At 25.3% G+C, this 72,089-nt stretch overlaps 1 long non-coding RNA gene across 3 annotated transcripts; it reads right to left on the reverse strand.

Moving 5' to 3' along the window:
• Positions 1-25,933: 25,933 nt before the first annotated feature.
• Positions 25,934-36,940, reverse strand: LOC129616486 (uncharacterized). 3 transcript variants are annotated; one of them, XR_008697553.1, is made up of 3 exons: positions 28,468-36,940; positions 26,351-28,406; positions 25,934-26,275 (listed from the first exon to the last, which is right to left on the reverse strand). It is a non-coding gene; the product is annotated as an uncharacterized LOC129616486 (long non-coding RNA). The 3 variants fall into 3 exon arrangements; XR_008697552.1 differs by having other exon boundaries at positions 25,934-26,110; positions 26,167-28,406; XR_008697551.1 differs by having other exon boundaries at positions 25,934-26,699; positions 26,784-28,406; positions 28,468-36,938.
• Between the last annotated feature and the right edge of the window lie 35,149 nt (positions 36,941-72,089).

A 72,089-nucleotide genomic window follows, 5' to 3' on the forward strand; every position in this document is an offset into this window, starting at 1 on the left:
GAAATAGCTCTATTTTAAGATTTTCTGAAAAAATTTTTGTATAACAAAAGCACGTTTTTCTTTTATACTTTTTATAATTAGAAACACAAACCAAGAAATAAATGATACGTTTTACGTTATTTTTATTATTAGAAACACAAACCGAGAAATAAATAATATTTGAAAATGCAATGATCTCACATATATTTTAATTTCGAAAAATCGAAATAAACTTAAATAAATGTCAGATTTTATAAAAGACATCAGATGTTTTGTGGCAACTGAATATTAATGCTTCATTTGTTATTGTTTCGAATATTATGTTTCGTCAGCAAGCTTTAAAAAAATATACATACACAATTTATGTACGTATGTATCTACCTAAAATTTTATTTTTATTGTTCGAGCGAAAACCTGTAAAAAATGCTAAATTCCAATACATTCATATATACATACATACACACATATATTCATATATACATTCATACACATATTTTTACATACATAAATTATTATTTTGTTTTTGACTAAACCTTTTCTTTATGTTTAAAATTCAATCCTATATGTTTACCCACAGTTTAAAAAAAACAGGTATCCATTCATAATTATGTATATTTGCATTTATAATTTTATTTATAATTTTTCCAACAGCAAAATTTCAAAATTTTCGATTCTAATACATTCATATGTACATACGTTCATATGTTGGAACGAAAAATTTTAAAATCTTCAATTCTAATCCATTCATATATACATACATACACACATATATTCATATATACATTCATACACATATTTTTACATACATAAATTATTATTTTGTTTTTGACTAAACCTTTTCTTTATGTTTAAAATTCAATCCTATATGTTTACCCACAGTTTAAAAAAAACAGGTATCCATTCATAATTATGTATATTTGCATTTATAATTTTATTTATAATTTTTCCAACAGCAAAATTTCAAAATTTTCGATTCTAATACATTCATATGTACATACGTTCATATGTTGGAACGAAAAATTTTAAAATCTTCAATTCTAATCCATTCATATATACATACACACATATATTCATATATACATTCATACACATATTTTTACATACATAAACTATTATTTTGTTTTTGACTAAACCTTTTCTTTATTTGAGAAATTAATTTTTGTAAGTTTACCCCCATGATATAATAATTATGCGTTTAAAATTTATTTCTATTTATTCTACAGTTTTGAATATTATTAAATTCATATAGAAAGCTTAAAAAAATTACTCAGTAAGCTTTAAAAAAAATATACATACTACATACATATTTATGTACTTAAAATTTTTGCGAATTTTTCCAAACTATTATAAGAATATTTTTTTGGAAATTTTCTTAAAACTTTTATATAACATGTATCAGTTATATATTAAAAAAAAATAAAACACAAAATTTAAACAAAATAAAAAAAAAAATTTTTAAAATAATCCAAAAAAAGAAAAATACAACATCCAGGCAAGCATTGATCCAATAACCTTCTGGCTATGAGACTACCACGCTAACCACTAGGCTACGCAGTACCTTGAATTTCCCTTAATAATTCTATATTTTATTCATATATCGTATAACTCATCAAAAACCATCATATTTTACATTATATATATATAGCTACTTCTCAGGTGGTAAAAAGTACAGGTACTTCTAGAAGGGCTAGAGACATGGGACAAAAGGCATTAGGTAGAATTTTGCCTCTAGGGTCCCAGAAAAATCTGACATTGGAACTTTTTAGCCCCGAAATAGCTCTATTTTAAGATTTTCTGAAAAAATTTTTGTATAACAAAAGCACGTTTTTCTTTTATACTTTTTATAATTAGAAACACAAACCAAGAAATAAATGATACGTTTTACGTTATTTTTATTATTAGAAACACAAACCGAGAAATAAATAATATTTGAAAATGCAATGATCTCACATATATTTTAATTTCGAAAAATCGAAATAAACTTAAATAAATGTCAGATTTTATAAAAGACATCAGATGTTTTGTGGCAACTGAATATTAATGCTTCATTTGTTATTGTTTCGAATATTATGTTTCGTCAGCAAGCTTTAAAAAAATATACATACACAATTTATGTACGTATGTATCTACCTAAAATTTTATTTTTATTGTTCGAGCGAAAACCTGTAAAAAATGCTAAATTCCAATACATTCATATATACATACATACACACATATATTCATATATACATTCATACACATATTTTTACATACATAAATTATTATTTTGTTTTTGACTAAACCTTTTCTTTATGTTTAAAATTCAATCCTATATGTTTACCCACAGTTTAAAAAAAACAGGTATCCATTCATAATTATGTATATTTGCATTTATAATTTTATTTATAATTTTTCCAACAGCAAAATTTCAAAATTTTCGATTCTAATACATTCATATGTACATACGTTCATATGTTGGAACGAAAAATTTTAAAATCTTCAATTCTAATCCATTCATATATACATACATACACACATATATTCATATATACATTCATACACATATTTTTACATACATAAATTATTATTTTGTTTTTGACTAAACCTTTTCTTTATGTTTAAAATTCAATCCTATATGTTTACCCACAGTTTAAAAAAAACAGGTATCCATTCATAATTATGTATATTTGCATTTATAATTTTATTTATAATTTTTCCAACAGCAAAATTTCAAAATTTTCGATTCTAATACATTCATATGTACATACGTTCATATGTTGGAACGAAAAATTTTAAAATCTTCAATTCTAATCCATTCATATATACATACATACACACATATATTCATATATACATTCATACACATATTTTTACATACATAAATTATTATTTTGTTTTTGACTAAACCTTTTCTTTATGTTTAAAATTCAATCCTATATGTTTACCCACAGTTTAAAAAAAACAGGTATCCATTCATAATTATGTATATTTGCATTTATAATTTTATTTATAATTTTTCCAACAGCAAAATTTCAAAATTTTCGATTCTAATACATTCATATGTACATACGTTCATATGTTGGAACGAAAAATTTTAAAATCTTCAATTCTAATCCATTCATATATACATACACACATATATTCATATATACATTCATACACATATTTTTACATACATAAACTATTATTTTGTTTTTGACTAAACCTTTTCTTTATTTGAGAAATTAATTTTTGTAAGTTTACCCCCATGATATAATAATTATGCGTTTAAAATTTATTTCTATTTATTCTACAGTTTTGAATATTATTAAATTCATATAGAAAGCTTAAAAAAATTACTCAGTAAGCTTTAAAAAAAATATACATACTACATACATATTTATGTACTTAAAATTTTTGCGAATTTTTCCAAACTATTATAAGAATATTTTTTTGGAAATTTTCTTAAAACTTTTATATAACATGTATCAGTTATATATTAAAAAAAAATAAAACACAAAATTTAAACAAAATAAAAAAAAAAATTTTTAAAATAATCCAAAAAAAGAAAAATACAACATCCAGGCAAGCATTGATCCAATAACCTTCTGGCTATGAGACTACCACGCTAACCACTAGGCTACGCAGTACCTTGAATTTCCCTTAATAATTCTATATTTTATTCATATATCGTATAACTCATCAAAAACCATCATATTTTACATTATATATATATAGCTACTTCTCAGGTGGTAAAAAGTACAGGTACTTCTAGAAGGGCTAGAGACATGGGACAAAAGGCATTAGGTAGAATTTTGCCTCTAGGGTCCCAGAAAAATCTGACATTGGAACTTTTTAGCCCCGAAATAGCTCTATTTTAAGATTTTCTGAAAAAATTTTTGTATAACAAAAGCACGTTTTTCTTTTATACTTTTTATAATTAGAAACACAAACCAAGAAATAAATGATACGTTTTACGTTATTTTTATTATTAGAAACACAAACCGAGAAATAAATAATATTTGAAAATGCAATGATCTCACATATATTTTAATTTCGAAAAATCGAAATAAACTTAAATAAGTGTCAGATTTTATAAAAGACATCAGATGTTTTGTGGCAACTGAATATTAATGCTTCATTTGTTATTGTTTCGAATATTATGTTTCGTCAGCAAGCTTTAAAAAAATATACATACACAATTTATGTACGTATGTATCTACCTAAAATTTTATTTTTATTGTTCGAGCGAAAACCTGTAAAAAATGCTAAATTCCAATACATTCATATATACATACATACACACATATATTCATATATACATTCATACACATATTTTTACATACATAAATTATTATTTTGTTTTTGACTAAACCTTTTCTTTATGTTTAAAATTCAATCCTATATGTTTACCCACAGTTTAAAAAAAACAGGTATCCATTCATAATTATGTATATTTGCATTTATAATTTTATTTATAATTTTTCCAACAGCAAAATTTCAAAATTTTCGATTCTAATACATTCATATGTACATACGTTCATATGTTGGAACGAAAAATTTTAAAATCTTCAATTCTAATCCATTCATATATACATACATACACACATATATTCATATATACATTCATACACATATTTTTACATACATAAATTATTATTTTGTTTTTGACTAAACCTTTTCTTTATGTTTAAAATTCAATCCTATATGTTTACCCACAGTTTAAAAAAAACAGGTATCCATTCATAATTATGTATATTTGCATTTATAATTTTATTTATAATTTTTCCAACAGCAAAATTTCAAAATTTTCGATTCTAATACATTCATATGTACATACGTTCATATGTTGGAACGAAAAATTTTAAAATCTTCAATTCTAATCCATTCATATATACATACACACATATATTCATATATACATTCATACACATATTTTTACATACATAAACTATTATTTTGTTTTTGACTAAACCTTTTCTTTATTTGAGAAATTAATTTTTGTAAGTTTACCCCCATGATATAATAATTATGCGTTTAAAATTTATTTCTATTTATTCTACAGTTTTGAATATTATTAAATTCATATAGAAAGCTTAAAAAAATTACTCAGTAAGCTTTAAAAAAAATATACATACTACATACATATTTATGTACTTAAAATTTTTGCGAATTTTTCCAAACTATTATAAGAATATTTTTTTGGAAATTTTCTTAAAACTTTTATATAACATTTATCAGTTATATATTAAAAAAAAATAAAACACAAAATTTAAACAAAATAAAAAAAAAAATTTTTAAAATAATCCAAAAAAAGAAAAATACAACATCCAGGCAAGCATTGATCCAATAACCTTCTGGCTATGAGACTACCACGCTAACCACTAGGCTACGCAGTACCTTGAATTTCCCTTAATAACTCTATATTTTATTCATATATCGTATAACTCATCAAAAACCATCATATTTTACATTATATATATATAGCTACTTCTCAGGTGGTAAAAAGTACGGGTACTTCTAGAAGGGCTAGAGACATGGGACAAAAGGCATTAGGTAGAATTTTGCCTCTAGGGTCCCAGAAAAATCTGACATTGGAACTTTTTAGCCCCGAAATAGCTCTATTTTAAGATTTTCTGAAAAAATTTTTGTATAACAAAAGCACGTTTTTCTTTTATACTTTTTATAATTAGAAACACAAACCAAGAAATAAATGATACGTTTTACGTTATTTTTATTATTAGAAACACAAACCGAGAAATAAATAATATTTGAAAATGCAATGATCTCACATATATTTTAATTTCGAAAAATCGAAATAAACTTAAATAAATGTCAGATTTTATAAAAGACATCAGATGTTTTGTGGCAACTGAATATTAATGCTTCATTTGTTATTGTTTTGAATATTATGTTTCGTCAGCAAGCTTTAAAAAAATATACATACACAATTTATGTACGTATGTATCTACCTAAAATTTTATTTTTATTGTTCGAGCGAAAACCTGTAAAAAATGCTAAATTCCAATACATTCATATATACATACATACACACATATATTCATATATACATTCATACACATATTTTTACATACATAAATTATTATTTTGTTTTTGACTAAACCTTTTCTTTATGTTTAAAATTCAATCCTATATGTTTACCCACAGTTTAAAAAAAACAGGTATCCATTCATAATTATGTATATTTGCATTTATAATTTTATTTATAATTTTTCCAACAGCAAAATTTCAAAATTTTCGATTCTAATACATTCATATGTACATACGTTCATATGTTGGAACGAAAAATTTTAAAATCTTCAATTCTAATCCATTCATATATACATACACACATATATTCATATATACATTCATACACATATTTTTACATACATAAACTATTATTTTGTTTTTGACTAAACCTTTTCTTTATTTGAGAAATTAATTTTTGTAAGTTTACCCCCATGATATAATAATTATGCGTTTAAAATTTATTTCTATTTATTCTACAGTTTTGAATATTATTAAATTCATATAGAAAGCTTAAAAAAATTACTCAGTAAGCTTTAAAAAAAATATACATACTACATACATATTTATGTACTTAAAATTTTTGCGAATTTTTCCAAACTATTATAAGAATATTTTTTTGGAAATTTTCTTAAAACTTTTATATAACATTTATCAGTTATATATTAAAAAAAAATAAAACACAAAATTTAAACAAAATAAAAAAAAAAATTTTTAAAATAATCCAAAAAAAGAAAAATACAACATCCAGGCAAGCATTGATCCAATAACCTTCTGGCTATGAGACTACCACGCTAACCACTAGGCTACGCAGTACCTTGAATTTCCCTTAATAATTCTATATTTTATTCATATATCGTATAACTCATCAAAAACCATCATATTTTACATTATATATATATAGCTACTTCTCAGGTGGTAAAAAGTACGGGTACTTCTAGAAGGGCTAGAGACATGGGACAAAAGGCATTAGGTAGAATTTTGCCTCTAGGGTCCCAGAAAAATCTGACATTGGAACTTTTTAGCCCCGAAATAGCTCTATTTTAAGATTTTCTGAAAAAATTTTTGTATAACAAAAGCACGTTTTTCTTTTATACTTTTTATAATTAGAAACACAAACCAAGAAATAAATGATACGTTTTACGTTATTTTTATTATTAGAAACACAAACCGAGAAATAAATAATATTTGAAAATGCAATGATCTCACATATATTTTAATTTCGAAAAATCGAAATAAACTTAAATAAATGTCAGATTTTATAAAAGACATCAGATGTTTTGTGGCAACTGAATATTAATGTAATGTCTTTATATCTAACAAGTCCCAATGCTCAGAGAGAAACTTGAAAGCACACCTTATTTTATATGGCCTTTTTTAAATCGAAGTGGCTATTTTTTGAGAAGAAATATTAAAATAAATTCACACTTATTATAAAGCAGGTCAAATTTAGAACATATATTTGAAAAATCAAAAAAATATATTAATATTTTCATTGATAATTATTTTAAAATTTAAAAAAAAGCGGAAAAACAACAAACACAACCTTCGCCTTCAACGTTTTATTTGTTACTGAAAGCATTTCATTATTTTTAAGTGAACAGCTTTTTTTTCTCATAGAGTAAGTTAACGCAAGATTAGGGAAGTACCGGTGGTGTCAAGTTGAAAATATAATTAATGAAAGATAATTCTTAAATATTGATATAAATACATAGTAAAGAAAAAAAATGAAGAGGGAATTAGAAAATAATATCTAAAATACAATCAAATATTATTTGTTAAATACAAATTTTATATAAACTTCAAAATTTTACCTCTATTTTTATTTGAAAAAATATTAAAAACTTACTATCATTTATATCAATTACCTAAGAAAAAAAAATATTTAAAATGTTTGGAAAAAACAATCATATATTTTTATGACCGGATTTGAATATTTTTCTATTTTTGAAATCAATTGTATTTTACCAAATGACTCGAAAATTCCGACTGTAAAATAACAGGTATTTTAAAATTTTTGTTCAGGTATTTTAAAATTCTTTCCGTTTAGAATTAAGATAGGTCATACATACACATGCAGGAACTTTTTATAAATAGATTGCTCTTGTTTACCTGCTAATAAAATATGAAAAAAGAGCACAGCAAAATTTTTGAAGTACTCAATATAACATGTTTGAAATAGTTTTAAAATAATTATTTTAAAAAAAATTTATTGGAAGTAGGTACATACATATTTATTTTTAATAACTTAAAAACTAACTGAAATTATTTGAAACAATTTTATAAGTAACGTATGAACAATCGAAATGAGATAATTCAAATTGTTGAAATGTGTCAACCTATATTACTTTTAATAACATTTTTGTTAGCCGACACTACTCAACTTACCTTATTGGGAAATACAAAATGTGCATAAAAAATCATACATCCTTCCTCATTAACATTTGAAACCATACTGAAATATGAATTTGAAATTTTTTTTCATTTTTTCTTTCCTCCTACCTTTCTTTCTTTTTCGTGCAATAGAATTTAAATGGGAAGCTTTTTAAAAAATGTGTATAATATCCTGAGATTTTTTAAAATATTAATCTCTTTTTTACGTAAAAAAAAAGAAAAAAATAATAAAAAATATGACACGATCAGTGGCATTTAAAGAAAAAACCAACAACGAGGCCAAAAATTCGTAACATTTCGTAAAAAAAATTGAGTATTGGGACTTGTTAGATATAAAGACATTAATTAATGCTTCATTTGTTATTGTTTTGAATATTATGTTTCGTCAGCAAGCTTTAAAAAAATATACATACACAATTTATGTACGTATGTATCTACCTAAAATTTTATTTTTATTGTTCGAGCGAAAACCTGTAAAAAATGCTAAATTCCAATCCATTCATATATACATACATACACACATATATTCATATATACATTCATACACATATTTTTACATACATAAATTATTATTTTGTTTTTGACTAAACCTTTTCTTTATGTTTAAAATTCAATCCTATATGTTTACCCACAGTTTAAAAAAAACAGGTATCCATTCATAATTATGTATATTTGCTTTGTTTTAATAAAATCTACATTGTTTTATAATAAGTGTGTACATATGAATTTAGTTGTGCATTCTTTTCGGGATCTGTTGCAACATGTATTAGAAAGCAAAACATAAGTTTACATTAAACTCCTTGACAATATATTTTTAGGGTAAAATTTTATAAGAAAATGTTATTCTATTGCATTAAACTTTTTACAAGTAGGGTAAAATTTTTAGAACGGAAACTCGCTGATATTGATTTGGTAAGGGTGAAGGTTTTTTAATTTTATTTTAAAAAAAAATAAAATTATCAATAAAAAAAGTTGATCTGGCAAATCGCATTTTGCAGGGTTCGAACCTGAGACTTTTCGCATAGAAATCGTATGCAATACGTATTACCCTATATACGTTAGTATTGGTGTTACCTCATTCTACAGTCACGCGTTTTATTCGCATGTATACCAAATACATACGTGCATGAATTGTAGTTTATAATTAACAATAATTTATGGCTAAAAGTGTTTATTGTAGAAGGTATTTTACGATTTTATGCGACATAACTCAAAGTGAAGTTTTAAAATAAATTTAGAAGTTTTAAAATAAAAAAGGTATTAGATTTCAAAGGAACTAATTATTTGTTTAATTATGTATTTTTAGGTAATTATTTCTCAGAACTTTTTTATTTTAAGTTTTAAGTTTTATCTTATTATTTATCAGGAAAAAACATATCTATATGTATATTATGGGTGTGTTTTTGAAGAAATAAAGTAAACTTAAAATATCTCAGCCACAGAATGGAACACAATTTCAAAACTACAGGCAGCATACTTGCAAGGCTTGCAATGCAAGCACACACGACTAGTTTTGTAGAAAATGTATAACAAAACAATAATATTAAGAATAAATTATACAGAAATGAATGTTATCGCCTCTGCGCTGCGTAACAGGCTTATTAAACTTATGAGAAAATAAACATAACAAAAATAAAAAAGGTCTGCAACAAATCTGTGTACAATTTATAATAAATGATATACATGCTTAAAATGTTGGGAGGATTCAGGATTATTTGTTTTTGTTTTTTTTTTTCGTTTTCTTTATATATGTTATTCTTCCGCAGATAAAAAATATAAGCGAAAATACTCGATGGTTGCGCCATCGGATTCGGCTTGCATAATATAATATAGATAAGTCAAGTATACTTACTTGTTAGATAATATAGATAAGTCAAGTATACTTACTTGTTACTTAGATTCTAATGGATTCAAAAATGAAAATTTGTTGAATTTAGAAAAATTGTTACTTATCTTAAAATTGGATTGCTAAAACCTAAGAAGTTGAAATATAAAACAAAGGAGCATCTTGGTTTCCATCTCACTTGCACTCCCCAAATAACCCATTGAAAAAAAGCAATGATGAGCTTTGTCAAATTGAAATTAACACTTTAATGCAAAATGCTTCTTTTTAGCACTTTTCCAAAAATTTCTTGAAAAAAAGTGCTTATTAGTTTCACTCTGTCCGTCCGTCCGTGGGCACTTTTTTTGTTTACAAAACTTCTGCACCCTTAAAGATAGAAAGCTGAAATTTTACGCGTACATAGATCTTTGCTAGAAATTAATTTCTGTAGAACAAAATTTTTACCTATCTCCCCCTCTCTAGAGTTATACCCCCAAAAACCCGAAAAATGGCCTTTTTTAACTATTTGTTACAATGAAACCGTAAGCATTTTTGAAATTTTGTAAACGCAGAAAGGCAGTGGTTTGCTTCCCCTAGCGTAGTATACTATAGTTAAACTTTAGAAAAACAAAATGGCCGCTCAAATTAACTGTTATCTAAAGTCCTTTTTTTCCAAATTTTTGATTTCGTTTTTCTTCTAGACCCCAGCTTGCAGAAGCTTGAAATTAGGAGCTTTTAGACATTAACAAAAAGTTCATTTCGTTAGAAGCAAATTTTTTTCCATCTCCACCCCCTGTAAAGTTATTGCCTCTTGAAATTTGTAAAATTTGACTAACGCTAAATTCCATGACATCAAAAAATATAATTATTTTTCTTAACTCATACAATTAACTCTTAAAATCGAGCATTATGTTAACCCCACTTTATATTAATTTTTGCTTTATTTCAAAGACTACATAAATCGTTCATCCTAAATATATGCAATCCTAGAAATAGTTTTGTATATGAATGAAAATAATTTTAATAGTGTGATTGGTATACATATACTGTATTTAAAAGCAGAATTTTCACTTGTTGAAGGGAAAAGTGCTACAATACAAACCATTGGTTTAACCCAACTTTATTTATTCTTGGTCCAATATGCCCAATGCTTCTTTTTGTAACGCTGGTACAAAAAGTAAAACAAAGTTTTGTGATTTTCTCTTTTAAAAATTACTGTAATTTGAGAATGAACAATTGCAAAATATACATAAAAAAAGTGTTAAAAAAAGAACATTATCTTAGAAAAAAAAAAACATAAAAATGAAAAAGAAAACACAAGCTTTTGGAAAAAGAAAATACACAGGGTGATTCAGAAAGGTATACAATAATATATACCATTGGTTAGAGGGTCGAAAATGGGTAAAACTTTTGTTCCGGATGAGGTACAAAATCTCAACGGTTTTCGAGATAGAGGGATTTTAACGAATTTTCACGAAATTTCTAGTTATCTAAGCTTTTTTGATTATAACTTTCGTTCCGAAAAAGATAGGGTCTTCAAACAAACAGTTTATGAAAGGTCTAGTGAAGGGTTTAAAACAAACATCTTACTTGATTATGTATTTTGTGTACTTTCGGAATACCAATCATTCGAACTTTAGGAAAAATCAAATTTTTCTCTTTTTTTTTTTTTTAGTTTTTTCCAACCAGGTAATTTTGCTCGAAATTTTTTGAAACTATGAAATTTTTTTACAGAATTTCGGCCACTTTCTCAAATCTTAGTCACTAAGTGTTGAGAAATCTTTTATGGTACAGAAGATATAGTACGAAAACTATTTCTATGTCAAGATTTTAAGGACCCTAATAAAATCCAAAAAACCAAAAAAATTGTCATTATTTTTGATTTTTAGTGATTTTAAAATCTTTATTTATCATGTCACAGTTAACTGTACAGTTTTGCTGGAAATAACAAAATGAAAAAAAGTGTATATGTCATAAATTTTATATAACGCCAAATGCTGTACATTATTTTAATGTTAAAAATATTTTTATAATTGAATTGTTAATTCCATTTAATTCAAGTTGAATTACAAAAAAATTTTTTTGGAAAAGTGCTAAAAATAAATTTATTTGAAGAAAAAATTATAAATGAGCTTTGTTTAAATTTGATTTGATATTTTTTATTTTAATTTAAAAAAATTTGTAACTTTTTCTTTCTCATATATTACACATACCTTATATATAAGATGGTCTTTCTGTAAATATTTCTAATTTGTTGCTTAAAACTACTTTTTTTTAAACATTCCTTTTCAAAATGAGAATTATAAATTCTAGATTTGCTTAGGAAATATTTTATTATTTACTCATTTACTCGCTATTGCTATTTTCAATTAACTTTTTCCTTAAAACTACGTCAATGGGAAACCTGTCCGGTGAAAATTTTCGTTTTAACCCTTGGCTTAACTTGGACTAAAACTAAAACGGTTTACAGTTCTTCGAATGAGTATTTTGAGTATTTGCAATATTCATTCTTTGGTTCAAAATGAAATTCTAAAGTAAAGTGGAAAATATCATTTGATCTTCTGAATCCGCACTGTTTGCACAATAGTAAATAAACTATGTTTTATTTCTGTAATTATTTCTAATGTTTCAGAGTTTGTGTGAGTAGCAATTATTCGATTTGAAATATCTGTGTCAGCCAAATTGAGGCATTGCTCCAAAGAAACTATCGGTAAGACTTTCATGTTCAATCATTTAATTATTTCGTGATGTGGAATATTAGAAATTTTTACTAGATTTGCTTCTTTTAATTTTAAAAGCCGTTTTTTTTGGAACTCGTTACCTCTCACTTTTACTTCAAAACTTGAGTATACTCATACGCTTTTTAAATACGCTCCATAAAAACCTTTATTATATGCGCTAACATTTCCTCGTTGAACAACCGGAAGAATTTGTCCAATGTCCCCTCCAGTTATAATTACTATTTCACTAAATGGTATTTTATTTTGCATAATCTCTTTTTATAGTTCTTTAATTATTCGCACACTATCCTTTAGTAAGATTGTCATTTCATCCATTCCAGATCGCATAGACGATGCATATGAATCTGGTATAGGAACTGTACTTTAAGCCCGTAATAAATAGTTTTTCCTCATTTTAAAAGTGTAACAGGAATATCTGGTGTTGCAATATTATTTTTACCTAAATTCAATGTTGTATAAAGATACCAATTGCCAAAAATTCAATGTTGTATAAAGAAATCTTTTGCGTATATCCAGATAATATGATGTTGCATTTGCAATGTGGTATTGACAAAAGCATTTATAATTTGCTGAAATGCTTCCAATTACTTTTCAATTAGTTAACTTCCTGGATATTTATCTGAGCTAAACGTGTTTCTTCAAAAAAGTCGTAAGCTGATGGATTTGCTATTGGAATCAATAATAAGAAAGAGTTGCATTTAAGGCCATATTGCGTATTTTCTAGGCTGTGAAGAGTTTTTGACTTGTTCATTATTAATTTAGATTTGCTGGTTCCGAACTCATAAATGTTTGGTGAATTTTTTATTTATAGGTTTGAAGGCCTTGGTTGCTTGTGTCTCTTCGAAGCCAGAGACGTATATGAAAACATTCTTCGTCTCTTGGACTAAATTCTCGAAAGAACTTACAATAATTTGCCTTTTCATCTGACAAAAAATGCAGGAATATACAAATACTGTTTTGATTTTTCATCTGAAGCGTTAAGTGTTAATTTAGCTTTTTTTTTATTTCAACTAAAAAATGTGCAAAGAGACAAGTCTCATATAAAAGCTTTGCAAAAAGAAGCTTCTCATTACGTGCTGCTGCAATTTCAAATGAACGGGAAGACTGCGTGAAATCCGTCGTGCATGTCGTTCTTTCTTAATCACTACATTGCTTTTAGGGGATTTATACAAAGTTGATAGCGGCAATTTATAAAATTTGTAATTTCAGCAAGTTGTCGATAAGCAATCATCGGAAGAAATTGTTAAATTAGCACAATCAAATTCTTTTAAAAATATAAAGGCACAATATAAAATTAAATAAAATATAAAATAATTTGTTTATATACTTCATGGACTTTATTGAACCACAAATTTTATTATTTATCTGTGTAATATATTTTAGCAAAAGATACAGATTGTAGACCCAACAGATCAGGTATCCTGAGCTCCTCTAACTGGGGCTCCTCTAACTGAGCTCCTCTAAAAGGGCCCTAAAAAGGGGCCCCCCATTTTTGCATTTTCCATGACACGGAAAATTCCGACAAGGTCAAGGCATTTTACATTTTAAAAGTATACATTATTTCTCAATTTTGGAGTTGGTGCAGCGAAAGAAATGTTTTACAAAAACGTATTCATCAATAATATTTGGGGTTTCCATAGATGCCATAATATGCGCATGAAGAATTCCTCACTTTTGGAATTTTTTGATATTAGGTTTAACAAATTGGATAAAAGAAGCCAAGCATCAAAGAATTATTTTCCAATATTTCTTTCATAATAGCTTAGGCTAAGCATCAACTATCTTGCAAACTAACATTGCACGAAAGAAAAAAAAAATTCGCCAACATTTAGGCGAACAAGATGCGGCTATGAAATTGCCTAGCCAAATCGTCATCATTTGATGATTTTAACATAATCCGTATTCTTGGACGAATATTGAAAAGCTCTATCGACCTTAAATTTCTAGATTTTTGCCCAAAAGACAGCTGTTGCAACAGAAAAATTTATGATCTGTTATAACAGAACAAGTTGATGAATAAAGACTATATTAGCGATTACCCTACCAAAGCAAGTAATATGAGAATGCTGGTTTCGTACTGCCAAGGCCACTACATTTTTTCTTTCTTTAATTTTACGAATCATTTGATTATTTGGACAGCTCTACCATTGTGACGAACAAATCTGTCAATTTTTCCAATTATTGCTTTAGGAAAAGATGCATATGTCATTTGCTGATTTCTTATACTTGTAACCTGAGCAGAGCTAATTACATAAAGTTGATCATATTTTCGTGTTTTCTTGGTTGATTAAGATGACTTGTAATATGATATGTAGTACTATAAATTCGAAAGACAAATACTCCTCGCCCTTATTTGTGTAACTAATTTGTTTTCTAAATATTTAATAATTGGGTTTTATTAATATTAGATAACATATGTATCTCACAAAAATTTATAATAAAAAAAAATTTTTATTAGCATCAAGTATTCCTGCAATTCAAGTTTCCTTTTTCAGCAGCGATAAGTAAATAATTAATTTTGAAGACACTAAGCCGTCAAATTTTTTGAATTGCCAAATAGAGAAATTGATGTCATGATATAGCGAAAATTCTCTATAATACTATTCTAGGTTCTATTCTTTATTCTCTTTTTTTGGTTCACGAATTTGTCTTGACCAACAAATGAATTTGTATTGACGGTTCGACAAATATAATATTTTCGGTTAGTTTTGGCGGTTAGTTACCTCCTGCAAAAAAAGTTTAGAGGGCTTAAAAGTTTTGAAAGTGTTTATTTCAAAACAGTTAAATAAAACTTTTTATTGAGACTATTAAAGCTGTACAAAGTTTTATATTTAATTAGAAGAGTTAAATTAAATTTTATAATGAAACAAAAAGAATGAGAAAGTTATATAATTTTTTGATAGCAAATTTCCATTAGTTATACAATATACCACTCGTGTTTAATTTTATGCGATAAATTAAATCGCTACAAACAACATTACGTAATAAAAAAAGTACGTGTTTTGGTAGATACAACTGAATCCAAACCGTTTAAGGTACAGAGAGCGTTATTTTTTATAAAGTTGCTATCGTTTACTTTTTCATTATAGAGAATTCACATCGTAACTCATTAGCACCTTTAGTAAATTATGGGCGATTTCTTTGGCAAATCAGTTGTTTACTTTTTTTATTGATACAAGCTGCAAACTTTGATTTCAAGAGTGTATAAGTTATGTTTCGATATTGACTTATCATGATTGATGCCTCGATCTTTATATAAATCTTCTTCAAATTGAATTAGAAAAAGGGTAAACTGTATAAAGTTATATTCTGTGGTAGATAACAATTTCATTGAAAATATGAAGATTGCAAACCTTTTATTGCTTTTGCATTTCACAGACATCAAACCATATATACATATCTAAAAGTTTTAGTAACATAAAATTTCCATTTAATTCATTTTCATTTGCATTTTTGCTAACAAACCTTAGTACCGCCTTTGGAAAACTTTTAAATATTCTTTGCTCCGTCTTTTCCAGAATTTTTGCCCGGACAGCGGTTAGGAGTTTCCACCTTGATAATGTTGATAGTTTATTATTAGGTGTATTAAGTTCCTGCATTGCACTCAATGCTTCCCCTATTAAAAATGTCCTGGAATTAATACTTTTAAATCATCTGGATGATTTGAAAGTGAAGTTAACGGTGGAGAATACAGCCTCGGATCCTGTAACTACTGTGGTCGGTTCTTCGAATGTTGTAGATGCTGATGTTAATTAATATTGGAGTAAATGTTTTGCAGATTTGACTGGCTTCCCAAAGTTCTCCAACATAAGGTGATCTTGGTGGCATAAATTTAACGTAAATTTAAATGAATTGTCATTACAATGATTGATAAACTTCCTTTAACTTCACGTTGGTTGTTTGCTCCATAAAAATTAATTATTTATTGCAAAATAACGCCTTGCCATAAATCAAAGTTACAAATGCACTCAGGAGTTGCAACTCTTGATAAAATGTCTACAGGATTTTTCTTAGATTCAATATAATTGCACTGATTTATTGTACTTTTATTGTGAATTGAAGTTAATCTATTTGCCACATATCTTTTATATAATCATTCTAAGAAATGATTCCAACGCCAATACATTCTTCACTTTAGACATAAGTTTAACTACTACTAGAGCTACACATAATTCCAGCTTCGAAGTTGGAAGAATTTTGAATGAAACAACTCAAGATTTTGAACATAGTAGCTCACAAATGATTCCATTCTTTATGTTGATAGATCGCAAATATATTGCTGCTCCATAAACCACTACGGTCTCCAAACGCATGTAATTCGGTTCTAACAGTTTTAAAGCGATTGATGTATCATGGTAAACATATCGTATAGAGTGACTTCTAAGTAAAAGTTAAAATTAAAAAATTCTCTTATATTAAATATTAATTCCAAATATTTAAAAAACATATTAAGGGGTTAACAGTCTTTAATAATAATTTTTTTTTAAAAAGCTTTATGTAAAATAAGTGAAAACAAAAAAAACATATGAAAAAACTAATGTCTTTATATATCTAACAAGTCCCAATGTTAAGAGAGAAACTTGAAAGCACGACCTTATTTTATATGGGTTTTTTTAAATCGAAGTGGCTATTTTCTGAGAGGAAATATTAAAATGAATTCACACTTATTATAAAGCAGGTAAAATTTCGAAAATACATTTGAAAAATCAAGAAAATATATTAATATTTTCATTCATAATTATTTTAAAATTCTTGAAATACATATAAAACAGCGGAAAAACAACAAGCACCACCTTCGACTTCAACCTTTTATATGTTACTGAAAGCACTTCATTATTTTTAAGTGAACACCTTTTTTTTCTCATAGGGTTAGTTTACTTAAGATATGGGAAGTAATTGTGGTGTCAAGTTGAAAATATAATTAATGAAAGATAATTACTAAATATTGATATGAATACATAGTAAATGATTGCAAGTAGGTACATACATATTTATTCTTAATAACTTAAAACAAACTGAAATTATTTGCAACAATTCTATAAGTAACGTATAAATAACCGAAATGACATAATTCAAATTGTTGAAATGTGTCAACTTATATTTCTTTTACTAACATTTTTGTTAGCCGACACTACTCAACTTACCTTATTGGGAAATACAAATTGTGCATGAAAAATCATATATCCTTCCTCATTAACATTTGAAACCACACTGAAATATGAATTTCAAATTTTTTATCATTTTTTTTTCCTCCTACCTTTCTTTCTTTTTCGTGCAATAGAATTTAAATGGGAACCTTTTAAAAAAATTTGTATAATGTCCTGAGATTTTTTAAAATATTAAACTCTTTTTTACGTAAAAAAAAAAAAAAAAGTAATAAGAAATATGACACGATCAGTAGCCAAAGTATATTTACTAACAAGTAGTTCGACTCTCCGTTTACATCACACTAATGCAATCAATCACTAATATTTGTATACAAAAAATTCCCTTAGTTAAAAGAGTTAAGTAGTATACTTTCTTATTTTCATTTTTATACACATAAGAATTTTTGGGAGAGGGAAAGAGTACGCAATAGATGTCAACCTGTTTTTTTATAATGTAATTTTGAAAGGCGACACTTTATTATTTGTTCCTATATAAAGTATAGGGAAAAATATTAAGAATTTTAAAAGCGACACAATAATTTCTGTAATTCATTCCAGTACAAGGTGGCAAAAAATGTGTATTATATTATAAAAGCGTAGAAGAAAAAAAGTGTTTAAAAAAATTATTATAATTTATATAATATAATTTTTAAAAATAATGAAAATAAATTTTGAAAAGGCGTACAACAGTAAAAAAAAATTAAATAGTTGTGAAAAAAATATTTTTTTTATAAAAATGGGTAAACATTATTTGAAGTGTTTGGGATGAAAAAAAGCCAACACGAAAATTTCATTTGTTGCCAAAAGATGTGAAGAGGTAAATATGTACTTTTGAAAATATTTTAAATATTTAGTGTTAGGCATTTGTAATTAATAAATAAAATAAATAAAGGATCTTTAAATTTTTTATTTTTATTTCAATCTTAATAAATTTAGAACATATTTCCCATGAATTGTTAATAATTATATTTCATAAAGTAATCAGTATGCATACACCTTTTTTCCTTATAAATTACTTTATTTCTATGTCACTACCTGATAATGTGTATCTATTGTACCAGGTACATGCATGTGTACATTCATACCTGAAATTTCAAACTCTTTTGCTTTCATGCATTCGAATTTTTTACCTAAATTTTATAAAATGAAAAATAAATTTTGTTATTTCAAAATAAAACAAAATTTTTACCTAACTTAATTTAATTTTATTTTAGTTCAATGTTTTTGATACACTCGTTTGTTTACAATATTTTGTTTCTTTCTTGCCTACACAACTCTTATTATCATCTATTTCTAAAAAAAATGGAATATTTTAAGAATTTGGAAGCAAGATGCAAATGAAAACTAACTGAATGGAACGAGTCGAATTACTTATTAGTAGATATACTTTGATCAGTAGCATTTAAAGAAAAAAACAGGAACGAAGCCGAAAATTCGTAATATTTCGTAAAAAAAATTGAGTAAATGGTATGGTAAATTTGAGTAAATTGATGGTAAAAAATTGAGTAAATAAATGGTAAAATACCATTTATTTCAAAAATAAAAAAAATTCAAATCCGGTCATAAAAATATATGATTGTTTTTTCCAAACATTTTAAATATTTTTTTCATTTGGTGATTGATATAAATGATAGTATGTTTTTATATCAATTACCAAAGAAAAAAAATCTGATGTGGTCAGCATATAACCGACCGCATTGTGTATTGTCTAGTTAACTGAAAGTGTTACAGAATATTATAAAAATGTCTGTTAAATACTTCTTTCCAATTTTTAGGACATTAGTAAGCTTATAGTTAACATCCTTAGAAAAATGTAAATTTGGCTCTTAGTAGAGTTTCGCTTTGTGCTACCCGAATTCCCTGAAATGCTCGCCAGTTAGTTTCGGTAACAACTAGAACTCAAATATCAAATTTCAAGAAATTCCATCAATTTGTTATGTGGATATGGTGAAAAATGTAAAATCGGCCCGCAAATCCGTTTTCGAGCCCTGATCTTTCCAAAAAATTTATATGTTCATTGTTTTAATACGAGGAGTTCATATATTAAATTTCAATGAAATCGGTTGATTATTTCTCTTTATATACGCAAAAATGTATATTTGGCCCGTAGTAAACGTCTAGTTGCCGATGCCTGATTTCTTCCAAAACATACGAATTTTTGCGGACGGTCGAGCTGAGCTTAAATATAAAATTTCAAGTTAATCGGTTGAATATTTTCTTCAAAATGTTCAAAAATGTAAAACAGGCCCGCTAAAAAGTGCAGTTCCCGAGGCCTGATATATACCAAAAGTTGATCGATCCGTGCCATGGTGGAAACAAACTTACATATAAAATTTCATCAAAATCGGTTCAGCCGAACTTGAGATACACGCGTGCACACACAGACCGACAGGTTGCTAAAAATAGTTTATTTACACTTCCCTACTATGGAGAAGTACGTTCCCACCGAAAACTCGATATGCAAAATTTGTTGCCATCACATAACCTACCTATTGTTTACACAAATAAAAATAAATTTAAAATTTTTATATATTATATAAAAATATTAAATTTATTTTTAAATATTTATATATTATTATAAAAATATTTATATATTATATTTATATAATATATATTATATTTTTTTAAAAAAATATTTATATTTATTATTTTATATTTTTCTTAAATAAAAATAGAGGTAAAATTTTGAAGTTTATATAAAATTTGTATTTAAAAAATAATATTTGCTTGTATTTTAGATATTATTTTCTATTTCCCTCTTAAAATTTTTTCTTTACTACGTATTTATATCAATATTTAATAATTATCTTTCATTAATTATATTTTCAACTTGACACCACAGTTACTTCCCATATCTTGAGTTAACTTACCCTATGAGAAGAAAAAGCTGTTCACTTAAAAATAATGAAATGCTTTCAGTAACACATAAAAGGTTGAAGTCGAAGGTTGTGCTTGTTGTTTTTCCGCTGTTTCAAGAATTTTAAAATAATTCGGAATGAAAGTATTAATACCAGTATATTTTCTTGATTTTTCAAATATATTTTTAGAATTTTACCTGCTTTATAATAAGTGTAAATTTATTTTAATATTTCTTCTCAAAAAATTGCCACTTCGATTTAAAAAAACCCATATAAAATAAGGTCGTGCTTTCAAGTTTCTCTCTGAGCATTGGGACTTTTTAGATATAAAGACATTATTAAATGAATTAGTTTCAAAACTACAAAAACAATTGCAAAACAATTGTATCAAGCAATTCAAAAAACACATTATGTAACATTGTTATGAAGATTGTAAAAATATTTGTTTAAAATCATATTCACCATTTGATGATGATGATTCAAATGAAGATCAAAACTATTTTGAAATAACAATAATAACACAATCAATCATGAACACATGAGTAATGAAAAACAGAAAAAAAAATACCATCAACTTATGTGTATGACAATCAAATTAATTTGATTCCAATTTAAATTAAAAAAAAAAAATAATAAAAGTAAATTTGTTATTTATACTGAAAAATTGGACCAATATAGTAAAATTAAAACGGAGCTAACAGAACTCAAAAAACTTTTACACATTTACACCGGCTGAAATGAAAAGTAAGATATTAGTAATAAAAGGATTTGATGCAACAGACGAGCCGTCCAAAATCTTAGAAACTTTGAACGGATTGAATATATCCGAAATTAAATTTGAAAATGTTAACCGCTTTGTTACAAAACATTTAAAACAAAATCAATATCTTACATCATTATTTTTAGTAGAAATTTGATCAGATACTAAAATAAATGATGTAAAGAAAATAAAGCATAGAAAACCGAATAATTCACTGGGAAACATTAGTAAAAAAATCGAAATTGTCTCTATTTACAAAGTGCCAACAATTTGAACGTGCAGCAGTTAATTGTAATCTTAAAATTATGCGAGATCCCAAAAATACGTATCACAAAATGAAGATGAAGCCGAAAATGCTAAACATAAATTAAAATTTGTGTTATGCAAAAAAGATGAACATCCAGGAACGCACAGAGATATTTTGCTTTAGCGGACACAAGACTGAAAATATTGACAAACTATATACAGAGAAATTAGAAAGAATAGGTTACGACAGTGATCATAAAACTGTACTTGTAGTAATTGAGAAAGAATATAATACAGAGTTATATAAAAAAAATAATACAGAATTATATTAATAAAAAATAATGCATAAGCTTCGGCGAAACTATAACCAAATTAATTGGGGAAAATTTTCTAGAAGAAATATTTAAGTATTTCAATATAAATATAATTGAAGAAATAATAAGAATTGCTATTGATTATAGTTTTCAAAAATTTAAATTGAAAAACTCAACCCTCAAATATGAAAATAAAATAATTAGAGAACTAATGTCTCCAAAAAATTTTATAATGAAAAAATTCAACTATCTAAGAAGTACAAATATAAACAATACAATCAGTAACTTGATAAACCAATGTATAAGTCATTAATAAAAAATTTGCAAGAGTTAATTAAAGATAACATAAATAACGAGATAAATAAATGTTTCAATTTTCAAAATATAAACGACTTGAGAGTCATGCAAGATCAAAAAAACTATTAGAAGAAGCAGGGATGATTCGACCTATTTAGGAGCCTAAAGACAGTTTTTTAGCACCTAAAAATCCGTTCCCTTATTATAACAAACCAATTGTTCTAAAAATTTTTCTGACAAAATCGGATATTAACAGTTATTCACTTCTCGAGATCATAACATTTTCTAAAAAGGCTTTGAAATATATACATATACATATATCTTTGGAAATGAAATTGTATTCTAGTTTTCTTACTGTTTCGTTTCAAGTTAAAAATGAAGCATCTGCCCATATTCATTTCTACATTTCATATTTAAATGTTAATGTTGGTTATTTTCATATAAGTGAAACGCACGTTTAAAAACACTAAAAACTATTTAAGTGAACTTATTCAGTTCCGATTGATACCAATTGCAATTGGAAAAAGTGTGTCTTATTTGATATACATAATGTAGAAATTTTAATACTATGTAGTATTTGGTATAGTAACATTTTAAAATACTAACTTTTTAAACCATCTTTACCAAATTTTCACTAGTTAATGTTTTAGTAAAAGAAAAATAACACAAAACAAATTTCAATAGTGTTTTATTCGAAATGGCAAAAATGTAGATATCATGTTCAAAAAACCCTAGATATTTGATGCCATTTGTTTTAATAAATATTTTTTATTTTCGGGCTGCAGTTGTAAGAAATTACAATATTTTATACAAGTGGTTTTCCAGAAGTGGAAAATGAAACAGTTCCCGCATTTGGTGATGATACAGCAATATTAGCAGCGAAACTCATGTTGGACAATCGACAAAAAATTTCAGAAGGCCTGTAATATTACAAGTACGTATGCACATAAGTATAAAATAAATGTAAACAAAAATATATATACATATGAATTTCACAAAATCAAACTATTACTAAGTATATTAAGAACTTATAAAACTCATATAACGTATATTAAATATATCAAAACTCAAAACCAACTTCTTCGTTATATGGTAGCTCTTTCCTGGTATGTCCGCAAAAGTAACGTTCATAGAGATTTAGGACTGTGCCATGAAACATAGCGCGAAGCGATACAGGCAAAATAACATGACAGAGTCGAACTAATCCTGAGATTCGACCATCCAGGTGGGTTTTAAATTACGGCTTATTAATAGGTCGGGGAGTTTAACTCCGACTGTTGATAAATTTGATGATTACTAAATGAAACTCACTTTCTATGCTTTTAAAAATTTGATTAAAATAAAAAATAAGTACACAAGCATGTACATATATAATGATAGAAAGAAAAGGGAGAAAAGGCAATATATTGAAATATATTGAAATTTACTATTTTCTTTGGTACTTCGGACTAGGAATTTGATGAATGCTACGTCTGCAAGGCTGTTTCTTCTTATTGTTAAATTTTATTCAATATAATTTCATTTCTGCTTCCTCGCAAGTAATAGCATTGCAGAAACTTAAATATCTAATAACAATTATTGATATAATTCCTTAAAAAATATTGAAAAAAAATTATCCAAAAATTTAAATAAAAGAAAACATCAAATAGGAATTTGAAAAGTAATTTTACATTTCAAATTCCTATTTTACTTAAGAATAAACAATAGCAGGAACGGAAGGTAAGGGGATAATCGTAAAGTATAGTATTCAAATTGTGATCGATGCAGGGTCGTTGCAAAAAATTTACTGATGTCATGGCGATGTGATGTGTTTACCTTGCTAATGCAAAATTACTTTCACATTTATGGACACTTTCTAAATTATGTTTTTAGGAGTTTATTTTGAAAAGGTTTTGCTTAAATGTATTAAAATTATTAAAAATTGACAATCTATAAAACTTTTTTTTTAGTTTCAAATAAGTTTTGAAAATCTTAACATAATAAAACAAAAAAAAAAATAATCTTTATTAGTTATTGAATCAAAATAATAAATTACTTATTTCTCAGCTTGAATTTAAAAAACTTTGTATCAATCCAAATTAAAAAAAAAATTTTGACAAAATAATGAAACCAATTTTCTGTAGTTGCCCCTTTGTTTGCTCCGAACATTGTCAAATTTATAACAGGAGCATATTTATTTTATTATCTTGCCCGGCCTCTACTATAAAATATGCGTAGTTTGTAATAAGGATAAGTTAAATTTTTTTTTAAGCCAAAAACTAAAGAATATTTTAAAATATTTTTTAATTTTAACTCATTCTTTTCTTTTTAGCACTTTTCCAAAAATTTTTTGAAAAAAAGTGCTTATTAGTTTCACTCTGTCCGTCCGTCCGTCCGCCCGACCGTCCGTCCGTCCGTCCGTCAGTCCGTCCGTCCGTCCGTCCGTTCGTCCGTCCGTCCGTCCGTCCGTCCGTCTGTCCGTGTGAAAGCTGAAATTTAATACGTGCATAGATCTTTACTAGGAACTTATTTTCGTAGAACAAAATTTTTACCTATCTCCCCCCCTCTAGAAGTTATACCCCCCCAAAGCCGCAAAAATGGCCCATTTTAACTATTTGTTGCAATGAAACCATAAGCATTTTTGAAATTTTGCAAACGCAGAAAGGCAGCGGCTGGCTTTCCCTAGCGCGGTATACTATAGTTAAACCTTAGAAAAACAAAATGGCTGTTCAAATTTACCGTTATCTAAAGTCCTTTTTTTCCAAATTTTTGATGTCGTTTTTCTCCTATGCCCTAGCCTGCAGAAGCTTGAAATTTTAGGAGCTTTTAGGCATTAACAAATAGTTTATTTCGTTAGAAGAAAATTTTTTTCCATCTCCACCTCCTCTCAAGTTATCGCCTCTTGAAATTCGTAAAATTTGAATTTTTGACACCTTATATTTCCGAAACCTCAAGCTTTTTCAAATTTCTATAAACGCAAAAAGCTAACGGTAAATTCCATGACATTAAAAAATATAATTATTTTTCTTAACTCACATAATTAAACCTTAAAATCGAGCATTATGTTAACCCCTCTTTATATTAATTTTTATCTATTTCAAAGACTGCATAAATCGTTCATCCTAAATATATGCAATCCTAGAAATAGTTTCGTTTATGAATGAAAATAATTTTAATAGTGTGGTGGATATACATAGATTTTTAAAAGCAGTATTTTCATTTGTTGAAGGGAAAAGTGCTACAATACAAACCATTGGTTTGACCCAACTTTATTAATAAATAATACATTTTAATATCACAATATTTTATGACTCTCGAAAATGAGCATATTTTATTAAAAAATTTCTTATACGTATTATCTTATTTTGTTATATTATCTAATTTCTTATATTAGTTTTGTTTGACAATTTTACTGAACAACTCTAAACAATATTAATAACAATAAATATAAATACATATAAATTTTAATGACTCTAAAACAGTATAATATTTAACAAATTTTAATTACTCTATGAAGTAGAAGTTTTTACTTTAGTAAGATAGGTTATTACTATTCATTAATTGAGCTTCACATACAAATTCATTCTAAAACAAAATATATTAATTATAAATATTTCCCACTAATGTTTTGTTTTACTTACTGACAACGGCATCGGGACGCCTTCATATATCTTTTTGGTGACCAAATCTTCACTCTATAAAGGGAAATATATTTCATTTCATCATTTCTTTTTATCATTTCTAGAAAAACTGTAAAAATATAATACAAAAAAGAAAGATCATTTAAAATATTTGTTTGTATGCCACACTTTATCAAACACAAACTCATTTTGCTTAAAAAAATCCGGTCCTGGTAAAATTATCTCCTCTTGTGTAATTTTAATTTAACATCTAGTCTTTGGTCGACCTTTTGCTCTTGGACCCATAGGTTTTGCACGGAAGATGTTATTTTGGGTTGATATTATGACCAGCCCATTTTAAGCGCTGTGACTTCGCATAACGTGGAATATCTTCAAGCCCAATTAATTGGCTCAACTCGTCATTATTTCTTCTTTCATACTCGTCATCACTTATTCTTCTTCTATTTCAAACATAATGAAAACTTCTGCCATATTTCTATAACTTCTTGACATAATAGCTATATCGTCAGCATACGCAACTATCTGATGGGACTCTAGAAAAATGTTTCTTCGTTTACCCAATTTTTCAATTGCATAATTTAATACCATGATAAATAATAAGGTCGAAAGTGCATTACCTTGTCTTACGCCCGATTAAACATTAAATTCAGATGATAATATAGATTGTAATAATATTTTTGCTCTCGAATTCTTCATTGTCATCATTACTAAGTTAGAAAGTTTTTTGGGCACTCCTTGATTTATGAGTGCGTCTAATACTCGGTTTCTGCTTAAACTATCGAATACATGTTTAAGATCAATAAACAATATGTGTAGATTTTTATTATATTTATAACATTTTTCCACGATATGCTTTATTGTGAATATTTGGTCTACAGTTGATCTACCACTTCAAAATCCTCATTGAAACTCTCCTATGATTTCTTCAGCATATGGTTTTATTTTTTCATATATTACATTAGATAGTATCTTGTATGCAGTATTTAGTATGGTTATTCCTCTAAATTATTGCATACGGTTTTGTTTCCTTTTTTATGAATGTTTTTACAAATGGGAGTAACAATTTATACATAATTTTCTTTTTCAACAGATTTTTTCTTTTTTCCACTTGTTAAATTTTTTTATAAGCTTTTATAAAATAATATTCTATTTTTAACACTATGATTTTTAGATATCCATAAAATGTGATATTGCATAATTATCTCTTTACACTGTCTTGTCATATAAGACAAAATCTAAAAAAAATATATACATATGTATGTACGATAAAGTCTGATGGCTGTTTACATATCAGACTGAAATTATATGAAGGCCAACATTTAATATTTATGTGAAGGCCAATATTTAATAATTTTGCTATGAAAATTAAATTCAAAATAAAAATCAGCTGATTTCCCTTTTAATTTTCCACAAAAAATTATTTTTGGCTACTATATTTTGAAAAAATGACAATTTGTCTGATGAGAGATAAATCTCTATTATGTGCGTCAGACAAAGTCTGATGAAATAATGTTAAAATTGTAAGATACGGGTGACACATACTTTAATATTTAACTGTACCAGAAAAGATAAATTACAAGCTACTCCAAGTTGATGTCATTTAACTGCGAAAAGGGTGATATACATATGTACATATGTACAAATTTTTCCCATAAGGGGATGCAAAACTGATATTTCGTACATTATTAGTTTTGAGTACTTGTTTATTCTTGATTGCACGAAAAGAAAGTAACGTACATACATATATAACTTTTATTAACAAGTAAAAATTTTAAAAAGATGTGTACATACATGCATTATGTAATGTATTTACCAGTGAGCTCTCAGCGGGAATAAAAAAAAAATTACAAAATACTGTAACGTACTGATATTTGAGCAGGTACAAAGAAAAACTTAAAGCTTTTGAAATATTGTAAGTATACATATTTAAAATATTGAATAGATTTTATATATTTCATATGCGCTTTTATTGAATTCAATTTTACAAAACTGTAAACAATTTACTGCTGGTTTTTATTGTAAATATATACATATGTAGTTTATATTTTCCACACCTTAAATTCTTAAATTAAAATATACATTGAAATTTATGCATTTAATTATAATATGATTTTACAGTAAAATTTATAATTAAAACTATTTATAATTAAAATATGTAAAATTAAAATGGAAGACTTATTATCATTTGATGAATTGGTACTGTTCCCAGCTAAAATTTGGGCCTTTTTCTTCATTCTTACCTAGAAAATATCAATATCATTTGAATTTACAAAAACTATTAAAACATGTTGTTTTTTATACACTATATAGATTATCTTCACCAGGAGGGTCAAGGCATTCAAATTCACAACATTTTTCTCCTATACGAAAATTTTTACAAAACTGTGAACGAAAGTTTAAACAAAATGATTTCATTATTTACTTGAATCTATTTTCAATATGTATGAATATATGTATGTGGGCGCTAAAAACTGACACACTCTGTTTTTTAATTTACCATGCATTTTTTTTCTTTTCATTATACATATATACTTATTGCATTTCGTGTTTTTTTTATGATGTCGATAACTCTCTTGTTTTCTATACAAACGATTGGAAATTGAATTTAGAGTCTTAGTATATCATATTAAATTGGCTCTCAAATAATTTTGAAACAGTTAGAATATGTGTCGAGATTTTTGTAAAGAAATCATTAAAAGAAGAAATGATGTTTCTTTCTGATTTGGACGTAGGGTAAAACACATCAATGTCAATTTTTAATATCGTAGGCGAAAATCAACATTAACTTTAATTTTGTTAAAATTTTTTTTCATAAAGTTAAAGTAAAGAATAATTAGTATATTTAATAATAACTCTAACAATAAATAATATTGCAAAATAAAAAATATATTAAACATTCTACCATTGAATTAATTTTTTTTTATTTTTGGACAATCAAAAATTTCTCAATCCCATAGGGGACATAGGGGACTCAACCGAGATTAAGCTTAAAATATATGAATTAATTAATATAACTTTAAACTTAAATCATGAATTTTTGATTGAAAAGACTATTTAATCAAATTTACAAGCTATTGGATCGTGAAAACGTGAATGAACAGTGCTGGTGGAAATAAAAATCTAGAACTATAATTGAAAACAATATTACGATGCTGAAAAGACAACACGTGGATGATGGTAATATCGTAAAGTTGAAATCTGGCAAATCCGTGGTATAGCAAGTAAGTTTCGAAAATATACTTTACAATTATTGATTACTGAAAAAAAATGAAACGTGATTTAACAAAAAAAAACTTCATTATTTACGGGTTTGCGGTAGTAATAAAAAATAAATCTGTATAACTGTTATTAAGGAAGATTGAATGTTTTAAGTACATGATTTCTGAATACGATATTTTTTGAATAACATCATAGTATTTTGCTGTAATTATATATTCCGGTTATGGTGGCTGAAATATACAAAAAATAAAATAGTAACAAAATTTTAATATATATAAGTAACGTTGGCATTAATATTTTAAAGTTGAATTTAAATTGCTTTAAAAACTTCAATCTAAATTTTCGAAATTTAAAAAAAAAAAATAAAAACAACTTTTTTTAACTTTGTTGAAGTAAAGTTTAAATGATTCGATTAAATCTTAATATTACCACGTGGTAAATTTTTATCAAAGGCCAAGGCAGTTTACGTGAGATTGAAATTTTATATTTTTTTTATCGTTATAATTTTGTGTTTTATATATATCCTTTAAGATAAATTAATTGAAGAATGGAATCAAGACGCAGACTCAGCCCACAAAGCAGTAATCGACCGACCTTTGTTGAAGGCATTTATGAATCAGCACATTTTGATGATTCGAGGATTAAATTTAGTTTCATAAACTTCGAAATGTTAATATGAAAATTCAGTGGCAAAGAAACTATGAGTGCGCGTAAATGGAATAGCGAAAACGATCATTAAGACAATCATTACTTGAGAAATTTTCGCCTAAGATTTTTAGTGTAGAAATTCATAAATGGCTGCAAATGAGGAAAAAGAATACTAATGAAACATTTCACGAATACCTTTATTAAATGATAGATATTGCTGCTCAAACTGAAATTGATGAACTGTCTGTAATTAGCTATGCTATTAACAGCATAAATGACACACCCAGTAACAAAACGATTTTATATGGCACACAAACTTTCACCGAACTAAAGAAGAAACTAATACATATAAAAAAATCAAAAATGATGTTAGAAATTTGGAACGTTTTTACTTGGCAAACACTTTAAGCTCGTTACAGATTGCAGAGCATTTACGACGACTTTAAAGAAAAAAGACTTGGTTACCAGAATTGCGCGTTGGTCCCAACTACTAGAAGGGTTTGAGTTCTATGTGGAACACCGAGAAAGCTCAAAAGTTAGACATGTAAACGCACTCAGCAGAAAGCCAGTATCTTTTGGTGTTCAAATTAATAGGACCATAGTAAATAGTTAAAGGAAGCGCAAAGAAAAAAACTAAATGACATTGTTGAAGTTTTGAAAAATTGTCCATACAAAGATTTAAGCATACATCACGATATTCTGCGCAAAACTGTAAATGAAAATTTATTATATGTTGTACCAGACGGCATGAAAAACTTACTAGTTTACTGTTCACGAAGATGGTCATTTTCATCATATTAAAATAAAAAATAAAATTGAACAATTTTACCTACCTGATTTAAAGAAAGGAATCAATTTCTGTTTAGCCAGCTGTATCCATTGCATCTTAGCTGAAAGAAAAATAGAAAACCAGAATGTTTATTTAACCCTATTCCGAAAGGCGATAAACCACTGGAAACTTTTCATATCGATCATTTGGTCCCGATGAGCGCTGCTAAAAAGAGATGCAGAAATATTCTAGCCGTTGTTGGTTTTTCAAAATTTTGCTGGCTATTTCCCACAAAAAGTATGAATGCTGATGAAACAATCAAGAAATCTGAAATTATTTCAAACACTTTCGGTTACCCGTATTACGAATACGAATTATTACAGATGGAGGGGAGCATTTATTTCCAACCAATTTCGTGACAATTGTAAAACGTATGGTACCAAATCCACGTTATTTCAACAGTAGTACAGAGAGGTAATGATCAGGTAGAGCGACTGCATACCACAACAATTACAGTGTTAACTAAGTTATCATTAAAAACTAGAAAAATGGTTACCCACGTAACCGATTTGCAATGAATCTTTTCAATAACTCGTTTCATCGGGCCATACAGACCCGACCATTAATGTTTGGAACCAAAATGAAAACACAACAAGATACGAATATGTCTGTGCTGAACAATTTTAAAACGAAAGAACTGAACTAAGAGAGCAAACAAAAAAGGATATAGCAAACATACAAGCTGAAAATAAAAGGAAATTTGATCGCAATATAAAAAAAAAGTTTTTAGGTCCTTATCGCGTAATAGCATATAAAAGTTTTGATCAATGCACTGTTGAAAAGGAAGGTCATCAAAGTTGAATGTAGTGCAGACAAAATGGATATGGATTAAGAATACGATTCAGAACAATTAGAAGCGATTTTGATGCAGGACGTCCGAATGTGGGCGCTGACACACTGTATTTTTAATTTAACATTGAATTTAGAGTCTTGTATATCATGTTAAATTGGCTCTCAAATTATTTTGAAACAGTTTGAATATGCATATGTAGAGATTTTGTAAAGAAATTGTTAAAAGAAGAAATGACGTTTCTTTCTGAACGTGAACGTAAAGTAAAACACATCGATCTCAATTTGTATTATCGTAGGCGAAAATCAACATCAACTTGAATTTTGTTTAAATTTTTTTTTATAAAGTTAGAGTAAAGATATTATTACAATAAATAATACATATATTAAACATTCTACTATTGGATTAATTTTTTTTTATTTTTGTACAATCAAAAATTTATCAATCCCGCATGTATTATTATGCTGCAAAGTAAAGTATGTAATGCAAAATTACAAATTTAGCATGAAATAGTTTAAATGAAAATCATAGCCCGTGTGTATGTATCTTTTTACAAATTTACAGAAAAAAATTTAAACCTAATTTAATTGATATTAATTTTCAAAACCGTTCCCATTCCCAGCTATATCCAGATTACAATTACACTAATTTGAACGTGTTTAAATATCAAATTTAAGAAAATTTAAATTTCACCCCAGACACTGATTTTTGTACTTATTCTTATGAAATGGACAAAAATATTTTTTTTAATTCAGCTGTTAAAAATGATTCAAAGACAAATTATCGATATCAATAGTGAGGAATTTTAGCCCTACCAGAAAGAAAGCACCCGTCATACCAGAAAGCACCTGTCACATTACGAAGGACCTCGTTCTGGAAAGCTTGCATTTGTTTGATGTGCTAAGTATGTTCAAATAGGCTTTTTGATTTCGTTATATTATACACCTTATTAATTATTATATGTTGACAAATCAGAGCTACGACCTAGGAGTCAATAGTTTTCTATACTTTTGTTTTCTTATTCTATTCTTTTCTTCTTTATATGTTTTTTCCATCTGAGCTTGACATCCAAAATCATACCTTGATATTGCGCTGTGTTTTGATACTTTAGCACTGATTACCTATTATTTAGCCTCATGGAAAATTTGTCCATTTTTGTTGTTAATTTATATCTCTTAAGAGAGCAATTTTGCTAATACAGAATGTGATTTATTAAGTATGTTAATATACAAGAGTTTAATTTAAAGAAATGTAAAATAATCGGTTTCCATTAGTATTAATAGTTCATCAAATTTAAAAAAAAATTAAAGAAAAAGATAAAGCAGTAGTAAATTAAAAAGCCAAAATTTATAGAATTTATATAAATAGCTTATTTAAATTCACAAAAGTAAAACTTTTAATTTTAAAAAAGAAAATTGAAATCAAAAGCCAAAATTAATTATGAATTTATAAAATATTAAACTTATAAAATTGTCTAATTATTTACTCAGTACCGGTATTGCCTTTGCTGCTCATTATCCGTTGTATTATTTAAGTAGCTCTTTTTGCGCTTCATTTTTAAATTTTATTTTAGAGTTAAAGATTTGATGCTTTCATGTAATCTATTGTATTGAAATATTGCCGAATTCATAATTGGTTCAAAACCATTACAATTGTTTGCTCGGTGAAACGTAAATGATTGTATTATATTGATGAACTTCGGAGTTCGTTGTTAACACAGTATTGCTTTTTATATTGTTGTTTTTCATTTGATAAACTTGCAATATTTGCATAAAAATTTTGAATTCATCTAATTTGAATATTTAATAATTTATGTGAATGAAATTAGTTGGCGTTCTTTTATCTAATCCATATAAGTTTTTAATTGCCTTGTTTTGTATTTCCTGCAACTCATTTATGTTTTTGCTGTATGTATTACCCCTTATGCTAATACCATACAATATTGTGATATTATGAAATAAGCTGTAGCAAGAATTTCTTCACAGCCAATGGTATTCTTTTACCAATTTTGTTGAACAAACTGCTATTCTTGCAACTTTTGGTATTAATTCATTTACATGTTCGTTCTAATGTAGCATATTATCTATTGTAATTCTAAGATCCTTGTATCTACAGACCTTTTTTATGGAAAAATTATCATATTTTATTAGAATAATTTGTACTTTTTGAATAACATGTATTTGGTCATGTCAACACTTACTGTTAGTTTTTGTTGATACATCATTGTTACATTTTTTACATGTTGATGCATTTTATTCTTGTAGAATAGCAATGTTACATTCTCGGTATAGAAACACCAGGTCATTCGCATACAAAAATATTGTACCACGTAAGTTAAGTTTAGTAATGCTGCTTATGTAACATGAAAATAACGCTGGTCCTAGTGCACTACCTTGTATAACACCGAAGTTGTTCGATTTTTCAATACCTTCATCAATACTTTTGATTTTGCATTCTAATATTTCGCATTGTGAATATTGTTTTCTGTCCTGAAAGTAGTTTTGAAACCATTCTAATTCTTTTCCATTTATTCCACATTCAAACCATATTGTTATAATTATTTTTTATTCCATTTGTATATAAATTCCTTTTTGTATATAAGTTATTACGTCAAATAACGCAGCATTAGTGTTAGCCTTTTTTGTAAAACCATATTGTAGCTCACACGTAAGATTTTCATTATGTAAGTAGTTTTTTAATTGATTGCTAATATATGTCTCGATAATTTTAATTTTAGCCAATTTCATCCATCAAGTATCTTAGAAGTAATCTTAATGAATCCATTACTTCTAAGAGGCTCAACTTTTACTACATGTGCTATGATATTCTATTTTATGTATTTTACCTTTATCTTCGGTATAGTCGAAGGACGTGGAAAAGGGTAATTTTCTAATACTATTTACCTCATTTCCCTTTATTTTTTTTATTTTTTTTATTGTATCTACGCATTTCAATCCTTTTTTCTTTCACACTTGATATCCTGTGGTTCACTTGGTGGATGTAGATTTCTGGCCATTACTTTAATTGACCCTATCAATTTATTTTTATAAGCAACGTATGGAATTCACAATTTGACTTTAATAGCAGCTTTAGTTAATTGTCTATATTCATTTTCATTTTCAACATTTATTTTTAGTTGATCATTGTTCATCATGTTTACCTTCACAACAATACTTTTCTCTAAGAGGATCCTTATTAACTCCGTGTAAAAGTTATATTACTTATTATTATCGGCGGAAGTTTATGTTTTTTAACTTGAGTATTTCTCCTTGATTGAGATTTTTCTACGTTAGTGCTAATTATTTCTAGTGTCGGTTCAATTTTTGGTGAACTCTTGGCTTTCTCTGCTTTAAGTTTCTTTTGGTTTAAAGAATCCAATCGGTTTCTCTAGCCAACTTTTCCTCTCATTTGTTTCATACACGATTCGACTTATTTTGTCTTTCAGTCATTTGCAACTGCTTTCGGCTGTCCCAATAATTTTAAATTTCCTGTCTTAAGTTTGCAGATCATTTTTCAGCCTTTACAGAGGAACCTCTGTTCCTCAAATCGCTTGTACTCGAATCGACGATTGGTCCACTTTTCCAAATGTAACTGCCCTTTTAAATTACCATCAGAGGTTTTACTTTTGTTGTCTTCTTCATACTTTCTTTATAACCATGTATGGTTTTCCTTCTAACTTCCTTCAAAGGAGGAGACCTTGCAACCCTTGAGCTCTTGAACATCTCCTCCCTAAGTATGAGTTTATGTAATTTATCAAATTGTTAGGTAAAACCACGTAGTCCTAATTTTAAAATAATTATTTCGTGAGGAAGAAAATCTAAAGCTACCCTGAAATCGGTATAAATAACGTCAGTCTAATATTCATCTTCCATGCCATTATTGAAAATAGAAGTTTCGGATAGAAAATTGAAGTTTCGGTTACCAGATTGGTAACCGTAAAATTCTATTCCGGAAAAGCTTTTTCTTGACAAATAATTGCGTACAATGGTGAAGATGGCATTGATGTGTTTGGAAGATAGAATTGCATTCAACTCCTGCACAGTTCCTCGAGATTATTTTTCATCTTCTTCTTATTGATATTCTGGGGAAGCAGAGTGCTGATTCAAATACTAAAGAAAAATCATAGGTCGAAAAAAAATCGTTCAAAAGGTCAGGATATTCGATAAAAAAAATCTTACATCAGTCGGAAGTAAAAAATAAGTAAATTGGTTTTATTGATGATTTAGAACAAAAGAGATCTTTTAAAGGCATTTTAGGCGGATTGAGTCTATAAAAGACATCTCAAAGTCAGCTGTAATAGCAATTAGGATCAGATAAGGCCCTTTGTCAAGACCACTCTAACTCAAACTAGAAATACTAACACCGCCACAAACAATATCCTCATCTGTTACATTTAGACTCCTAAACAAATTATACACCTGCCAGCGAGAGTTTATTATAAATTTCAAACGGAGAATTTGGCTGAGCATAACAATTAACTGTCACTAAGTTCTTCGTTTGCAACTGGCAGGGAGGCCATTTTTAAGAGTAATTAGACCTCATCTCCCTTCGGCTCTCGCCTCTGACCCGCGCCAATGAGACTCGTTTAAAAATATTTTATGCTTGCAGATTTAATACTTTGTGTATGTTGATTTTAGTAAATGTTTTGTTATATATATGCTGTATATATAAATATATGCTATATATTCGGGACCCAACAGTACTCCCACCCGGTGATAGAAACACGTACAGACATTTAACTTTTTGGACACTCCTTCCCGAGCTGTGAAGCCTTGAAGTTAAAATTTCTTAAAATAGTCTAATTTTAACATTTTTTCGATGGCTCAGAAAATACATCAGGTAAACCCAACCATTCAAACTCATTTTGAAGCTTATTGAATCCCCTTTCTAACGGTTTATCACTGGTGTCAAATACTCTTCAGGGATTTTTAAGTGCAAAGTAAAAATTTTTAAAAAATCTTTCCAACAAATTTTCCTTTAATCTAATTGACAATAATAACTAACTCAGTAGTAACCTAACGTCTTTCAACAGGAAAGCGAGGTATGAGTTCTGACCTTCATTTTGATATAACATAATGCTGCAAAAATAATATGTCCATCAGCTGAAAATGTTGGGTCAAAACACTAAAAAATACCTAAAACAAAGTCTTTTAAAACTTTGTTGCAAAAAAGCTTCTTTTTGATGATTGTTTTAAGTTTGATCTCAAATGTTGCTCTTACTCACGATATTCCTAAAAATTTTGAATATGTTTGGTAATAACAAGAAGTTAAATTTTAGTAATGCATAATACTAATACTGAATATTAAAGATCAAAAAATTTTGTTTATTGGCGATGCAAGTATATGTAAAGGTACACAAACAAAGTTTTGTGATTTTATTTAAAAAAGTAGCGTTCTTTATGATTATACTTTTAATTGTTTTACAAAAATTATTCAGAAAAATGCAGCATAATTCAAAATTTTTATTAGCATTTGGATACGAAAATGGATGTTTCCCATTATACATATGTATTTATGCGAAAATTATTTACTTTAATAAGACAAAAAAATTATTTATGCAATAGTATTAACTTCATGAATCCAGAATTTATTAATTTTTAGTTGAAAGAAAATATTTGTTTTATTTCAAACTTAATTCCTTCTAGTGACAACTATAGCAAGAGCGACTTTTTTCTTAGCAAAATTAATTTGTATCTAGAATATGCATAATATGTACATTTTTATTTATTCATTAACTTATTTTTATTTTTAAACCTGAAGTTTATTACCAATTTTACACCCAATATTCTGTTTCAATCAGTATTGTCAGCTTTACTTTAATCTAAAAATCCAATTTGACGCAAATAGAAATATCTAATAAATTTTACATTGAATGGCAATTCCAACGCCGTTTATGCAAAATTGACGAAAAGCATTTTCTAGGCGCTCTCTGCATTTTTCTGCGTATTCAAAACGGTTTCATAACAATTTGGAAGTTACTACTTCGTCGAAGGCTTTTGAAATACAATATAGAACATGAAACATTGCAGCGAAAACATTTTTTTTACAATATGGAAGCCAGGGTATTAATTAAAGAAGCAACGAACTTCTAAAAAGAAAATGTATTTTTTTGGAAATTGAAAAATTGCAAACTTTTCTAAATTTTTTATCGTGTGTTTACATTTTTATGAATTTGAATAATTTAGCATTGGAACAGGAGTCAATATGCAATTATTTTGCTTTACGTTAAATTCGATATGCTATACATTCGTTATTATATATATGTATATAGCTACTTCTAAGGTGGCAAACAGTACGGGTACTTCTAGAAGGGCTAGAGACATGGGACAAAAGGCATTAGATAGGGTTTTGCCTCTAGGGTCCCAGAAAAATCTGACATTGGAACTTTTTAGCCCCGAAATAGCTCTATTTTAAGATTTTCTGGAAAAATTTTTGTATAACAAAAGCACGTTTTTCTTTTATACTTTTTATAATTAGAAACACAAACCAAGAAATAAATGATAAGTTTTACGTTATTATTAGAAACACAAACCGAGAAATAAATAATATTTGAAAATATAATGATCTCACATATTTTTGGTTCGGAAAAGCGAAATAATTTTATCGTAAATAAATGTCAGCTTTTCTCAAAGACATCAGATGTTTTGTGGCATCTGAATAATAATGCTTCATTTGTTGTTGTTTTCAATATTATGTTTCGTCACCAAGCTTTAAAAAAATATACATACAGAATATAATATATGTATGTACGTATGTAGTTAGAATTTTATTTTTATTGTTCCAAGCGAAAAACTGTAAAATGCTAAATTTTAATACATTCATATGTACATACATACATATATTTGAATAAACTTATTATTTTGTTTTTGCCTAAAACTTTTCTTTATTTGAAAAATTACATTCATATGTACATACATATATTTGAATACAATTATTATTTTGTTTTTGACTAAACCTTTTCTTGATTTGAAAAATTAATTTTTGTATGTTTACCCCCATGATTTAATAATTATGCATTTAAAATTTATTTCAATATAGCAAGCCACAGTTTTGAATATTATTCAATTCATATAGAAATTTGCATTTTTCATTTATCTATTATAACAATATTATTATATGCATTTTTCCAATCTATTATAACAATATCTTTTTGGAAATTTTCTTTAAACTTTTATAATAATATTTATCTGTTATATATTAAAAAAAATAAAACAAAAAATTTAAATAAAATAAAAAAAAAATTTTTAAAATAATCCAAAAAAAAAAAATACGACAACATCCAAGCAAGCATTGATCCAATAACCTTTTGGCTATCAGACTACCACGCTAACCACTAGGCTACGCAGTACCTTGAATTTCCTTTTATAATTCTATATTTTATACATATTTCGTATAACTCTTCAAAAACCATCCTATTTTACATTATATATATATAGCTACTTCTCAGGTGGTAAAAAGTACGGGTACTTCTAGAAGGGCTAGAGACATGGGACAAAAGGCATTAGGTAGAGTTTTGCCTCTAGGGTACCAGAAAAATCTGACATTGGAACTTTTTAGCCCCGAAATAGCTCTATTTTAAGATTTTCTGAAAAAATTTTTGTATAACAAAAGCACGCTTTTCTTTTATACTTTTTATAATTAGAAACACAAACCAAGAAATAAATGATACGTTTTACGTTATTTTTATTATTAGAAACACAAACCGAGAAATAAATAATATTTGAAAATATAATGATCTCACATATTTTTGTTGCGGATAAACGAATTAACCTTAACGTAAATAAATGTCAGCTTTTATCAGACATCAGATGTTTTGTGGCATCTGAATATCAATATTTCATTTGTTGTTGTTTTGAATATCACGTTTCGTCAGCAAGCTTTAAAAAAATATACATACAGATTATATGTACGTATGTAGTTAGAATTTTATTATTATTGTTCCAAACGAAAAACTGTAAAATGCTAAATTTTAATACATTCATATGTACATACATATATTTGAATAAAATTATTATTTTGTTTTTATCTAAACCTTTTCTTTATTTGAGAAACTTATTTCTATATGTTCACCCGCAGTTTTAAAAAAATAGGTATACATTCATAATTATGTACGTTTTTGCTTAAAATTTTATTTCAAATTTTTTGAACAAAAAATTTTAAAATGTTCAATTCTAATACATTAATGTTAATACATATATTTGAATAAAAATATTATTTTATTTATGCCTAAACCTTTTCTTTATTTGAAAAATTTATTTCTTATGTTTCCCCCATGATTTAATAATTACATATGTGTTTCTATATGCCAAACCACAAATTTGAATATTATTCAATTCATATAGAAAGCTTAAAAAAATTAGTTAGGAAGCTTTAAAAAAATATATACATACATATTTATGTACTTAACTATTGTAACAATTTTTTTTTGGAAATTTTCTTTAAATTTTTATAATAATATTTATCTGTTATATATTAAATAAAAAAAATAAAACAAAAAATTTAAGCAAAATAAAAAAAAATTTTTAAAATAATCCAAAAAAAGAAAAATATGACACCCAGGCAAGCATTGATCCAATAACCTTCTGGCTATCAGACTATCTCGCTACCCACTAGGCTACGCAGTACCTTGAATTTCCCTTTATAATTCTATATTTTATTCATATTTCGTATAGCTCTTCAAAAACCATCCTATTTTACATTATATATATATAGCTACTTCTCAGGTGGTAAAAAGTACGGGTACTTCTAGAAGGGCTAGAGACATGGGACAAAAGGCATTAGGTAGAATTTTGCCTCTAGGGTCCCAGAAAAATCTGACATTGGAACTTTTTAGCCCCGAAATAACTCTATTTTAAGATTTTCTGAAAAAATTTTTGTATAACAAAAGCACGTTTTTCTTTTATACTTTTTATAATTAGAAACACAAACCAAGAAATAAATGATACGTTTTACGTTATTTTTATTATTAGAAACACAAACCGAGAAATAAATAATATTTGAAAATGCAATGATCTCACATATATTTTAATTTCGAAAAATCGAAATAAACTTAAATAAATGTCAGATTTTATAAAAGACAGCAGATGTTTTGTGGCAACTGAATATTAATGCTTCATTTGTTATTGTTTTGAATATTATGTTTCGTCAGCAAGCTTTAAAAAAATATACATACACAATTTATGTACGTATGTATCTACCTAAAATTTTATTTTTATTGTTCGAGCGAAAACCTGTAAAAAATGCTAAATTCCAATACATTCATATATACATACATACACACATATATTCATATATACATTCATACACATATTTTTACATACATAAATTATTATTTTGTTTTTGACTAAACCTTTTCTTTATGTTTAAAATTCAATCCTATATGTTTACCCACAGTTTAAAAAAAACAGGTATCCATTCATAATTATGTATATTTGCATTTATAATTTTATTTATAATTTTTCCAACAGCAAAATTTCAAAATTTTCGATTCTAATACATTCATATGTACATACGTTCATATGTTGGAACGAAAAATTTTAAAATCTTCAATTCTAATCCATTCATATATACATACACACATGTATTCATATATACATACTTACATATATTTTTACATACATAAATTATTATTTTGTTTTTGACTAAACCTTTTCCTTATTTGAGAAATTAATTTTTGTAACTTTACCCCCATGATATAATAATTATGCGTTTAAAATTTATTTCTATTTATTCTACAGTTTTGAATATTATTAAATTCATATAGAAAGCTTAAAAAAATTACTCAGTAAGCTTTAAAAAAAATATACATACTTCATACATATTTATGTACTTAAAATTTTTGCGAATTTTTCCAAACTATTATAAGAATATTTTTTTGGAAATTTTCTTTAAACTTTTATATAACATTTATCAGTTATATATTAAAAAAAAATAAAACACAAAATTTAAACAAAATAAAAAAAAAATTTTTAAAATAATCCAAAAAAAGAAAAATACAACATCCAGGCAAGCATTGATCCAATAACCTTCTGGCTATGAGACTACCACGCTAACCACTAGGCTACGCAGTACCTTGAATTTCCCTTAATAATTCTATATTTTATTCATATATCGTATAACTCATCAAAAACCATCATATTTTACATTATATATATATAGCTACTTCTCAGGTGGTAAAAAGTACGGGTACTTCTAGAAGGGCTAGAGACATGGAACAAAAGGCATTAGATAGAGTTTTGCCTCCAGGGTCCCAGAAAAATCTGACATTGGAACTTTTTAGCCCCGAAATAGCTCTATTTTAAGATTTTCTGAAAAAATTTTTGTATAACAAAAGCACGTTTTTCTTTTATACTTTTTATAATTAGAAACACAAACCAAGAAATAAATGATACGTTTTACGTTATTTTTATTATTAAAAACACAAACCGAGAAATAAATAATATTTGAAAATATAATGATCTCACATATTTTTGTTGCGGATAAACGAATTAATCTTAACGTAAATAAATGTCAGCTTTTATCAGACATCAGATGTTTTGTGACATCTGAATATTAATATTTCATTTGTTATTGTTTTGAACATTACGTTTCGTCAGCAAGCTTTAAAAAAATATATGTACATACAGAATATATGTATGTACGTATGTAGTTAGAATTTTATTTTTATTGTTCCAAACGGAAAACTGTAAAATGCTAAATTTTAATACATTTATATATACATACATATATTTGAATAAAATTATTATTTTGTTTTTGCCTAAACCTTTTCTTTATTTAAAAAAATTACATTCATATGTACATATATATATTTGAATACAATTATTATTTTATTTTAACCTAAACCTTTTCTTTATTTGAGAAATTTATTTCTATATGTTCACCCGCAGTTTTAAAAAAACTAGGTATACATTCATAAAAACGTGTGTTTGTGTTAATAATTTTATTTATAATTTTTCCAACAGCAAAATTTCAAAATTTTCGATTCTAATACATTCATATGTACATACGTTCATATGTTGGAACGAAAAATTTTAAAATCTTCAATTCTAATCCATTCATATATACATACACACATGTATTCATATATACATACTTACATATATTTTTACATACATAAATTATTATTTTGTTTTTGACTAAACCTTTTCCTTATTTGAGAAATTAATTTTTGTAACTTTACCCCCATGATATAATAATTATGCGTTTAAAATTTATTTCTATTTATTCTACAGTTTTGAATATTATTAAATTCATATAGAAAGCTTAAAAAAAATTCCTCAGTAAGCTTTAAAAAAAATATACATACTACATAAAATTTTTGCGAATTTTTCCAAACTATTATAAGAATATTTTTTTGGAAATTTTCATAAACTTTTATATAACATTTATCAGTTATATATTAAAAAAAAATAAAACACAAAATTTAAACAAAATAAAAAAAAAAATTTTTAAAATAATCCAAAAAAAGAAAAATACAACATCCAGGCAAGCATTGATCCAATAACCTTCTGGCTATGAGACTACCACGCTAACCACTAGGCTACGCAGTACCTTGAATTTCCCTTAATAATTCTATATTTTATTCATATATCGTATAACTCATCAAAAACCATCATATTTTACATTATATATATATAGCTACTTCTCAGGTGGTAAAAAGTACGGGTACTTCTAGAAGGGCTAGAGACATGGAACAAAAGGCATTAGATAGAGTTTTGCCTCCAGGGTCCCAGAAAAATCTGACATTGGAACTTTTTAGCCCCGAAATAACTCTATTTTAAGATTTTCTGAAAAAATTTTTGTATAACAAAAGCACGTTTTTCTTTTATACTTTTTATAATTAGAAACACAAACCAAGAAATAAATGATACGTTTTACGTTATTTTTATTATTAAAAACACAAACCGAGAAATAAATAATATTTGAAAATATAATGATCTCACATATTTTTGTTGCGGATAAACGAATTAATCTTAACGTAAATAAATGTCAGCTTTTATCAGACATCAGATGTTTTGTGACATCTGAATATTAATATTTCATTTGTCATTGTTTTGAACATTACGTTTCGTCAGCAAGCTTTAAAAAAATATATGTACATACAGAATATATGTATGTACGTATGTAGTTAGAATTTTATTTTTATTGTTCCAAACGGAAAACTGTAAAATGCTAAATTTTAATACATTTATATATACATACATATATTTGAATAAAATTATTATTTTGTTTTTGCCTAAACCTTTTCTTTATTTAAAAAAATTACATTCATATGTACATATATATATTTGAATACAATTATTATTTTATTTTAACCTAAACCTTTTCTTTATTTGAGAAATTTATTTCTATATGTTCACCCGCAGTTTTAAAAAAACTAGGTATACATTCATAAAAACGTGTGTTTGTGTTAATAATTTTATTTATAATTTTTCCAACAGCAAAATTTCAAAATTTTCGATTCTAATACATTCATATGTACATACGTTCATATGTTGGAACGAAAAATTTTAAAATCTTCAATTCTAATCCATTCATATATACATACACACATGTATTCATATATACATACTTACATATATTTTTACATACATAAATTATTATTTTGTTTTTGACTAAACCTTTTCCTTATTTGAGAAATTAATTTTTGTAACTTTACCCCCATGATATAATAATTATGCGTTTAAAATTTATTTCTATTTATTCTACAGTTTTGAATATTATTAAATTCATATAGAAAGCTTAAAAAAAATTCCTCAGTAAGCTTTAAAAAAAATATACATACTACATAAAATTTTTGCGAATTTTTCCAAACTATTATAAGAATATTTTTTTGGAAATTTTCTTTAAACTTTTATATAACATTTATCAGTTATATATTAAAAAAAAATAAAACACAAAATTTAAACAAAATAAAAAAAAAAAATTTTAAAATAATCCAAAAAAAGAAAAATACAACATCCAGGCAAGCATTGATCCAATAACCTTCTGGCTATGAGACTACCACGCTAACCACTAGGCTACGCAGTACCTTGAATTTCCCTTAATAATTCTATATTTTATTCATATATCGTATAACTCATCAAAAACCATCATATTTTACATTATATATATATAGCTACTTCTCAGGTGGTAAAAAGTACGGGTACTTCTAGAAGGGCTAGAGACATGGAACAAAAGGCATTAGATAGAGTTTTGCCTCCAGGGTCCCAGAAAAATCTGACATTGGAACTTTTTAGCCCCGAAATAGCTCTATTTTAAGATTTCCTGAAAAAATTTTTGTATAACAAAAGCACGTTTTTCTTTTATACTTTTTATAATTAGAAACACAAACCAAGAAATAAATGATACGTTTTACGTTATTTTTATTATTAAAAACACAAACCGAGAAATAAATAATATTTGAAAATATAATGATCTCACATATTTTTGTTGCGGATAAACGAATTAATCTTAACGTAAATAAATGTCAGCTTTTATCAGACATCAGATGTTTTGTGACATCTGAATATTAATATTTCATTTGTTATTGTTTTGAACATTACGTTTCGTCAGCAAGCTTTAAAAAAATATATGTACATACAGAATATATGTATGTACGTATGTAGTTAGAATTTTATTTTTATTGTTCCAAACGGAAAACTGTAAAATGCTAAATTTTAATACATTTATATATACATACATATATTTGAATAAAATTATTATTTTGTTTTTGCCTAAACCTTTTCTTTATTTAAAAAAATTACATTCATATGTACATATATATATTTGAATACAATTATTATTTTATTTTAACCTAAACCTTTTCTTTATTTGAGAAATTTATTTCTATATGTTCACCCGCAGTTTTAAAAAAACTAGGTATACATTCATAAAAACGTGTGTTTGTGTTAATAATTTTATTTATAATTTTTCCAACAGCAAAATTTCAAAATTTTCGATTCTAATACATTCATATGTACATACGTTCATATGTTGGAACGAAAAATTTTAAAATCTTCAATTCTAATCCATTCATATATACATACACACATGTATTCATATATACATACTTACATATATTTTTACATACATAAATTATTATTTTGTTTTTGACTAAACCTTTTCCTTATTTGAGAAATTAATTTTTGTAACTTTACCCCCATGATATAATAATTATGCGTTTAAAATTTATTTCTATTTATTCTACAGTTTTGAATATTATTAAATTCATATAGAAAGCTTAAAAAAAATTCCTCAGTAAGCTTTAAAAAAAATATACATACTACATACATATTTATGTACTTAAAATTTTTGCGAATTTTTCCAAACTATTATAAGAATATTTTTTTGGAAATTTTCTTTAAACTTTTATATAACATTTATCAGTTATATATTAAAAAAAAATAAAACACAAAATTTAAACAAAATAAAAAAAAAATTTTTAAAATAATCCAAAAAAAGAAAAATTTATCCAGGCAAGCATTGATCCAATAACCTTCTGGCTATGAGACTACCACGCTAACCACTAGGCTACGCAGTACCTTGAATTTCCCTTAATAATTCTATATTTTATTCATATATCGTATAACTCATCAAAAACCATCATATTTTACATTTTATATATATATAGCTACTTCTCAGGTGGTAAAAAGTACGGGTACTTCTAGAAGGGCTAGAGACATGGAACAAAAGGCATTAGATAGAGTTTTGCCTCCAGGGTCCCAGAAAAATCTGACATTGGAACTTTTTAGCCCCGAAATAGCTCTATTTTAAGATTTTCTGAAAAAATTTTTGTATAACAAAAGCACGTTTTTCTTTTATACTTTTTATAATTAGAAACACAAACCAAGAAATAAATGATACGTTTTACGTTATTTTTATTATTAAAAACACAAACCGAGAAATAAATAATATTTGAAAATATAATGATCTCACATATTTTTGTTGCGGATAAACGAATTAATCTTAACGTAAATAAATGTCAGCTTTTATCAGACATCAGATGTTTTGTGACATCTGAATATTAATATTTCATTTGTTATTGTTTTGAACATTACGTTTCGTCAGCAAGCTTTAAAAAAATATATGTACATACAGAATATATGTATGTACGTATGTAGTTAGAATTTTATTTTTATTGTTCCAAACGGAAAACTGTAAAATGCTAAATTTTAATACATTTATATATACATACATATATTTGAATAAAATTATTATTTTGTTTTTGCCTAAACCTTTTCTTTATTTAAAAAAATTACATTCATATGTACATATATATATTTGAATACAATTATTATTTTATTTTAACCAAAACCTTTTCTTTATTTGAGAAATTTATTTCTATATGTTCACCCGCAGTTTTAAAAAAACTAGGTATACATTCATAAAAACGTGTGTTTGTGTTAATAATTTTATTTATAATTTTTCCAACAGCAAAATTTCAAAATTTTCGATTCTAATACATTCATATGTACATACGTTCATATGTTGGAACGAAAAATTTTAAAATCTTCAATTCTAATCCATTCATATATACATACACACATGTATTCATATATACATACTTACATATATTTTTACATACATAAATTATTATTTTGTTTTTGACTAAACCTTTTCCTTATTTGAGAAATTAATTTTTGTAACTTTACCCCCATGATATAATAATTATGCGTTTAAAATTTATTTCTATTTATTCTACAGTTTTGAATATTATTAAATTCATATAGAAAGCTTAAAAAAAATTCCTCAGTAAGCTTTAAAAAAAATATAAATACTACATAAAATTTTTGCGAATTTTTCCAAACTATTATAAGAATATTTTTTTGGAAATTTTCTTTAAACTTTTATATAACATTTATCAGTTATATATTAAAAAAAAATAAAACACAAAATTTAAACAAAATAAAAAAAAAAATTTTTAAAATAATCCAAAAAAAGAAAAATACAACATCCAGGCAAGCATTGATCCAATAACCTTCTGGCTATGAGACTACCACGCTAACCACTAGGCTACGCAGTACCTTGAATTTCCCTTAATAATTCTATATTTTATTCATATATCGTATAACTCATCAAAAAACATCATATTTTACATTTTATATATATATAGCTACTTCTCAGGTGGTAAAAAGTACGGGTACTTCTAGAAGGGCTAGAGACATGGAACAAAAGGCATTAGATAGAGTTTTGCCTCCAGGGTCCCAGAAAAATCTGACATTGGAACTTTTTAGCCCCGAAATAGCTCTATTTTAAGATTTTCTGAAAAAATTTTTGTATAACAAAAGCACGTTTTTCTTTTATACTTTTTATAATTAGAAACACAAACCAAGAAATAAATGATACGTTTTACGTTATTTTTATTATTAAAAACACAAACCGAGAAATAAATAATATTTGAAAATATAATGATCTCACATATTTTTGTTGCGGATAAACGAATTAATCTTAACGTAAATAAATGTCAGCTTTTATCAGACATCAGATGTTTTGTGACATCTGAATATTAATATTTCATTTGTTATTGTTTTGAACATTACGTTTCGTCAGCAAGCTTTAAAAAAATATATGTACATACAGAATATATGTATGTACGTATGTAGTTAGAATTTTATTTTTATTGTTCCAAACGGAAAACTGTAAAATGCTAAATTTTAATACATTTATATATACATACATATATTTGAATAAAATTATTATTTTGTTTTTGCCTAAACCTTTTCTTTATTTAAAAAAATTACATTCATATGTACATATATATATTTGAATACAATTATTATTTTATTTTAACCTAAACCTTTTCTTTATTTGAGAAATTTATTTCTATATGTTCACCCGCAGTTTTAAAAAAACTAGGTATACATTCATAAAAACGTGTGTTTGTGTTAATAATTTTATTTATAATTTTTCCAACAGCAAAATTTCAAAATTTTCGATTCTAATACATTCATATGTACATACGTTCATATGCTGGAACGAAAAATTTTAAAATCTTCAATTCTAATCCATTCATATATACATACACACATGTATTCATATATACATACTTACATATATTTTTACATACATAAATTATTATTTTGTTTTTGACTAAACCTTTTCCTTATTTGAGAAATTAATTTTTGTAACTTTACCCCCATGATATAATAATTATGCGTTTAAAATTTATTTCTATTTATTCTACAGTTTTGAATATTATTAAATTCATATAGAAAGCTTAAAAAAAATTCCTCAGTAAGCTTTAAAAAAATATACATACTACATAAAATTTTTGCGAATTTTTCCAAACTATTATAAGAATATTTTTTTGGAAATTTTCTTTAAACTTTTATATAACATTTATCAGTTATATATTAAAAAAAAATAAAACACAAAATTTAAACAAAATAAAAAAAAAAAAATTTAAAATAATCCAAAAAAAGAAAAATACAACATCCAGGCAAGCATTGATCCAATAACCTTCTGGCTATGAGACTACCACGCTAACCACTAGGCTACGCAGTACCTTGAATTTCCCTTAATAATTCTATATTTTATTCATATATCGTATAACTCATCAAAAACCATCATATTTTACATTATATATATATAGCTACTTCTCAGGTGGTAAAAAGTACGGGTACTTCTAGAAGGGCTAGAGACATGGAACAAAAGGCATTAGATAGAGTTTTGCCTCCAGGGTCCCAGAAAAATCTGACATTGGAACTTTTTAGCCCCGAAATAGCTCTATTTTAAGATTTTCTGAAAAAATTTTTGTATAACAAAAGCACGTTTTTCTTTTATACTTTTTATAATTAGAAACACAAACCAAGAAATAAATGATACGTTTTACGTTATTTTTATTATTAGAAACACAAACCGAGAAATAAATAATATTTGAAAATGCAATGATCTCACATATATTTTAATTTCGAAAAATCGAAATAAACTTAAATAAATGTCAGATTTTATAAAAGACATCAGATGTTTTGTGGCAACTGAATATTAATGCTTCATTTGTTATTGTTTTGAATATTATGTTTCGTCAGCAAGCTTTAAAAAAATATACATACACAATTTATGTACGTATGTATCTACCTAAAATTTTATTTTTATTGTTCGAGCGAAAACCTGTAAAAATGCTAAATTCCAATACATTCATATATACATACATACACACATATATTCATATATACATTCATACACATATTTTTACATACATAAATTATTATTTTGTTTTTGACTAAACCTTTTCTTTATGTTTAAAATTCAATCCTATATGTTTACCCACAGTTTAAAAAAAACAGGTATCCATTCATAATTATGTATATTTGCATTTATAATTTTATTTATAATTTTTCCAACAGCAAAATTTCAAAATTTTCGATTCTAATACATTCATATGTACATACGTTCATATGTTGGAACGAAAAATTTTAAAATCTTCAATTCTAATCCATTCATATATACATACATACACACATGTATTCATATATACATACTTACATATATTTTTACATACATAAATTATTATTTTGTTTTTGATTAAACCTTTTCTTTATTTGAGAAATTAATTTTTGTAAGTTTACCCCCATGATATAATAATTATGCGTTTAAAATTTATTTCTATTTATTCTACAGTTTTGAATATTATTAAATTCATATAGAAAGTTAAAAAAACTTACTCAGTAAGCTTTAAAAAAAATATACATACTACATACATATTTATGTACTTAAAATTTTTGCGAATTTTTCCAAACTATTATAAGAATATTTTTTTGGAAATTTTCTTTAAACTTTTATATAACATTCATGTGTTATATATTAAAAAAAAATAAAATACAAAATTTAAACAAAATAAAAAAAAAAAATTTTAAAATAATGCAAAAAAATAAAAATACGACGACATCCAGGCAAGCATTGATCCAATAACCTTCTGGCTATGAGACTACTACGCTAACCACTAGGCTACGCAGTACCTTGAATTTCCCTTAATAATTCTATATTTTATTCATATATCGTATAACTCATCAAAAACCATCATATTTTACATTATATATATATAGCTACTTCTCAGGTGGTAAAAAGTACGGGTACTTCTAGAAGGGCTAGAGACATGGAACAAAAGGCATTAGATAGAGTTTTGCCTCCAGGGTCCCAGAAAAATCTGACATTGGAACTTTTCAGCCCCGAAATAGCTCTATTTTAAGATTTTCTGAAAAAATTTTTGTATAACAAAAGCACGTTTTTCTTTTATACTTTTTATAATTAGAAACACAAACCAAGAAATAAATGATACGTTTTACGTTATTTTTATTATTAGAAACACAAACCGAGAAATAAATAATATTTGAAAATGCAATGATCTCACATATATTTTAATTTCGAAAAATCGAAATAAACTTAAATAAATGTCAGATTTTATAAAAGACATCAGATGTTTTGTGGCAACTGAATATTAATGCTTCATTTGTTATTGTTTTGAATATTATGTTTCGTCAGCAAGCTTTAAAAAAATATACATACACAATTTATGTACGTATGTATCTACCTAAAATTTTATTTTTATTGTTCGAGCGAAAACCTGTAAAAATGCTAAATTCCAATACATTCATATATACATGCATACACACATATATTCATATATACATTCATACACATATTTTTACATACATAAATTATTATTTTGTTTTTGACTAAACCTTTTCTTTATGTTTAAAATTCAATCCTATATGTTTACCCACAGTTTAAAAAAAACAGGTATCCATTCATAATTATGTATATTTGCATTTATAATTTTATTTATAATTTTTCCAACAGCAAAATTTCAAAATTTTCGATTCTAATACATTCATATGTACATACGTTCATATGTTGGAACGAAAAATTTTAAAATCTTCAATTCTAATCCATTCATATATACATACATACACACATGTATTCATATATACATACTTACATATATTTTTACATACATAAATTATTATTTTGTTTTTGATTAAACCTTTTCTTTATTTGAGAAATTAATTTTTGTAAGTTTACCCCCATGATATAATAATTATGCGTTTAAAATTTATTTCTATTTATTCTACAGTTTTGAATATTATTAAATTCATATAGAAAGCTTAAAAAAAATTACTCAGTAAGCTTTAAAAAAAATATACATACTACATACATATTTATGTACTTAAAATTTTTGCGAATTTTTCCAAACTATTATAAGAATATTTTTTTGGAAATTTTCTTTAAACTTTTATATAACATTTATCAGTTATATATTAAAAAAAAATAAAACACAAAATTTAAACAAAATAAAAAAAAAAATTTTTAAAATAATCCAAAAAAAGAAAAATACAACATCCAGGCAAGCATTGATCCAATAACCTTCTGGCTATGAGACTACCACGCTAACCACTAGGCTACGCAGTACCTTGAATTTCCGTTAATAATTCTATATTTTATTCATATATCGTATAACTCATCAAAAACCATCATATTTTACATTATATATATATAGCTACTTCTCAGGTGGTAAAAAGTACGGGTACTTCTAGAAGGGCTAGAGACATGGAACAAAAGGCATTAGATAGAGTTTTGCCTCCAGGGTCCCAGAAAAATCTGACATTGGAACTTTTTAGCCCCGAAATAGCTCTATTTTAAGATTTTCTGAAAAAATTTTTGTATAACAAAAGCACGTTTTTCTTTTATACTTTTTATAATTAGAAACACAAACCAAGAAATAAATGATACGTTTTACGTTATTTTTATTATTAAAAACACAAACCGAGAAATAAATAATATTTGAAAATATAATGATCTCACATATTTTTGTTGCGGATAAACGAATTAATCTTAACGTAAATAAATGTCAGCTTTTATCAGACATCAGATGTTTTGTGACATCTGAATATTAATATTTCATTTGTTATTGTTTTGAACATTACGTTTCGTCAGCAAGCTTTAAAAAAATATATGTACATACAGAATATATGTATGTACGTATGTAGTTAGAATTTTATTTTTATTGTTCCAAACGGAAAACTGTAAAATGCTAAATTTTAATACATTTATATATACATACATATATTTGAATAAAATTATTATTTTGTTTTTGCCTAAACCTTTTCTTTATTTAAAAAAATTACATTCATATGTACATATATATATTTGAATACAATTATTATTTTATTTTAACCTAAACCTTTTCTTTATTTGAGAAATTTATTTCTATATGTTCACCCGCAGTTTTAAAAAAACTAGGTATACATTCATAAAAACGTGTGTTTGTGTTAATAATTTTATTTATAATTTTTCCAACAGCAAAATTTCAAAATTTTCGATTCTAATACATTCATATGTACATACGTTCATATGTTGGAACGAAAAATTTTAAAATCTTCAATTCTAATCCATTCATATATACATACACACATGTATTCATATATACATACTTACATATATTTTTACATACATAAATTATTATTTTGTTTTTGACTAAACCTTTTCCTTATTTGAGAAATTAATTTTTGTAACTTTACCCCCATGATATAATAATTATGCGTTTAAAATTTATTTCTATTTATTCTACAGTTTTGAATATTATTAAATTCATATAGAAAGCTTAAAAAAAATTCCTCAGTAAGCTTTCAAAAAAATATACATACTACATAAAATTTTTGCGAATTTTTCCAAACTATTATAAGAATATTTTTTTGGAAATTTTCTTTAAACTTTTATATAACATTTATCAGTTATATATTAAAAAAAAATAAAACACAAAATTTAAACAAAATAAAAAAAAAAATTTTTAAAATAATCCAAAAAAAGAAAAATACAACATCCAGGCAAGCATTGATCCAATAACCTTCTGGCTATGAGACTACCACGCTAACCACTAGGCTACGCAGTACCTTGAATTTCCCTTAATAATTCTATATTTTATTCATATATCGTATAACTCATCAAAAACCATCATATTTTACATTTTATATATATATAGCTACTTCTCAGGTGGTAAAAAGTACGGGTACTTCTAGAAGGGCTAGAGACATGGAACAAAAGGCATTAGATAGAGTTTTGCCTCCAGGGTCCCAGAAAAATCTGACATTGGAACTTTTTAGCCCCGAAATAGCTCTATTTTAAGATTTTCTGAAAAAATTTTTGTATAACAAAAGCACGTTTTTCTTTTATACTTTTTATAATTAGAAACACAAACCAAGAAATAAATGATACGTTTTACGTTATTTTTATTATTAAAAACACAAACCGAGAAATAAATAATATTTGAAAATATAATGATCTCACATATTTTTGTTGCGGATAAACGAATTAATCTTAACGTAAATAAATGTCAGCTTTTATCAGACATCAGATGTTTTGTGACATCTGAATATTAATATTTCATTTGTTATTGTTTTGAACATTACGTTTCGTCAGCAAGCTTTAAAAAAATATATGTACATACAGAATATATGTATGTACGTATGTAGTTAGAATTTTATTTTTATTGTTCCAAACGGAAAACTGTAAAATGCTAAATTTTAATACATTTATATATACATACATATATTTGAATAAAATTATTATTTTGTTTTTGCCTAAACCTTTTCTTTATTTAAAAAAATTACATTCATATGTACATATATATATTTGAATACAATTATTATTTTATTTTAACCTAAACCTTTTCTTTATTTGAGAAATTTATTTCTATATGTTCACCCGCAGTTTTAAAAAAACTAGGTATACATTCATAAAAACGTGTGTTTGTGTTAATAATTTTATTTATAATTTTTCCAACAGCAAAATTTCAAAATTTTCGATTCTAATACATTCATATGTACATACGTTCATATGTTGGAACGAAAAATTTTAAAATCTTCAATTCTAATCCATTCATATATACATACACACATGTATTCATATATACATACTTACATATATTTTTACATACATAAATTATTATTTTGTTTTTGACTAAACCTTTTCCTTATTTGAGAAATTAATTTTTGTAACTTTACCCCCATGATATAATAATTATGCGTTTAAAATTTATTTCTATTTATTCTACAGTTTTGAATATTATTAAATTCATATAGAAAGCTTAAAAAAAATTCCTCAGTAAGCTTTAAAAAAAATATACATACTACATAAAATTTTTGCGAATTTTTCCAAACTATTATAAGAATATTTTTTTGGAAATTTTCTTTAAACTTTTATATAACATTTATCAGTTATATATTAAAAAAAAAATAAAACACAAAATTTAAACAAAATAAAAAAAAAAATTTTTAAAATAATCCAAAAAAAGAAAAATACAACATCCAGGCAAGCATTGATCCAATAACCTTCTGGCTATGAGACTACCACGCTAACCACTAGGCTACGCAGTACCTTGAATTTCCCTTAATAATTCTATATTTTATTCATATATCGTATAACTCATCAAAAACCATCATATTTTACATTTTATATATATATAGCTACTTCTCAGGTGGTAAAAAGTACGGGTACTTCTAGAAGGGCTAGAGACATGGAACAAAAGGCATTAGATAGAGTTTTGCCTCCAGGGTCCCAGAAAAATCTGACATTGGAACTTTTTAGCCCCGAAATAGCTCTATTTTAAGATTTTCTGAAAAAATTTTTGTATAACAAAAGCACGTTTTTCTTTTATACTTTTTATAATTAGAAACACAAACCAAGAAATAAATGATACGTTTTACGTTATTTTTATTATTAAAAACACAAACCGAGAAATAAATAATATTTGAAAATATAATGATCTCACATATTTTTGTTGCGGATAAACGAATTAATCTTAACGTAAATAAATGTCAGCTTTTATCAGACATCAGATGTTTTGTGACATCTGAATATTAATATTTCATTTGTTATTGTTTTGAACATTACGTTTCGTCAGCAAGCTTTAAAAAAATATATGTACATACAGAATATATGTATGTACGTATGTAGTTAGAATTTTATTTTTATTGTTCCAAACGGAAAACTGTAAAATGCTAAATTTTAATACATTTATATATACATACATATATTTGAATAAAATTATTATTTTGTTTTTGCCTAAACCTTTTCTTTATTTAAAAAAATTACATTCATATGTACATATATATATTTGAATACAATTATTATTTTATTTTAACCTAAACCTTTTCTTTATTTGAGAAATTTATTTCTATATGTTCACCCGCAGTTTTAAAAAAACTAGGTATACATTCATAAAAACGTGTGTTTGTGTTAATAATTTTATTTATAATTTTTCCAACAGCAAAATTTCAAAATTTTCGATTCTAATACATTCATATGTACATACGTTCATATGTTGGAACGAAAAATTTTAAAATCTTCAATTCTAATCCATTCATATATACATACACACATGTATTCATATATACATACTTACATATATTTTTACATACATAAATTATTATTTTGTTTTTGACTAAACCTTTTCCTTATTTGAGAAATTAATTTTTGTAACTTTACCCCCATGATATAATAATTATGCGTTTAAAATTTATTTCTATTTATTCTACAGTTTTGAATATTATTAAATTCATATAGAAAGCTTAAAAAAAATTCCTCAGTAAGCTTTAAAAAAAATATACATACTACATAAAATTTTTGCGAATTTTTCCAAACTATTATAAGAATATTTTTTTGGAAATTTTCTTTAAACTTTTATATAACATTTATCAGTTATATATTAAAAAAAAATAAAACACAAAATTTAAACAAAATAAAAAAAAAAATTTTTAAAATAATCCAAAAAAAGAAAAATACAACATCCAGGCAAGCATTGATCCAATAACCTTCTGGCTATGAGACTACCACGCTAACCACTAGGCTACGCAGTACCTTGAATTTCCCTTAATAATTCTATATTTTATTCATATATCGTATAACTCATCAAAAACCATCATATTTTACATTTTATATATGTATATATAGCTACTTCTCAGGTGGTAAAAAGTACGGGTACTTCTAGAAGGGCTAGAGACATGGAACAAAAGGCATTAGATAGAGTTTTGCCTCCAGGGTCCCAGAAAAATCTGACATTGGAACTTTTTAGCCCCGAAATAGCTCTATTTTAAGATTTTCTGAAAAAATTTTTGTATAACAAAAGCACGTTTTTCTTTTATACTTTTTATAATTAGAAACACAAACCAAGAAATAAATGATACGTTTTACGTTATTTTTATTATTAAAAACACAAACCGAGAAATAAATAATATTTGAAAATATAATGATCTCACATATTTTTGTTGCGGATAAACGAATTAATCTTAACGTAAATAAATGTCAGCTTTTATCAGACATCAGATGTTTTGTGACATCTGAATATTAATATTTCATTTGTTATTGTTTTGAACATTACGTTTCGTCAGCAAGCTTTAAAAAAATATATGTACATACAGAATATATGTATGTACGTATGTAGTTAGAATTTTATTTTTATTGTTCCAAACGGAAAACTGTAAAATGCTAAATTTTAATACATTTATATATACATACATATATTTGAATAAAATTATTATTTTGTTTTTGCCTAAACCTTTTCTTTATTTAAAAAAATTACATTCATATGTACATATATATATTTGAATACAATTATTATTTTATTTTAACCTAAACCTTTTCTTTATTTGAGAAATTTATTTCTATATGTTCACCCGCAGTTTTAAAAAAACTAGGTATACATTCATAAAAACGTGTGTTTGTGTTAATAATTTTATTTATAATTTTTCCAACAGCAAAATTTCAAAATTTTCGATTCTAATACATTCATATGTACATACGTTCATATGTTGGAACGAAAAATTTTAAAATCTTCAATTCTAATCCATTCATATATACATACACACATGTATTCATATATACATACTTACATATATTTTTACATACATAAATTATTATTTTGTTTTTGACTAAACCTTTTCCTTATTTGAGAAATTAATTTTTGTAACTTTACCCCCATGATATAATAATTATGCGTTTAAAATTTATTTCTATTTATTCTACAGTTTTGAATATTATTAAATTCATATAGAAAGCTTAAAAAAAATTCCTCAGTAAGCTTTCAAAAAAATATACATACTACATAAAATTTTTGCGAATTTTTCCAAACTATTATAAGAATATTTTTTTGGAAATTTTCTTTAAACTTTTATATAACATTTATCAGTTATATATTAAAAAAAAATAAAACACAAAATTTAAACAAAATAAAAAAAAAAATTTTTAAAATAATCCAAAAAAAGAAAAATACAACATCCAGACAAGCATTGATCCAATAACCTTCTGGCTATGAGACTACCACGCTAACCACTAGGCTACGCAGTACCTTGAATTTCCCTTAATAATTCTATATTTTATTCATATATCGTATAACTCATCAAAAACCATCATATTTTACATTTTATATATGTATATATAGCTACTTCTCAGGTGGTAAAAAGTACGGGTACTTCTAGAAGGGCTAGAGACATGGAACAAAAGGCATTAGATAGAGTTTTGCCTCCAGGGTCCCAGAAAAATCTGACATTGGAACTTTTTAGCCCCGAAATAGCTCTATTTTAAGATTTTCTGAAAAAATTTTTGTATAACAAAAGCACGTTTTTCTTTTATACTTTTTATAATTAGAAACACAAACCAAGAAATAAATGATACGTTTTACGTTATTTTTATTATTAAAAACACAAACCGAGAAATAAATAATATTTGAAAATATAATGATCTCACATATTTTTGTTGCGGATAAACGAATTAATCTTAACGTAAATAAATGTCAGCTTTTATCAGACATCAGATGTTTTGTGACATCTGAATATTAATATTTCATTTGTTATTGTTTTGAACATTACGTTTCGTCAGCAAGCTTTAAAAAAATATATGTACATACAGAATATATGTATGTACGTATGTAGTTAGAATTTTATTTTTATTGTTCCAAACGGAAAACTGTAAAATGCTAAATTTTAATACATTTATATATACATACATATATTTGAATAAAATTATTATTTTGTTTTTGCCTAAACCTTTTCTTTATTTAAAAAAATTACATTCATATGTACATATATATATTTGAATACAATTATTATTTTATTTTAACCTAAACCTTTTCTTTATTTGAGAAATTTATTTCTATATGTTCACCCGCAGTTTTAAAAAAACTAGGTATACATTCATAAAAACGTGTGTTTGTGTTAATAATTTTATTTATAATTTTTCCAACAGCAAAATTTCAAAATTTTCGATTCTAATACATTCATATGTACATACGTTCATATGTTGGAACGAAAAATTTTAAAATCTTCAATTCTAATCCATTCATATATACATACACACATGTATTCATATATACATACTTACATATATTTTTACATACACAAATTATTATTTTGTTTTTGACTAAACCTTTTCCTTATTTGAGAAATTAATTTTTGTAACTTTACCCCCATGATATAATAATTATGCGTTTAAAATTTATTTCTATTTATTCTACAGTTTTGAATATTATTAAATTCATATAGAAAGCTTAAAAAAAATTCCTCAGTAAGCTTTAAAAAAAATATACATACTACATAAAATTTTTGCGAATTTTTCCAAACTATTATAAGAATATTTTTTTGGAAATTTTCTTTAAACTTTTATATAACATTTATCAGTTATATATTAAAAAAAAATAAAACACAAAATTTAAACAAAATAAAAAAAAAAATTTTTAAAATAATCCAAAAAAAGAAAAATACAACATCCAGGCAAGCATTGATCCAATAACCTTCTGGCTATGAGACTACCACGCTAACCACTAGGCTACGCAGTACCTTGAATTTCCCTTAATAATTCTATATTTTATTCATATATCGTATAACTCATCAAAAACCATCATATTTTACATTATATATATATAGCTACTTCTCAGGTGGTAAAAAGTACGGGTACTTCTAGAAGGGCTGGAGACATGGAACAAAAGGCATTAGATAGATTTTTGCCTCCAGGGTCCCAGAAAAATCTGACATTGGAACTTTTCAGCCCCGAAATAGCTCTATTTTAAGATTTTCTGAAAAAATTTTTGTATAACAAAAGCACGTTTTTCTTTTATACTTTTTATAATTAGAAACACAAACCAAGAAATAAATGATACGTTTTACGTTATTTTTATTATTAGAAACACAAACCGAGAAATAAATAATATTTGAAAATGCAATGATCTCACATATATTTTAATTTCGAAAAATCGAAATAAACTTAAATAAATGTCAGATTTTATAAAAGACATCAGATGTTTTGTGGCAACTGAATATTAATGCTTCATTTGTTATTGTTTTGAATATTATGTTTCGTCAGCAAGCTTTAAAAAAATATACATACACAATTTATGTACGTATGTATCTACCTAAAATTTTATTTTTATTGTTCGAGCGAAAACCTGTAAAAATGCTAAATTCCAATACATTCATATATACATACATACACACATATATTCATATATACATTCATACACATATTTTTACATACATAAATTATTATTTTGTTTTTGACTAAACCTTTTCTTTATGTTTAAAATTCAATCCTATATGTTTACCCACAGTTTAAAAAAAACAGGTATCCATTCATAATTATGTATATTTGCATTTATAATTTTATTTATAATTTTTCCAACAGCAAAATTTCAAAATTTTCGATTCTAATACATTCATATGTACATACGTTCATATGTTGGAACGAAAAATTTTAAAATCTTCAATTCTAATCCATTCATATATACATACATACACACATGTATTCATATATACATACTTACATATATTTTTACATACATAAATTATTATTTTGTTTTTGATTAAACCTTTTCTTTATTTGAGAAATTAATTTTTGTAAGTTTACCCCCATGATATAATAATTATGCGTTTAAAATTTATTTCTATTTATTCTACAGTTTTGAATATTATTAAATTCATATAGAAAGCTTAAAAAAAATTACTCAGTAAGCTTTAAAAAAAATATACATACTACATACATATTTATGTACTTAAAATTTTTGCGAATTTTTCCAAACTATTATAAGAATATTTTTTTGGAAATTTTCTTTAAACTTTTATATAACATTTATCAGTTATATATTAAAAAAAAATAAAATACAAAATTTAAACAAAATAAAAAAAAAAAATTTTAAAATAATGCAAAAAAATAAAAATACGACGACATCCAGGCAAGCATTGATCCAATAACCTTCTGGCTATGAGACTACTACGCTAACCACTAGGCTACGCAGTACCTTGAATTTCCCTTAATAATTCTATATTTTATTCATATATCGTATAACTCATCAAAAACCATCATATTTTACATTATATATATATAGCTACTTCTCAGGTGGTAAAAAGTACGGGTACTTCTAGAAGGGCTAGAGACATGGAACAAAAGGCATTAGATAGAGTTTTGCCTCCAGGGTCCCAGAAAAATCTGACATTGGAACTTTTCAGCCCCGAAATAGCTCTATTTTAAGATTTTCTGAAAAAATTTTTGTATAACAAAAGCACGTTTTTCTTTTATACTTTTTATAATTAGAAACACAAACCAAGAAATAAATGATACGTTTTACGTTATTTTTATTATTAGAAACACAAACCGAGAAATAAATAATATTTGAAAATGCAATGATCTCACATATATTTTAATTTCGAAAAATCGAAATAAACTTAAATAAATGTCAGATTTTATAAAAGACATCAGATGTTTTGTGGCAACTGAATATTAATGCTTCATTTGTTATTGTTTTGAATATTATGTTTCGTCAGCAAGCTTTAAAAAAATATACATACACAATTTATGTACGTATGTATCTACCTAAAATTTTATTTTTATTGTTCGAGCGAAAACCTGTAAAAATGCTAAATTCCAATACATTCATATATACATACATACACACATATATTCATATATACATTCATACACATATTTTTACATACATAAATTATTATTTTGTTTTTGACTAAACCTTTTCTTTATGTTTAAAATTCAATCCTATATGTTTACCCATAGTTTAAAAAAAACAGGTATCCATTCATAATTATGTATATTTGCATTTATAATTTTATTTATAATTTTTCCAACAGCAAAATTTCAAAATTTTCGATTCAAATACATTCATATGTACATACGTTCATATGTTGGAACGAAAAATTTTAAAATCTTCAATTCTAATCCATTCATATATACATACATACACACATGTATTCATATATACATACTTACATATATTTTTACATACATAAATTATTATTTTGTTTTTGATTAAACCTTTTCTTTATTTGAGAAATTAATTTTTGTAAGTTTACCCCCATGATATAATAATTATGCGTTTAAAATTTATTTCTATTTATTCTACAGTTTTGAATATTATTAAATTCATATAGAAAGCTTAAAAAAAATTACTCAGTAAGCTTTAAAAAAAATATACATACTACATACATATTTATGTACTTAAAATTTTTGCGAATTTTTCCAAACTATTATAAGAATATTTTTTTGGAAATTTTCTTTAAACTTTTATATAACATTTATGTGTTATATATTAAAAAAAAATAAAATACAAAATTTAAACAAAATAAAAAAAAAAAATTTTAAAATAATGCAAAAAAATAAAAATACGACGACATCCAGGCAAGCATTGATCCAATAACCTTCTGGCTATGAGACTACCACGCTAACCACTAGGCTACGCAGTACCTTGAATTTCCCTTAATAATTCTATATTTTATTCATATATCGTATAACTCATCAAAAACCATCATATTTTACATTATATATATATAGCTACTTCTCAGGTGGTAAAAAGTACGGGTACTTCTAGAAGGGCTAGAGACATGGAACAAAAGGCATTAGATAGAGTTTTGCCTCCAGGGTCCCAGAAAAATCTGACATTGGAACTTTTTAGCCCCGAAATAGCTCTATTTTAAGATTTTCTGAAAAAATTTTTGTATAACAAAAGCACGTTTTTCTTTTATACTTTTTATAATTAGAAACACAAACCAAGAAATAAATGATACGTTTTACGTTATTTTTATTATTAAAAACACAAACCGAGAAATAAATAATATTTGAAAATATAATGATCTCACATATTTTTGTTGCGGATAAACGAATTAATCTTAACGTAAATAAATGTCAGCTTTTATCAGACATCAGATGTTTTGTGACATCTGAATATTAATATTTCATTTGTTATTGTTTTGAACATTACGTTTCGTCAGCAAGCTTTAAAAAAATATATGTACATACAGAATATATGTATGTACGTATGTAGTTAGAATTTTATTTTTATTGTTCCAAACGGAAAACTGTAAAATGCTAAATTTTAATACATTTATATATACATACATATATTTGAATAAAATTATTATTTTGTTTTTGCCTAAACCTTTTCTTTATTTAAAAAAATTACATTCATATGTACATATATATATTTGAATACAATTATTATTTTATTTTAACCTAAACCTTTTCTTTATTTGAGAAATTTATTTCTATATGTTCACCCGCAGTTTTAAAAAAACTAGGTATACATTCATAAAAACGTGTGTTTGTGTTAATAATTTTATTTATAATTTTTCCAACAGCAAAATTTCAAAATTTTCGATTCTAATACATTCATATGTACATACGTTCATATGTTGGAACGAAAAATTTTAAAATCTTCAATTCTAATCCATTCATATATACATACACACATGTATTCATATATACATACTTACATATATTTTTACATACATAAATTATTATTTTGTTTTTGACTAAACCTTTTCCTTATTTGAGAAATTAATTTTTGTAACTTTACCCCCATGATATAATAATTATGCGTTTAAAATTTATTTCTATTTATTCTACAGTTTTGAATATTATTAAATTCATATAGAAAGCTTAAAAAAAATTCCTCAGTAAGCTTTAAAAAAAATATACATACTACATAAAATTTTTGCGAATTTTTCCAAACTATTATAAGAATATTTTTTTGGAAATTTTCTTTAAACTTTTATATAACATTTATCAGTTATATATTAAAAAAAATAAAACACAAAATTTAAACAAAATAAAAAAAAAAATTTTTAAAATAATCCAAAAAAAGAAAAATACAACATCCAGGCAAGCATTGATCCAATAACCTTCTGGCTATGAGACTACCACGCTAACCACTAGGCTACGCAGTACCTTGAATTTCCCTTAATAATTCTATATTTTATTCATATATCGTATAACTCATCAAAAACCATCATATTTTACATTATATATATATAGCTACTTCTCAGGTGGTAAAAAGTACGGGTACTTCTAGAAGGGCTAGAGACATGGAACAAAAGGCATTAGATAGAGTTTTGCCTCCAGGGTCCCAGAAAAATCTGACATTGGAACTTTTTAGCCCCGAAATAGCTCTATTTTAAGATTTTCTGAAAAAATTTTTGTATAACAAAAGCACGTTTTTCTTTTATACTTTTTATAATTAGAAACACAAACCAAGAAATAAATGATACGTTTTACGTTATTTTTATTATTAAAAACACAAACCGAGAAATAAATAATATTTGAAAATATAATGATCTCACATATTTTTGTTGCGGATAAACGAATTAATCTTAACGTAAATAAATGTCAGCTTTTATCAGACATCAGATGTTTTGTGACATCTGAATATTAATATTTCATTTGTTATTGTTTTGAACATTACGTTTCGTCAGCAAGCTTTAAAAAAATATATGTACATACAGAATATATGTATGTACGTATGTAGTTAGAATTTTATTTTTATTGTTCCAAACGGAAAACTGTAAAATGCTAAATTTTAATACATTTATATATACATACATATATTTGAATAAAATTATTATTTTGTTTTTGCCTAAACCTTTTCTTTATTTAAAAAAATTACATTCATATGTACATATATATATTTGAATACAATTATTATTTTATTTTAACCTAAACCTTTTCTTTATTTGAGAAATTTATTTCTATATGTTCACCCGCAGTTTTAAAAAAACTAGGTATACATTCATAAAAACGTGTGTTTGTGTTAATAATTTTATTTATAATTTTTCCAACAGCAAAATTTCAAAATTTTCGATTCTAATACATTCATATGTACATACGTTCATATGTTGGAACGAAAAATTTTAAAATCTTCAATTCTAATCCATTCATATATACATACACACATGTATTCATATATACATACTTACATATATTTTTACATACATAAATTATTATTTTGTTTTTGACTAAACCTTTTCCTTATTTGAGAAATTAATTTTTGTAACTTTACCCCCATGATATAATAATTATGCGTTTAAAATTTATTTCTATTTATTCTACAGTTTTGAATATTATTAAATTCATATAGAAAGCTTAAAAAAAATTCCTCAGTAAGCTTTAAAAAAAATATACATACTACATAAAATTTTTGCGAATTTTTCCAAACTATTATAAGAATATTTTTTTGGAAATTTTCTTTAAACTTTTATATAACATTTATCAGTTATATATTAAAAAAAAATAAAACACAAAATTTAAACAAAATAAAAAAAAAAATTTTTAAAATAATCCAAAAAAAGAAAAATACAACATCCAGGCAAGCATTGATCCAATAACCTTCTGGCTATGAGACTACCACGCTAACCACTAGGCTACGCAGTACCTTGAATTTCCCTTAATAATTCTATATTTTATTCATATATCGTATAACTCATCAAAAACCATCATATTTTACATTATATATATATAGCTACTTCTCAGGTGGTAAAAAGTACGGGTACTTCTAGAAGGGCTAGAGACATGGAACAAAAGGCATTAGATAGAGTTTTGCCTCCAGGGTCCCAGAAAAATCTGACATTGGAACTTTTTAGCCCCGAAATAGCTCTATTTTAAGATTTTCTGAAAAAATTTTTGTATAACAAAAGCACGTTTTTCTTTTATACTTTTTATAATTAGAAACACAAACCAAGAAATAAATGATACGTTTTACGTTATTTTTATTATTAAAAACACAAACCGAGAAATAAATAATATTTGAAAATATAATGATCTCACATATTTTTGTTGCGGATAAACGAATTAATCTTAACGTAAATAAATGTCAGCTTTTATCAGACATCAGATGTTTTGTGACATCTGAATATTAATATTTCATTTGTTATTGTTTTGAACATTACGTTTCGTCAGCAAGCTTTAAAAAAATATATGTACATACAGAATATATGTATGTACGTATGTAGTTAGAATTTTATTTTTATTGTTCCAAACGGAAAACTGTAAAATGCTAAATTTTAATACATTTATATATACATACATATATTTGAATAAAATTATTATTTTGTTTTTGCCTAAACCTTTTCTTTATTTAAAAAAATTACATTCATATGTACATATATATATTTGAATACAATTATTATTTTATTTTAACCTAAACCTTTTCTTTATTTGAGAAATTTATTTCTATATGTTCACCCGCAGTTTTAAAAAAACTAGGTATACATTCATAAAAACGTGTGTTTGTGTTAATAATTTTATTTATAATTTTTCCAACAGCAAAATTTCAAAATTTTCGATTCTAATACATTCATATGTACATACGTTCATATGTTGGAACGAAAAATTTTAAAATCTTCAATTCTAATCCATTCATATATACATACACACATGTATTCATATATACATACTTACATATATTTTTACATACATAAATTATTATTTTGTTTTTGACTAAACCTTTTCCTTATTTGAGAAATTAATTTTTGTAACTTTACCCCCATGATATAATAATTATGCGTTTAAAATTTATTTCTATTTATTCTACAGTTTTGAATATTATTAAATTCATATAGAAAGCTTAAAAAAAATTCCTCAGTAAGCTTTAAAAAAAATATACATACTACATAAAATTTTTGCGAATTTTTCCAAACTATTATAAGAATATTTTTTTGGAAATTTTCTTTAAACTTTTATATAACATTTATCAGTTATATATTAAAAAAAAATAAAACACAAAATTTAAACAAAATAAAAAAAAAAATTTTTAAAATAATCCAAAAAAAGAAAAATACAACATCCAGGCAAGCATTGATCCAATAACCTTCTGGCTATGAGACTACCACGCTAACCACTAGGCTACGCAGTACCTTGAATTTCCCTTAATAATTCTATATTTTATTCATATATCGTATAACTCATCAAAAACCATCATATTTTACATTATTATATATATATAGCTACTTCTCAGGTGGTAAAAAGTACGGGTACTTCTAGAAGGGCTAGAGACATGGGACAAAAGGCATTAGGTAGAATTTTGCCTCTAGGGTACCAGAAAAATCTGACATTGGAACTTTTTAGCCCCGAAATAGCTCTATTTTAAGATTTTCTGAAAAAATTTTTGTATAACAAAAGCACGTTTTTCTTTTATACTTTTTATAATTAGAAACACAAACCAAGAAATAAATGATACGTTTTACGTTATTTTTATTATTAAAAACACAAACCGAGAAATAAATAATATTTGAAAATATAATGATCTCACATATTTTTGTTGCGGATAAACGAATTAATCTTAACGTAAATAAATGTCAGCTTTTATCAGACATCAGATGTTTTGTGACATCTGAATATTAATATTTCATTTGTTATTGTTTTGAACATTACGTTTCGTCAGCAAGCTTTAAAAAAATATATGTACATACAGAATATATGTATGTACGTATGTAGTTAGAATTTTATTTTTATTGTTCCAAACGGAAAACTGTAAAATGCTAAATTTTAATACATTTATATATACATACATATATTTGAATAAAATTATTATTTTGTTTTTGCCTAAACCTTTTCTTTATTTAAAAAAATTACATTCATATGTACATATATATATTTGAATACAATTATTATTTTATTTTAACCTAAACCCTTTCTTTATTTGAGAAATTTATTTCTATATGTTCACCCGCAGTTTTAAAAAAACTAGGTATACATTCATAAAAACGTGTGTTTGTGTTAATAATTTTATTTATAATTTTTCCAACAGCAAAATTTCAAAATTTTCGATTCTAATACATTCATATGTACATACGTTCATATGTTGGAACGAAAAATTTTAAAATCTTCAATTCTAATCCATTCATATATACATACACACATGTATTCATATATACATACTTACATATATTTTTACATACATAAATTATTATTTTGTTTTTGACTAAACCTTTTCCTTATTTGAGAAATTAATTTTTGTAACTTTACCCCCATGATATAATAATTATGCGTTTAAAATTTATTTCTATTTATTCTACAGTTTTGAATATTATTAAATTCATATAGAAAGCTTAAAAAAAATTCCTCAGTAAGCTTTAAAAAAATATACATACTACATACATATTTATGTACTTAAAATTTTTGCGAATTTTTCCAAACTATTATAAGAATATTTTTTAGGAAATTTTCTTTAAACTTTTATATAACATTTATCAGTTATATATTAAAAAAAAATAAAACACAAAATTTAAACAAAATAAAAAAAAAAATTTTTAAAATAATCCAAAAAAAGAAAAATACAACATCCAGGCAAGCATTGATCCAATAACCTTCTGGCTATGAGACTACCACGCTAACCACTAGGCTACGCAGTACCTTGAATTTCCCTTAATAATTCTATATTTTATTCATATATCGTATAACTCATCAAAAACCATCATATTTTACATTTTATATATATATAGCTACTTCTCAGGTGGTAAAAAGTACGGGTACTTCTAGAAGGGCTAGAGACATGGAACAAAAGGCATTAGATAGAGTTTTGCCTCCAGGGTCCCAGAAAAATCTGACATTGGAACTTTTTAGCCCCGAAATAGCTCTATTTTAAGATTTTCTGAAAAAATTTTTGTATAACAAAAGCACGTTTTTCTTTTATACTTTTTATAATTAGAAACACAAACCAAGAAATAAATGATACGTTTTACGTTATTTTTATTATTAAAAACACAAACCGAGAAATAAATAATATTTGAAAATATAATGATCTCACATATTTTTGTTGCGGATAAACGAATTAATCTTAACGTAAATAAATGTCAGCTTTTATCAGACATCAGATGTTTTGTGACATCTGAATATTAATATTTCATTTGTCATTGTTTTGAACATTACGTTTCGTCAGCAAGCTTTAAAAAAATATATGTACATACAGAATATATGTATGTACGTATGTAGTTAGAATTTTATTTTTATTGTTCCAAACGGAAAACTGTAAAATGCTAAATTTTAATACATTTATATATACATACATATATTTGAATAAAATTATTATTTTGTTTTTGCCTAAACCTTTTCTTTATTTAAAAAAATTACATTCATATGTACATATATATATTTGAATACAATTATTATTTTATTTTAACCTAAACCTTTTCTTTATTTGAGAAATTTATTTCTATATGTTCACCCGCAGTTTTAAAAAAACTAGGTATACATTCATAAAAACGTGTGTTTGTGTTAATAATTTTATTTATAATTTTTCCAACAGCAAAATTTCAAAATTTTCGATTCTAATACATTCATATGTACATACGTTCATATGTTGGAACGAAAAATTTTAAAATCTTCAATTCTAATCCATTCATATATACATACACACATGTATTCATATATACATACTTACATATATTTTTACATACATAAATTATTATTTTGTTTTTGACTAAACCTTTTCCTTATTTGAGAAATTAATTTTTGTAACTTTACCCCCATGATATAATAATTATGCGTTTAAAATTTATTTCTATTTATTCTACAGTTTTGAATATTATTAAATTCATATAGAAAGCTTAAAAAAAATTCCTCAGTAAGCTTTAAAAAAAATATACATACTACATAAAATTTTTGCGAATTTTTCCAAACTATTATAAGAATATTTTTTTGGAAATTTTCTTTAAACTTTTATATAACATTTATCAGTTATATATTAAAAAAAAATAAAACACAAAATTTAAACAAAATAAAAAAAAAAAATTTTAAAATAATCCAAAAAAAGAAAAATACAACATCCAGGCAAGCATTGATCCAATAACCTTCTGGCTATGAGACTACCACGCTAACCACTAGGCTACGCAGTACCTTGAATTTCCCTTAATAATTCTATATTTTATTCATATATCGTATAACTCATCAAAAACCATCATATTTTACATTATATATATATAGCTACTTCTCAGGTGGTAAAAAGTACGGGTACTTCTAGAAGGGCTAGAGACATGGAACAAAAGGCATTAGATAGAGTTTTGCCTCCAGGGTCCCAGAAAAATCTGACATTGGAACTTTTTAGCCCCGAAATAGCTCTATTTTAAGATTTTCTGAAAAAATTTTTGTATAACAAAAGCACGTTTTTCTTTTATACTTTTTATAATTAGAAACACAAACCAAGAAATAAATGATACGTTTTACGTTATTTTTATTATTAAAAACACAAACCGAGAAATAAATAATATTTGAAAATATAATGATCTCACATATTTTTGTTGCGGATAAACGAATTAATCTTAACGTAAATAAATGTCAGCTTTTATCAGACATCAGATGTTTTGTGACATCTGAATATTAATATTTCATTTGTTATTGTTTTGAACATTACGTTTCGTCAGCAAGCTTTAAAAAAATATATGTACATACAGAATATATGTATGTACGTATGTAGTTAGAATTTTATTTTTATTGTTCCAAACGGAAAACTGTAAAAAATGCTAAATTTTAATACATTTATATATACATACATATATTTGAATAAAATTATTATTTTGTTTTTGCCTAAACCTTTTCTTTATTTAAAAAAATTACATTCATATGTACATATATATATTTGAATACAATTATTATTTTATTTTAACCTAAACCTTTTCTTTATTTGAGAAATTTATTTCTATATGTTCACCCGCAGTTTTAAAAAAACTAGGTATACATTCATAAAAACGTGTGTTTGTGTTAATAATTTTATTTATAATTTTTCCAACAGCAAAATTTCAAAATTTTCGATTCTAATACATTCATATGTACATACGTTCATATGTTGGAACGAAAAATTTTAAAATCTTCAATTCTAATCCATTCATATATACATACACACATGTATTCATATATACATACTTACATATATTTTTACATACATAAATTATTATTTTGTTTTTGACTAAACCTTTTCTTTATTTGAGAAATTAATTTTTGTAAGTTTACCCCCATGATATAATAATTATGCGTTTAAAATTTATTTCTATTTATTCTACAGTTTTGAATATTATTAAATTCATATAGAAAGCTTAAAAAAATTACTCAGTAAGCTTTAAAAAAAATATACATACTACATACATATTTATGTACTTAAAATTTTTGCGAATTTTTCCAAACTATTATAAGAATATTTTTTTGGAAATTTTCTTTAAACTTTTATATAACATTTATCAGTTATATATTAAAAAAAAAATAAAACACAAAATTTAAACAAAATAAAAAAAAAATTTTTAAAATAATCCAAAAAAAGAAAAATACAACATCCAGGCAAGCATTGATCCAATAACCTTCTGGCTATGAGACTACCACGCTAACCACTAGGCTACGTAGTACCTTGAATTTCCCTTAATAATTCTATATTTTATTCATATATCGTATAACTCATCAAAAACCATCATATTTTACATTATATATATATATAGCTACTTCTCAGGTGGTAAAAAGTACGGGTACTTCTAGAAGGGCTAGAGACATGGGACAAAAGGCATTAGGTAGAGTTTTGCCTCTAGGGTACCAGAAAAATCTGACATTGGAACTTTTTAGCCCCGAAATAGCTCTATTTTAAGATTTTCTGAAAAAATTTTTGTATAACAAAAGCACGTTTTTCTTTTATACTTTTTATAATTAGAAATTCAAACCAAGAAATAAATGATACGTTTTACGTTATTTTTATTATTAGAAACACAAACCGAGAAATAAATAATATTTGAAAATATAATGATCTCACATATTTTTGTTGCGGATAAACGAATTAATCTTAACGTAAATAAATGTCAGCTTTTATCAGACATCAGATGTTTTGTGACATCTGAATATTAATATTTCATTTGTTATTGTTTTGAACATTACGTTTCGTCAGCAAGCTTTAAAAAAATATATATACATACAGAATATATGTACGTATGTAGTTAGAATTTTATTTTTATTGTTCCAAACGGAAAACTGTAAAATGCTAAATTTTAATACATTTATATATACATACATACATATATTTGAATAAAATTATTATTTTGTTTTTGCCTAAACCTTTTCTTTATTTAAAAAAAATTACATTCATATGTACATATATATATTTGAATACAATTATTATTTTATTTTAACCTAAACCTTTTCTTTATTTGAGAAATTTATTTCTATATG

Source organism: Condylostylus longicornis, unplaced genomic scaffold (assembly GCF_029603195.1).
Source record: "Condylostylus longicornis isolate FDR11 unplaced genomic scaffold, ASM2960319v2 ptg000226l, whole genome shotgun sequence".
Classification (NCBI taxonomy): Eukaryota; Metazoa; Arthropoda; class Insecta; order Diptera; family Dolichopodidae; genus Condylostylus; species Condylostylus longicornis.